The 72089-nt window shown below is 38.9% G+C and overlaps 3 protein-coding genes across 4 annotated transcripts in view; all 3 read right to left on the bottom strand.

Annotated features, from left to right (window-relative positions):
• Positions 1-11276, bottom strand: part of LOC129248496 (long-chain-fatty-acid--CoA ligase heimdall-like) — a 13267-nt gene extending 1991 nt beyond the window's left edge. The window contains exons 1-2 of one of the 2 annotated variants that reach the window (XM_054888058.1): positions 11223-11276; positions 1-532 (exon numbers count right to left, since the gene is read on the bottom strand). The exon at positions 1-532 is cut by the window's left edge and continues 299 nt beyond it. In XM_054888058.1, the coding sequence (XP_054744033.1) occupies positions 1-421 (421 nt within the window). In that variant the 5' untranslated portion in view covers positions 422-532; positions 11223-11276. Of the gene's footprint in view, positions 533-11176 lie in introns of both variants that reach the window. The other variant, XM_054888057.1, reaches the window with a different exon arrangement.
• Positions 11277-17122: 5846 nt separating this feature from the next.
• Positions 17123-38025, bottom strand: LOC129249008 (long-chain-fatty-acid--CoA ligase heimdall-like). The gene is made up of 7 exons (XM_054888617.1): positions 37941-38025; positions 22169-22899; positions 21695-22098; positions 21068-21362; positions 20719-21009; positions 20363-20654; positions 17123-17365 (listed from the first exon to the last, which is right to left on the bottom strand). The coding sequence occupies exons 2-7, from the start codon at positions 22871-22873 to the stop codon at positions 17283-17285; spliced, it is 2070 nt and encodes a 689-aa protein (XP_054744592.1). The 5' UTR covers positions 22874-22899; positions 37941-38025; the 3' UTR covers positions 17123-17282.
• An 11772-nt stretch (positions 38026-49797) lies between these two features.
• On the bottom strand, positions 49798-61603 carry LOC129247371 (very long-chain-fatty-acid--CoA ligase bubblegum). The gene is made up of 8 exons (XM_054886487.1): positions 61338-61603; positions 54997-55342; positions 54816-54917; positions 54175-54572; positions 51322-51622; positions 50893-51183; positions 50576-50825; positions 49798-50506 (listed from the first exon to the last, which is right to left on the bottom strand). Exons 1-8 carry the CDS (start codon positions 61574-61576, stop codon positions 50433-50435), a joined length of 2001 nt encoding a protein of 666 aa, XP_054742462.1. The 5' UTR covers positions 61577-61603; the 3' UTR covers positions 49798-50432.
• Between the last annotated feature and the right edge of the window lie 10486 nt (positions 61604-72089).

Here is a 72089-nt window from a genome sequence, read left to right as displayed (position 1 = left end):
TGCCGGAAGCAATACCACCACCACGCAGAGCGCCCATTTCGGTGTAAAACCATTCCGGACAATTGAAGGCGAGTATACCAACCGAGGTACGAGGACGTAAGCCCACATGCATCAACGCCAATGCTACCTTCTCCACATTGCGTTCATACTCTGCGTAGCTAACAGTCGTCCAAGCTGGTGAGTTATTATTCATACTCTGGTTGCTGCCACTGCTATTGGAATCATTGGTAAAAACCAGTGCGGGTAGATCTGCATGGCGTTGGCAGGTTTCGTGGAAAAATTGTGGTATTGTTTGTGGGAGCGCCGACGTGATGCCCTCTTTTGTAATGCGAAGCTTCACCGGTTCGCTAAGCGAAGTCGATGTGTAGCTGGTGGCTGGTTTGAGGAGACCCGTCGATGTTAATGACTCGATAACGTCCATGATTGTTGATTATTATATTGTGTGTTGGTATGTTTGTTAACTAGGACGGATATTTGAGATAGTGGGCATATGGCTGTGGGAGTTTCGATAAAAGATGTAAATGATTTTCCCCTAAAATGTGAAAAACCCAATTTAATAATATAAAATAAATAAAAACAAAATAAGATTAATATAAAAAACAGTAAAATATATATTTTAGGGGGAAAAATTAAAAACTTAATTTGATTGCATAAAATATGCAGTAAATAAAATGCTGTTAAACAAAATAAATAAAATGAAATAAAAAAAAACATGAAAATTAAAAAAATACAATAAAAAAATTTAATGAAATGACATAAAATAAAGATAAATAAATACTGCAAAATAAAGTAAAATAATATGAAAATAATATGAAAAGAAACAAAAAAGGGTTTTCCAAAGCAGGTGTTATCTATCGCTATCGAGAGATGATTAACGATTTTTTATGACCGGAATTGGATGGTATTGATCTGGGCAACGTTTATTTTCAACAAGACGGCGCTCCGTGCCACACAAGCAACGAAACCATTGATCTTTTACGGGAAAAGTTTCCGAACCGTGTTATCTCTCGAAGAGGTGATCACGATTGGCCAGCGAGATCTTTTTTGATTTAACACCTTGCAACTTTTTTCCTGGGGCCACGTGAAAGAGAAGGTCTACGCCAACAGCCCAGGGTCGATTCAAGACCACAAATGTGGAATTCGTGAGGCTATCGAGGACATAGGGCAGCCACTTTGTAGTTCGGTTATGGAAAATTTCATAAAAAAGATATTGTCCTGTAAGCGTGGTCGTTCGTGGTGGCCGTTTGCCTGATGTTATAACGAAATAAACATCCGATCATTTACAGGGTGAACGATATGAAGTGTTACCAACTTCACTCTGCTTGTATTTGTAAAACAGCTCATGACATCGACGTCAAAATTATTCTAATGATAGTTCAATATATTGTTTATAAGCCATCAAAAGCATTTGCGTCTCAGTTTTGTTGAATTTTTTTTCTGTGAGGAATTCAAACGTAATAGTGTGATTGCGTTTTTTGCGTAATTGGCTGGAAAATCACAATCAGCCATGGTTCGTGAGCTCAGTCACCTCAAAGTGAATAAAATGTTTGTGTATCGCACTATAAACTATTACAATGATACTGGTAGCATTTCAAAACGCTATGGAGGTGGACCAAAAAAAACCGCAACAACGCCAAAAATGGTTCGGAAAGTGAAGGCTCGACTTGAACGAAATCCACGTCGAAGTGGAAGAAAAATGGTCAAAGAACTGAAAATATTGTAAGACAGCATTCGACGCATATTGAAAAATGAGCTCAAGGTCAAGGCTTACAAGTTCCACAAGCATACGATCTTTCACCCCAGCAAAAAACAGTTCGGTGCGAAAGAGCAAAGAAAGGATTTGTTGCGCTTGCACGAACATGGCGAATTTCCTAACATTGTGTTTTCTGATGAAAACAATTCCCAATTGAGCAGTTCATAAACACTCAGAACGATCGTGTTTAATTAATCGAACGCTCATACGAGAATTTGAGCCTACGTATGGCCACTCGAAGCAATTCCCCATCGCACGTAATGGTTTGGGACGCAGTGACCTCAGATGGACGCTCTCCAATCGTTTTCATCGAGCCTAGTGTCAAAGTGAATGCGACTTATTATCGGTAAAATGTTTTAGAAGCTGCTTTAGAGCCGTGGACACACAAACATTTCGGTCGTAGACCATGGACATTCCAACAGGACTCGGCACCGTGTCATAAAGCTTGTGTGAACCAAGAATGGTTACAAAATCATGTTCCACACTTCATTTCGTCCACACAATGGCTTTCGAATTCGCCAGACGCAAATCCGATGGACTATTCCATCTGGTCCATTTTGGAAAGCTAGGTGAGGACTAAAAAATATGCCAGTACGGATGCGCTGAAAAAAGCGATTATGCGAGAATGGGCCAAAATACCTCAAGATCACATTCGTGCAGCATGAAACTCATTTTTTGACCGTTTCAAGGCTATAGTCAAGGCAAAAGGTGGTCATATCGAGCTTAAGTGAATTGTAATAACGTATTAAAATTGTAATCATTTTTGAACCATTTTGTCTTTGAAATCAATAAAAACTAATTTCACACAAAAAAGTTATGGTGATTTGAATAGGTAACACTTCACATCGTTCACCCTGTATATATTGAAAAATAGCATTTTTCTTTGAATATCAAAATAACACCTCTTATTGGAAAACCTTTTATTAAATGAATGCAATAAATAAATTGAAATAAAATAATTTCAATCTTCATGAAAAGGTAGAGGGGCTCACTTAGGCCTGAATGTCCATTACGATACCATTTGCTTTGGCACAAGCCTCCCCCTCTAATTCATGTAGTGAACCCATTTGACTAGGTGGGTTTCTTAAATCAAACTGAATTTAATAAATTACAGTAAAATAAACAAAATATAATAAAATAATGTAAAGTAACCCAAACCACAGTAAATTAAAATAAAATGAAAAAAATAGCATAACTGAAAATTAGACTGAATTTAGTGAATTTCCAATAAGGTAAGAAAAGAACTAAATGACACAAAAAGTATAATAATATATCAAGTAAACAATAAAATAAATTCCAGATTAACTGAATTTAATAAATAACAATAAAAAAATAAAATGGAATAAATAAAACACAAAAAAATGATTTCTTTTTTTTTAAATAAAAAAATCTAGTAAAAAAATTAAAACAAAAGAAGTTTTATTTAATTTATATTAATAAAATAAATATATTGAATAAGTATAATAAACTTGATCACTGTAAATTAAAATAATATAAAAAATAAAAATAAGGCGAATTTTGCAAGTTAAAGTGAATTAGAAAAACTAAAATTAGTAAAAAACGTTTTCTTAACTTTGGTGTTTCGGGGAGATTCGAACCTACGTACTCCGAATGACAGTCGCGCGCTAACATATATTAATATTGTAATTATATAAAATAAATAATAACATAAAATAAATAAGAAATAATTAAATAAAAAAATTTAGTAAAAAAATTAATTAAAACAAATAAAAAAACAGTGAAATAAAATGTTGAGTAAATAAAATCAAATAATTTAAATTCAAATGGCGCAAAATTAAATCAAATAGTAAGCAAATAAAATAAATTAAACCAAAATACAGAAATAAAAAAAAATCAAATAAAAATTAAGCCAAACCAAATTATTTTAAAATAAATAGAGTCAAAATGAAAAAAAAATCGTATTTAAGAAACCTAAACTTACTGCGAATCAAATCCACGCATTCAACTTAAAAACTGCCAATTCACATCATTCATTCACACGATTCATTCCTTCACACCTCTTTTTCGCACAAATGTTTTCACTCGCCGCTGCAACTGTTAGGTCGCGCGCCCATTTATCGACTTATTTATCATGTTTACAAGCACATTACTACTTTCGCCCCACGCACACACACATATGTATGCATGTACTTATCGATGTAGATAAGTATGCATGCATGCTTGGAGGTGTATGTCTCTACTGACTTACATGAAAAAATTCATATAATAACTATGATACAATAATGTACTTGCCGGCTATGTTGTTTGTGTATACAGATTATTTGTGTGTGATTTATTTGAGATACATATAGATTTCTTGTTTTTCAGCAGGCGCACAGCAATTAGTAGCCGAACGAGATGTGCTCATTGCCTTGCTTCACAATTGTACATATTTATTATGTTATTTTGCAATGCACCGAACCAGCCAACCAACCAACCAACCGACCAGCCAAACAACCTAGTTACATACCCACATATCTACTGATATATGAACTTGGGCACATACTCATGCTCGTACTTATGTATGTACGTATGTATGTGGCTACATCAAAGTACATCCATGCGCTGTTATGAGTTTGTGCATATGTTTGCGTTCAGTGATATCTAAAAGCTGCCTGTTCTACATACGTAAATAAATACTTGTGCGCACATAAGTCGAGCGGCAGTTTCTCACGCATAGGCGCAGCAAATCGAGTGTAATTATGTCTGTATTTTGTTATAAGTAGATGTTGACACATTGGAAATGTATAGTTTTACGTATTTATGTATGTTTACTGCCTTTATGGCCGAGTTTAGAAGACGAATTTGGAAAAATTCGGGATGGCCGCCCTTGAAATACGTCAGCATATTTTTGATACTCATTTGCATTTTCTGGTTTTTTTATAATATAAAACATTTGAATTTATTTATAATTGAATATTTTTATTATATTTACTGTTTATTGATTTATTTATATCAGTGCTATAGCATAAGACTAAGGTATTTTAAAATTACTCTACTCCAACATTATTAGACGCAACTAGAAGGATGTCAAGATGAAAATTCCTTAAACTAAATTTGTATAACCTTTCATTAACAAATCAGTACAATGGGGCATGAGTTTAAAAGTCCATCAAGAACGACGCATTCATTCACGCCCCGTTTTAATATTTCAATACCACTTTTGTAAAGGGTGGTAAAGTTTCAAGGGCCGGTGTTGATTTTGAACAAAATACAATTTTTTAGGAAATTATTGTCACTTCTCTTTATTATGATACTACTGGTATGGTTCAATTACGTATGGAACAAAATATTGGCCAAATGGCGGTACACTTCCATCCGATGGTCCAAATTTTCGATGACGCTGAGGCATAGTTGAGGTTCTATGCCGTTAATATGCCGAATTATTTCATCCTTTAGCTCTTGAATTGTTGCTGGCTTATCGACGTACACTTTTCCTTCAAATAACCCCAAAGAAAGAAGTCCAACGGTGTCGTTGACGTTTAGGTGAGGTTCACATTCAACATCGGCCTTTGAAATTTAACTACCCTTTAGAATGACTTATCCTTAGCCTCACAATAGTGAATAGCCACTTCATTCGAGCGAAATTTCATTTTTCATTATTTTAGGCCTGCGAACAGCTAGTAGTCGATGGGAGCCAAATTTGGCGAATTCAGCGGATGTGGGAGCAATTCGAAGTTCAATTCATATAGGTTTGCCATTGCTTTACCATCATCTACATGTTCTTGTTTATGGCCAACAGCGAGCAAACGCGGCACACACTTTGAACAAAGCTTACTCTTAGTGAAGTTATCAAGCAATATAGAGCCAACGCCTTCATTTGATATCTTTAAGACACTCCCGACTAACTCACGCAAGTTCACTTTTCGATCATTCAAAACGATTTTGTGGATTTTTTTATGTTTTCTGGTGCTACCGCCTCATTTGGACGTTCACTGCGTTGAGCGTCATCGGGGTATCTACGTCCCCGTTTGAAATCAGCAAACCATCATTGTTATTGTTGTTTATGATGGAACGGAGTGCCCATAGCCCTTTACAAGCCATTGCTTCGCTTGAACGGTATTTTTTCTCATCAAGAAGCAGTGTAAAATTAAAACACGAAATTCTTTTTGATTCATTGATTTGAAAATAACAAAATTGCCGTCACTCATAGCACAATAACTCACGAACTAATAAGGAGAATATCATGAAGTTTTAACAGCTGTTTTTATAAGGTTAGTACTAACTGTTAAAGAGGTGAATGCAATAATGTGTTAGACTCGGGAGTTTTCAGCCTATGCATAATGACTTAATAGCAATACTAAAATACCGCTTTGATAGTATGGTAAAAAATATAGTAATCCGAGGTCAAATTTGTAAAATTTCGATAATAGATGCTCAGCTCCCTCTTTTTACTACTCGAAATTGAAATTGAAATTTGAAAAAGTCGAGCCAAGGAGATTTGGTGGCTCCTAAAACACTCAGGCTAAAAAGCCCATTGTATTTAAAACTCTGGAAAGGGGGTAGATAGTCAAGGAGGAAAGGAGAAAAGTATCAGAGAAGAGATAGGAAAGAATAAAGACAGAGATAGTTAGTCCTGTGAGAATTTTCTAGATTCTTTGCCAAATCTGTAAATATCCTCCAGTTTTAGAGAACAAATACTCGTATTACTCATTCTCACGACATCGGAACCCAAAACTCGTAGCCGTGCTCTAGCAAAGGCAGGACACTCACAGAAAAAGTGTTCAGTGATATCTGCCTCCTCCAAGCACGACAGGCGCACTGGGTCCTCAATGATTGCAATGGTGGTCATATGCTGACCCCATGGGTTGTACCCTGTAATGATACCGACCATCAACCGAACGTCTTTCCTTCTAAGTTTTGCTACTTTTTACTACTCTGTGCCACTTTCTTTCGGTTTCACTAAGCAATTTCATCCAGATTGGAATAAAACTCCTGTGCTTGCAACTAACTATTTAAACCTTGCTTTACCCATTAAAGCGCTCAAGTATGAATCAAATTGACTCAGTGTTGTAGTCGCTTTGAAATCTGTAAACAAAATTTAAATATTATATACAAATTTTGTTTTAATTAATCAGAGCACAACATCGTTTTCTCTAAGCATCTCGATCACATTAAAAATATTTTTATTTACTAGAAATTTATGTGCAAGAATGTTAGAAACAAGATTTCGCCCATCAGAGAGTGCGTGCCGTCACACTAGCCTTGTTGTGCAGTTTTGCCGACCCTTTGCTCTTCACAACTCGTGCTTTTTTATACCCAAAATGCGTAAATTTTTGAGTCTGGTGTTTGTTTCTTTTTTAATTTGAAGCTACCAAAATTATACCTTCTACTCAAATATGAACGAGACGTTATCAATAAAACGGACCGCGGATGACATATGGCAAAAATAAATTTTTTGTTTTATGGTAGGACTGTTATAAGCTTACATGGCAAATTTCAGCGTGATATGTCACATAGTTAGTTTTCTGTGCTACTGTAAACAAGTCAAACTCGAGTGCACAGGTGTAAATACGTAAAATACCAGATACAACTAAAGGAAACTTATCTTGTTACATAACCTCAGATATAGCAAAAAAAAGTGTTTTTCGGTGCTTTTTTAAAAAGATCCTCTTGACATATGTTTTAAATATAGGGATAAATTTTTAAAAGTCTGTTTTTTCCATAAAGTCTATTGTATATAACCATAACTCATTCATTAAAAAAACGCACACAGCCAATTTGTCACGCATACAAATTTCTTTAACTAATTCAATAAAAATTTGGTATTTTCTTCTTTTTAAACGGGTATTTTAGTGGCTCTTTAAACTTGAAACTCATGTGGGGATTTGTTAACGATTTTAGTTGCTGAGGAAAAAAGTCGTTGGATTTGGTCGCAAAACTGGTTTAAAAGCCGAGATTAGTATTTGCATACAAACTTTTGGTTTTTCTTCAAAAGAAATTCAAATCTTTGTAAATGAGCGGACAAATGGCAACATTAAGAGCAGCATATAGATTTTTTTTCAAAAGCCATCATTGTGAAAAATTAAGAGTGCTAAATATAATGACTGAAATGTAAATTTAAAATCATGGTTCATTTTATTAGAAAATATAAAGAAGTAGATAAAAACTCTAATACAAGTGTGAAAAAATAAATAAATTTAAATTCTAAAATCATGTCGCCCTTTAAGCCTGTCCCGCACCCAAATTGAACGACTTTTTTCCTAGTCCGCTCCTCTCTTTTTCACGCACAAATATATAGTAACAAACAGCGTGAAACTGAAATCGTCAACAAATCAACGCGTGCATGTCGAAATGAGTTTCAACCAATTGTTTCGGTTTGCTTCCCGTCTGTGGCCTGCTTAACACAGGCACAAATACCACACGAATAACCATCAACACCAACAATAATCGCCACTTTGGTGATATTGACATCATCGGCCTTAAAAACTTCGTTGTTAGTTCTACCTTCTCCAAACTGGATAAAGAAGCAAAGCGAATGTGTCTAGTAGTGAACGAGCACAAAACGAAGTACCTCCTGTCATCAAAGAAAGAGTCGGTGCACTCGCGTATCGGCACCCTCGTCACTGTTGACAGTTATGATTTCGAGGTTGTAAAATACTTCGTTTATTTAAGAACCAGCATCAACGCCGATAACAATGTCAGCCTTGAAATCCAACGTAGAATCTCTCTTGCCAACAAGTGCTACTTTGGACTAAGTATACAACTGAGCAGTAAAGTCCTCACTCGACGAACAAAACTAACACTCTACAAGGCTCTCATCATACCCGTCCTAACGTATGGCGCAGAAGCTTGTACGATGACAACATCCGATGAAGCGACGCTTGGAGTGTTTGAGAGAAAGATTCTGCGTAGATGGAAAGATGAGCTTTACGATGACATAGACACAGTGCAGCGCATGAAGATCCAACGACTTCGCGGGCTGGGTCATGTCGTCCAAATGGAAACGATATTGAGCTCTGGCTCTGAAAGTATTCGATGCGGTACCAGCTGGTGGTAGTAGAGGGAGTGGAAGGCCTCCTCTGCGTTGGCAAGATCAGGTGGAGAATAACTTGGCTTCACTTGGTGTTTTCAACTGGCGTCGATTACCACGAGAAAGAAACGACTGATGCGCTTTGTTAAGTTCGACCAAAATCGAAACACCTGCTTCAGCCAGAGCCGCCTCCTAGGCGCGTCAGGAGACACCTCTTAAACTATGCCCACGAGATCCAGGACAAAAATGACAGTAATCTACTGGACCAGACAGTATTGAGGCAGCCAATAAAAGACATTCACCGTCACCGGGAGACCGTCACCACCTTCTTAGGCTCCAGCCCTGTGAATGCCCTGTGAGCCAGACGAAGACGACCGGATGTACCCTACACTGGCGGGGACTGTTAAAACAACAACAACAATCAAGAAGAAAAAGAACACGTTAAAAAGCGAATGCATAGAAGATAACTTCGCTAGAGCGACAAATCATTTTCATGTATTTTGTTTTTATAATTTTTGTAGTTTGTTTTTCAACATTTCAGTGAGAATGGAAAGACACAAAAAAAGAAGCAGTGCACTTTGACTTTCAAATCAGCAAACCGAAAAAAAAAGCATAGAAAGTAATTGATAAAATTGATTATGAAGAAGGGCAAACATTTCAAATTTTTATTGCAAAAATTGTACTGCAATCCATTTTTGATTAGTTGTAGTTTGAAAATTAATTTACCGGTTTTATAGCACATTCTGGCTTATAGACACGCCTACTAAATGGCAAAAACTCTGTGCCTATCGAAAAATTTTATGCACAGTTATATGCATACACACATACATACATACATATTTCGGGGTTTTATTTTATAAGATGTGGAAATTGGAAAATTAGTGTCGTGAAGTCAATTAATGTATGCATACAATTCCGAGTGTATAATTTTCGGATACGAAATTAGCTATGAGTCATCGGGAAGTCACACCACACGGTAGCTTATCGAGCATTGAGAAGTGCCACGAATTACTGATTAAATTCCATGGCGCATTTTCCACTCACTTCTTCAAAAATTCTGTTAAAAAGTCCACAACTGTCAGAAAACTGTTTTTGAACTGAGATACAAGGTGGCGCAAAATTAATCAGTCTATCTGAAGTTTTTTAATTTTTGCAAATGGCGTCGTACGTCAATCATATTTGACTTTTGTGAACTAGACATCTGCAGTATACAAAGGGACAAGCAGTGGAGCGCATAGAAGTCAACATAAAGATTGCCATCACTCAAAATCATTTTTTTTTTTTAGTACAAAAAAGTTATTCAAAAACTAAGTTGTATGATTAATTTTGCGCCACCTTGTATAACCTTTAAATCGCTGTAGAATGTTACTCGGTGAAATGTATACATCGCGGGATATGCCTCACAAAATACGTCTACTTAAAAACATTCACAACTTTTTACTTCGCCTAATAATTAGTGGTTAAATTTTAAGGGCCGATATTGAATATGAACCACACCTAAGCGTCAAGTTTTTTTCTACATTTCATTTGATATTTTTCAATTTCAGACTAATTGAATTTGAACCATGGAAAAATACACAATCGAGTAACGCGTTAAAGTTATTCAAGCATTTGGGCGAATGATAATCCAGGAGTAATTTCCGAAAAACCAATGCACCCACAAAGAGTGACTGTTTGGTCCGGTTTATGGGCCGGCGGCATCGTTGGGCCGTATTTTTTCCAAAATGAGGCCAGTCAGGCAGTTAGTGTGAATAGTTTTCGCTATCTTGAGATGATAACGAACTTTTTATGGCCCGAATTGGAAGATATGGATGTGGACGATATGTTTTAACAGGACAGTGCCACTTGTCACACAGCCAACAATGGCTCTTTTCCGCGAAAAATTTGATGGCCGAATAGTCTCACGTCGAGACGATGTCAATTGGCTGCCAATATCATGTGACTTGACACCGTTCGACTTCTTTCTTTGGGCTTATTTGAAAGAAAAGATGTACGTCGATAAGCCGGCAATAATTCAAGAGTTAAAGGATGAGATAATTCAGCACATTAACGGCATAGAACCTTAATTATGCCTCAGCGTCATCGAAAATTTGGACCATCGGATGGAGGTGTGCCGCCGAGGCCATGGCGGCCATTTGGCCAATATTTTATTTTATGCGTAATTGAGCTATACCAGTATTATCATAATAAAGAGAAATGATAACAATTTCTTAGAAAAAATGTATTTTATTCAAAATCAACACCGGCCCTAAAAACTTAACCACCCTTTATTTTCCACCTTACAGGACATCACTTTCACAGGCAAGCCACACTAACACCGGCCCAACTGAGACCAACAACATGCACGCAATTGAAAATCATTTATGTATGTATATTTCCACACTCGCTGCCCATCCATTGTACTTTCAAGCTCAACACTAAATTTTCAATTCTTTCTAGTTTCCTCTTACACTCCGTTTAATTATTGTCCTTCAACGCAAACGCAATTTCTCTCACTTAATTTCAGTTGCAGCCAAATTTCAAATTGATAACGTCTTTAGTCAACAACACGCGTACAGCTACTAAAATATAAATAGAACAAATTTAAAATCTAAACTAAATCGCGCCACAACACATTTTGTGTGTATTTTCTTTGGAGTGAAGTTCAATCAAAGGTTAAAATTCACATTTCTCAGCTGAATGTAGAAACTATTCACAAAAAAAGAAACAAAAAAAAAACACATTAACTTGCACTAAATTTCGTTTTTTGTGCGCCTCTGTTAATAGAAATATCAATTACATTTGTTTTTCATATAATTATAACAGCAGTTTACTTTTGGACCCATCAAATGTGTCCACAAATGTTTATAGAAAAAGTTGAAAGTGTACAATGTGCAAAGAAAATAATGATTTTATGCAATTTGTATTCACTTTTATCAATATTTCATTCATTACTTTGGAAAATGGATTCTTGTGAGTGACCTACCTACTGCGAAGAGAATTGCGATCATTTTAGAGTGGTGATGGGGAAGTTCAAGATTTTCAATCATTTGTTTTTGTCGCATTATCACTCGCCCAGCTGCTAAAATTCGTGAAAAAGAAAAAGGTTCGAAACCATTGAATCATCGCCGAGGGAAGCCATAGGAATCAAAATTTAGATTTCTCTTGTCTGTCTATACTTTTTGTTTTAAAATGGAGGCATTGTTTGAAGTAAATATTAATCACTCTACGTATTCCTGAAAATATCCAGCTCATTTGCATCCACACACTGTTGCTGCTTGCTCAATATAAAAAAAAAACAAAAATTCAAATAAAATTCTGAAGAACGAACATTCTTTTCTTAATTTGCGTATATAGGTATATACACACAGCTACATACATGTATACATACGATTTGGCATAAAATGTGATACAGCGCCATATTCCAAATGATAGACACATATAAAAAATAAGTCGTTTAAAAAATATCAATAGATATCACATTTATGGAATTTTTTTATATAATAAGTTATAGGGTTCAGAAATTTTAAAAAATATTATATAATTTTAAGTTGTATTCAACTATACCTGCTACCTACAGTACACGGACATACATATGTACCTAATTTGTCCGTTATATTTTCAGTGAAACACCACCAAATGCACCTAAGAAAACAAAAAGACACTTGAAGCCCTCCTACTCCTACTCTTTACAAAACACCTGGCCCCAGCCCCACATCAGCACGGTTTCCGACGAGTGCATAGCACCACCACTGCACTCATCGCCATAAACGCCCAGATAAACCGCGGGCTTAACCAAAACCGCCCCTGCGAGAGGACTGTCCTAGTAGTGTTGGACCTGAAAAAGGCTTTCGACACAGTCAGCGATTTCACGCTACTAGATGATATTTATCAGTCGACACTCCCGCCAGGGCTGAAGAGGTGGTCCGCAAACTACCTGAGCGTTCGTCATTCGTCAGTGATTTTTCGAGATCAAACGTCAAAGCAGAGGAAGATTACGCAAGGTGTACCGCAGGGTGGTTTCCTTTCTCCCTTGCTGTTCAACTTCAACATCTCGAAGCTCCCCCAACCACCAGAGGGAGTCTCCCTGGTCTTATACGCTGACGACTGTACGATAATGGCGTCGGGCAATGACATCGATGGCCTGTGTTCCAAAGTGAACAACTACCTCACCGACCTTTCTCGCTTTTTTCACTGCGAGGAATCTTCAACTTTCCCCCCATTTAGTCTACGGCGACCCTCTTTACCACCTGGACAAAGGAGGTCAAACTGTCCCTTAAGGTAAAAGTCGACGACACACCAATTCCGACGGTAAACAACCCCAAAATTTTGGGCGTAACCTTCGACAGTGGGCTCTCCTTCTCAACGCACACAACCGCAACTGCCACTAAACTATAATATCGAAACAAGGTCCTCAAATCGCTTGCCGGCAGCACTTGGGGCAAAGACAAAGAACTGTTGCTATCGACATTTAAGTCAATTGGTCGTCCGGTTCTAAACTATGCTTCGCCTGTCTGGTCGCCTGGAGCTAGTGACACGCAGTGGATAAAGCTACAGACATGCCAAAATGCAGGCACAAATGCTCCCTGTAATGGAACATAACAAAATGCTCAGCAAACAGTTCCTGCTAGGATGCTACCCCAGGTTTCACCCCTGCAGACACCTGCTTGAGCCTGAGCCGCCTCCCAGGCACATCAGGAGACACCTCTTAAACTACGCGAACGAAATCCAGGACAAAACTGACATAAATTTACTGGACCAGACAGTGTTTAGACAGTCAATAAACGACATTCACCGGGAGACCGTTACCACCTTCTTAAGCTCCCGTCCTGTGAATGCCGTAATCGGAGTCCAACCACCACCTATAGCAGATGAAGAGCTCCAGCTTCCCCGTGAGACACGTGTAACACTGGCACAATGACCTTCTGGATACTGTATCAGGTTAAACTCCTACTTATCCAGAATTGACCCCGACATACCAAACATATGTTCGGCATGTGAAGATACCCCGCACGACTCTAACCACCTTTTCACATGCCCTCTAAAACCGACTCATCTAACACCCCTCTCCCTCTGGAGCCAACCCGTCGAAACAGCATGTTCCCTGGGCCTTCTACGGGGCTTCAATTACTGTTATACAAACAAACAAAACAAAAACGAACACTGCTCAAGTAGCAGCTATGGGGGTAGTAGTAGCGCAACAGAAGTGAGCGTAGTAGCGCTAGCTGGAGTACACATGAATAATTTCGGTAGTACGGCTCCGGCCGACCCCAAATTTTCTGCTACTACTCCAACTACAGACAGTACTGAAAATTGATTTTATTGTACTCTCAGCTACTAGCAGTATCGAAGTGTAGATTGGAGCGGAGTAAAACAATGATCGCGCGTTTTGCGCTACCTGCTCCACTACTCATCTGTTCAAGTTCAAAGTAGTAGCGAGAGCAGCGCAATGTTTTCGGTAATGCAAACCCTGTATATGACTCATCCAGGAATATTAATAGGAAACAAAACCAGTATCATAGAGTACGTAGCTTTTGCAATCATTTCTAGAGCAGCATAGAGTGGAGTAAGGAAGTGGCAGACACAATTAGACAGTTTCGTCGCGCAGATCTGGTAGGTACTCTTGTGTTCTTCTTCTTCATATTTTATTTAGGACTATGTCGTTTTTAAAAACAAATTTTAACAACAAACGATTACCTATAAATAAATCTTATAATAAATAAAATTTCCTATGCACAAATTCAAAGTATAAATGAGTAGCCAATATTATTATTCGGATCTTGGATCAACATTCATGCCATATTTTAAAAGGTCTTCCTGGAGTGCTAGGTAGGTAGGTGAAATCGTTGAAGTGCACCTGGCACTCCACAAGTACTACTAAGGCGCCGTTTTGATACCATTATGACACCTCCAACAGGCAGATATCTACATCCAACCAGAGCTGTTGATATAATGGAGAAGATTGACTGTATTTAGGTTAGTGCACTGCCCCAGGCTGTCGAAGAAAGAAGCTCCCAGTAACCTCGTCTAGCTGTCAAACCCGGACATTTGCAGGGAAAGTGCACTACAGTCTCCTTCTCTGAAAGGTCCCTCCAGCTTTTGCAATGGGGGTTAAATGGTAACCCTAGCTTTCCCGCGTGTGTACCAATCTTCCAGTGGCCGGTAAACACAGCTACGAGTTTGGAAATTGAATGGCAAGGAGTCCAAAGAACTTTCTGAGTCCTTCGTATATCGTATTGGGGCCAAAGAGTTTCCGAAATAGCACATGAAGAAATGGAGCTCCATATTTTCTGCGCTTTCCTAAGAAATAATTTGGAGGTCTACTTGTAGTGGGTCTTTCCAATACGGCTGATTTCACCAGTCATTCTGTGGACGTCCTCAACTTTACACAAGCGTCTTCTATCATCGTTCTTCTTGTGGTCAAGTCTGGAGTAGCCCACAATACTTCATAAAGTATGCATTTCTGCTGCTCATTTGCTTATCTGTTCATTCTACTTTGCGTAAATAGCCAGATATGCAGGGTGCTTTTGTAGTGTGCATCCTAACCTTTTTTTAGATCTCCGCCATGGCTCCGTGTAAGCGCCTAGGGACATAAACTCCATGACCAGCGCCACACTTTCGGCAACAAAATTCAGAAAGTGTGGCCAATATCAGAACTTTAACTGGCTCTCAACTATTTTGAAAGAATCAGCTGACGTAACCAGAGACAACTGGTACTTTACGAAAAACCTGAGTTTGTGTTGGTGAAATACGAAAAATCCATTTATAAAGCTGTAAAAAAAACGAAATCACGTGCAGAGGTAGATTTACTCAAGGCGACGTAACTTTTGCAAATGTTATAAAATGGTAATAGAATTTTCATATAAATGTTAATCACAGATGTGAAAATCTAACGAAAAAAACAGAACTGAAATCAGTTGACTTAGAGCGTCACCTGAATGTTATGGCGGGAACATTTTCATCCGGGAGGAATGGGAAAAATGCGCAAGGTAGACAGCCAAACACAAAAATCAGTAAAAATCAAAATAATTTAAAATGCTACTTTATTTTAAATTGCCTATAAAACTGCGTATTCCAAATATTGCTGAAAATTCTGAGTAAAAAGTTTGAAATTTTGATGAAAATTTTTTGAGTTTTTTTTCCAAATTTGCAATGGTTGTGAAACTTGAAACTAAAAGGTTTTTGTAGCAGAGTCAACCATATTTTCATCAAAAAAACTTTAACAATTAAATTAAAATTAATTATTAAATAATACATTGTTAAAACTTGTCAATAAGTCGTTGGCTACAGTTATTTAACGCAATTTATGGTATCAACTCCATAAAATTTTACCACCTTACCGGGTGGAATGAATTATTATACAGGGTTTTCCAATAAGAGGTGTTATTCCCGTAAAAGATCAATGGTTTCGTTGCTTGTGTGGCATGTAGCACCGCCTTGTTGAAAATAAACGTTGTCCAGATCAATACCATCTAATTCCGGCCATAAAAAATCGTTAATCATCTGTCGATAGCGCAATCCATTCACCGTAACTGTTGCTCCAGCTTCATTTTCGAAAAAGTAAGGTCCAATGACTACGCCGGGCCATAAACGGCACCAAACAGTCAGTGAGACAGACAGTGTGGCTTTTCAACAATAACTCTTGGAGTTTCTGAACCGCAGATCCGACACTTTTGCTTGTTGACGAAGCCACTGAGGTGGAAATGGGTCTCATCACTCAAGATGATTTTTCGATGGAATCCCGGATCATTTTCATGCATTTCAACGACTCAATCAGAAAAGACACGACGTTGTTGATGATCGGCCGGCTTGAGTTTTTGTGTTAACTGGACTTTATAAGCATTAAGACCCAAATCTTTATGCAAAATACGATGTAATGACGTTCGTGGAATGCCTAATTCCAAAGGACGATGAGGAATGGACAAACCTGGGTTTTTTTCAAAAATTTCGGCTACAACAGTAATATTTTCGGCTGTTTTTGAGTGACGTGCACGGGTTTTATTCTTCACATCACTAACTTGTCCCAACAGCTCGAAGTTTTTCACCAATTTCTGTATTGCGGTCCGAAAAGGTGATTCAGGATGACCCAAAAATGTTCGAGTTTCACGAACCGTCTCTGCCAAATTTTCACCAGTTTTATAGTGAATTTTAATCATTTGAATGCGTTGTTTAGGCGCGAATCGCTCCAGTTTTATTAGTAGCGTAGTTTCTACTTGTCAAATATCAAAAAATGACAGCTTCAAAAGTGAGATCTACGGAAATAGCGAGCTATTCAAAATAACACCTGTTATTATTTAAATATAACTACCATTTCGATAAAATCAAAAATATATTGTGATCATTTGTTTGTATTTTATTTTATTTTTAAAACCTTTATACCCTTCATGCCTTCATGGCTTCATGAAATGTGCAATGGACGTATTTTCTTGAAATTAAGCTACTCTAAAACTAGTTACAACCAAGTATCTAACAAAAATATAAAAATTATAAAATATAAAAAATTAGTAAATATGTTTTTCACTAGAAACATACAAAGACCCCTACAAGTACATATACATAATAGTGAGGCCATGAAAGTCAACTCTCTTCACTGTACAATCGATCTATAATATGGAGATATTTGTTGATGACGAAACTGCGTCTGAATTTCAGTGTAGGACCTGAAATAAACATAAATAAAAGTTTTAATAAAAAAGTATTTTAAAAGTATTATTATGTTGGAAAGTATTTAAAATACGCAAAGATATAAAAAGATTGCTTTATATTTTTAAATTTACAGTAGGAACTCGATTATTGCGACACAATTTTTTTTCATTACGTACTCAGTACCTGCGATACTAGAAAATTTTTAATTCGATACTTGCAACATTTTTAGTTTTGTCTTCCTCTTTTGCCCTCTTTACATTGTACTTTTAGGAATAAAGCACGGGAAGTGGCGTCAATGTCATTCTGGTAGTGACATATTTTGAATCAGCTGAATGCAATTAGCGGAAGTACCGCCTAATTCTTTGCTTCATTTGCCGACGAAATGGCAGTTTAGCGTTAACTTTTGCGTGGTGTGGTCTCATAACGGCAAAGAGAAAAATTACGCTGCTTATAATAAAAGAAAAAACTGGCATTCTGAAGAAATTAAATGCGAGAATTTCCAACAAAGTATTGGCTTAAAACTGTCACGTATATATTCGTGCATGAATTTTGGAGCTCAGCGACTGAATTTACCAAACTCCGATTGTTAAGCCGTTTACCGGTGTACTTCCAACCGCTCTCTCGATTTCCAGTACCCAACTGCATTGCTCTGACTCTTTCTTACATACGCATGAAGAAAGATTTTTAATGGTGTGGCCAATATCAGACCGCCAACCGCCTCTCAGCGAATTTGACAGAATGAGCGGATAGGCTGACGTAGTCCGGGTATTGAATCGGTTTATTTACCACTGAAAATGTGTTAGTGATAGAAAACTACGAAGAAAACTAACACTATGTCACTTAGTTGCTATCTGAACAACGACTGCTTGGACGAGTGAGTGTTTTCGTGACATGACAGCGGAAGTTACCATCACAATTTTGTTTTTCACCATAGTTATTGGCCAAACCTATTAATCTGCAGTTAGCGTTCAGATGCAGCCGTTAGTTTTTCAGATAGGCTTATTGTCAAGCGATTGTGCATATTGAGATTTACAGTCTGTGTCAGAAAAGAGGAATCGCGATTGTTCATGCAGAAAAGATATTTAAAATATTTTTACATGAAAGTATGTACGAAACTACGAGTCGCAATTACTCAATAAGCAGTATAGTCTCCATCGTTGTCGAGTATAGCCTGACATCTCCTTTATGCTTTGGACCAACTTTTCTGGGTAGCTTGTCGACACACAGGACTAGATTTTGCGAACTTGACGCACGAGCTGCTTTCATTGCAATCATTGACTGCCCTTCCGGCAAGGTGCGTTTTCATAGTCCCCCATACATTTTCAATGGGGAAGGCCAGCCCATTACTGTGACCCCATTTGCTTGTTTTGTTGTTTCTCAATGAGTTTTTCTGAGAATAGTAGTTTTAACGATATGGGACGGAAGTTCTATATGTGTTCGCCTTCTTCCGTCGACGTTCGATGGTGTTGATACTCACATCTATTCACCTTTTAGCAAGAACCGATCGTGCTTGGCATAATCACAAAGAAGTGTCCCGCTTAAAAAGTTGGACGATCACTTTATACTGCTCTTTTGTCGTCACTCGCTTCAAGCCGCGCTCGGAAAAGTCATCAACACTTTATACCGCTGATTCCACATCACAACAACTTTTTTGATTTTTTCATCTCTTTTACAGCCGCGGCGTAAGATAATTTCGGCCCTTTCGAATGCGTGCATAAAATTACCGCCTTAAAACGCTTCGCATACTTCTCACTCGTTTTTGTTAGGTTGCGTTTACGGGAAAGTTTCGAACGACACTAACCTGAGTTAGCAGTAGCAGCACGAAATATATTTTGAAGTTACAAGAAAACAACCGGTTCTTTTCTTCTGACACCGGCTGTAGTTCAGTTAGTTAGTTCATTTTGTAAATTTAGAGGATGAGCGTGTGCTATCCAGAGAAAGGTTCCTAACCCAGGCATATTTCTATATTTTTGTATACTACAAAAAATTAACTAAAATTTAATAAAGATTTCAGCGCGACCACTAAATATCTGTTGTTTTTATTTGGAAGGCGAAACGGACGACTCAACACCGAGACGACTCAACACGTTGAGTTAAATAAATATTAATTTTTTGTAAACTAGTGTAATTATTAATAAAATAACGAGACCTCTGACTCCTTAGCTAAGATGGGTTCTGAGGCCAACTTCTTTGGCACAGAGCCTTTTTGCCACTCCCTTCTGCGGCCACCAAAGCCACGGTTAGCAAATGGGTAACTACAACCCTCAAGCGAGCTTGGCAGGCTGAGAAAGGGTGCAGATGGTCTAAACTGATGTTACCTGTCATGTCCGATCGACTGTCGCAAACCCTCCTGTCATTAAGCAGAAGGGAGTGCAGAGAGCTGGTTGGACTGATGACGGACCACTTTCTGTGGGCGAAGCTCATGGAAAGGGTGGGCATCTCAGACAGTGTACTCTGCCCAGCTTGTGAAGAGGAGGATGAGACGGCGGACCACTTCTTGTGTGTCTGCCCTGCCTTCGCTCGAATCAGGTTTGAGGCCTTTGGCACTGATGTGTTAAGAAGCGACCACTTTGGCTCCTTGGCACTACAAGATCTACTCAGATTTCTTCGGAGATGGGGTAGATTTAAAGAAAATTAAAAGGGAATCCGAGTGCAGTAGAATGGAATTAATTGTATCTGAGTGCTGTGCTTGCTAGTTGCCCCGACAAAAAAAAATGTTTTTTCCAGCTAATGGCAGAGATTATTGAATTTACTGAATTACTTTCGACGGTGGCGCCCCTTCATATCAGCGAGAGCACAAATTCGTTTTTAAAAATTGGAAGTGTCGTTGTAATTTGATTTGAACGGGGGGTATATGGACATCCATAGGTGAATAAAAAGAAAAATTGCTGACTGCTTACACCCTTTCCAGTTGAAAAATACCATTAAGGGACTTTGGGACATCAGTCTGTACAAAGCGGTCCCAGTGTGCAACGTTTTCTCTGAAATATTGTGAAAACTGTTTTTCTTACCTAACTCCCCAGTTGGCACTGTGAAGTCATGTGGCAACAATGCGAATTTCTGTACTTTCTGCGCGCGCGATAACGCCCTTTCGTTGGCTCTTATCCGAGCTTTATCGATAGCCGCCACAACGTTCTGGTCGGGGCTTGGAATTGCTCTCTTATAATCATAGCCTTGAGAATAAGCTGGAACTCTAAGAACTGCCGATAGGCAAGAATAGTTACAGCCGAGCGACTGCAGCCAAGAAATTGTGTCTGGATGTAAGGTGTCAAGCGGTAGCCCGGTTTCGCCATCAATGTTAGTCTAAATAAAGAAATGATTTGATTTGAATTTCATTGCGAACCCTGAGATCTGTGGAAAAGCTCACCTTCAGTGTCAGTAACGCAGTCAAATATTTACGATTATCCCCCACTAGCAGAGCATTACTTAAGCAGGGCAATTCGGCTTTGATGAGATCCTCCACATGATACGGTTGTATATTCACGCCACCTTTTGTTATAATTATCTCTTTTATGCGTCCGGTTATGAGTATGCAACCATCACTGTGAAAGACTCCCACGTCACCGGTATGCAACCAACCCTCTGCATCTATAGCCTCGCTGGTTTTCTCCGGCTCGTTCAGGTAGCCCATCATTATGCAGCGCCCAGTCACGCAGATCTGTGAATATTCCACAAGTAAATTGCAGTTATTTTTATGGCTGAAGAAAGTCAAATACCTCGCCTTGTCCATCGCTATTCGGTTTATCGATTTTAGCTTCAACGCCTGGCAATATTTTTCCACAGCTGTCCAAATGGCAGTAGCCTTGTGTAAATGATATGCCACCACCAGCCTCCGTAGTACCAAAAATATCGGCTACCGGTATATCCATGCTCAGGAAGAATTTTTTTAGTTTCACCGGAAGTGGAGCGCTACCAATCCAACAATTTTCACAACGGTCAAGACCCAATTGAGTCTTAAACTTTTGCATGATTATTGAGGCCAAAATGTATTTAATTGTTGTCTTTGGTTTGCTGCGAAAGAAAAAACATTTCAATAACTCCACAATAACTGACACACATTTGTATATATATAATTGGTGCATACACCCCTTTCGGGTGTTGGGCCGAGCTCCTCCTTCTATTTGTGGCGAGCGTCTTGATGTTGTTCCACAAATGGAGGACCTACAGTTTCAAGCCGACTCCGAACGGCAGATATTTTTTATGAGGAGATTTTTTTTGGTTTTTCACCGAGACTCAAAACCTACGTTCTCTCTGAATTCCGAATGGTAGTCACGCACCAACCCATTCGACTACGGCGGCCGCCACATATAAAGTCATTAATTTCCACATTGGGGAGTACTCACATTCGCTCCGTGTTGTTCATGTAGGAATTCAATAACGTGCCCTTGGCCCAAGCAATAATATAGCGCCACCAAAGCGACGAGCTGTCCTCAGCCTTCTGTAGTTGTACTTGTATTTTTTCAAAGATTCGTGGAACGCTAAAAATTCGTGTAGGCCGCGCGACTCGTAGACTTTCCTCAAGCGATCCTTTAAGCGCATCCGGACCCGCAAAGTATACACAATCTCCATTCAGAAGAGGCATCACGATCTCAAAAATTTGGCCAGCGATATGATTCATGGGCAAATAGGAAATAGTTACACCACGGAAATCCCCAGTGCACCCACTAATTGAAAAGCTAATTTTTATACTTAGTGTGATGGAATCGTGCGAAAGCATAACGGCCTTGGGAAGACCAGTTGTACCGGACTGTAAATAGAAAATAGAAATGAAAAAGTTAAATTAACACATTTCGATACGTAGTTCTTTACAAGCTTACCGTAAAAATAAGCAGCGCACATTGATTTGCCGCCACCTCCATCTCGCTGCGCTTCAGCACTTGCAGCAGGTGCCGCTCATATGTCAATGCCATCAAATCCGACCAACGATAGTAGCCCGCTTCTTGCGTCAAACCATCCTCTAAAGACCCATACAACTGTATTACAGCCTGCAGTCGTGGCAACTTATCTCTAACTGCCCGCACCTTGGCCAACTGTTTGGCATCATCCACCACACATATGACAGCTGACGTGGTTTCCAGTGCATGCTTCACTGCCTCTGATGAACTAGTGAGATATATACCTGCGACCACGCCACCAACACGCAGAGCGCCAAACTGCAAGAAATACCAGTCAGGACAATTGTTGGCCAGAAAACCGATGCAGTTGTTTGGTGTGAAACCTAAATGCAGGAGAGCGAGTGCAGCTCTCTCCACGTTCCGCTCGTACTCTTCGTAAGTGACTGTCGTCCAGGCGCTTGCGGTGCTGTTGTTCTTGTAGCTTTTGTTTTCGTAAACCAAAGCTGGATCGTTTGGAAAACGTTGGCAACACTCGCGAAAAAGTTGTGGAATGGTTTGTGGAGCAGTTGCTGAGACACCCTGCTTTGCAATGCGCAGGCGTACAGGTTCGAGGAGGGAAGTTGATGTGTAGCTGGTGGCTGGTTTAAGGCTGGCAAACGTTGCAAACTCTTCGCTAATGCGCTTCATTTTTTAATATGTTAACTGTAGCCTTACTGAAACAAACAAATATATTTTTATTACCATGAAATGAGGTTGCTTATGATGTACTAAATAGGATAGGATAATCAAAATTCGTCCATTGTGATACCATATAAGGGGAAGTAGATGGAAAAGAACCAGACAGATGAAAAACGAAGAAGGGGCTTTGGATTAGAGGATGACGACCAATGGTGACTATATTAACCGGTAGTCGTATTAACCGCTTCAAGCCACTGATGAATTTCACAAATTGTGTGATACTTAAACCTGCAATATCCGCAGGTGTAGCAAAAAATTGGGAGCACCACATGGGCCGCTAACGGACAATATGAGGTAAGGATACCAACCAAATTCGAGAGCTGTGGCTATGTTAGCATTACAAGTTCCCTTGAGCGCCCCCGATCCACCCATGCACATTAAAACACACTAGCCCAGCGCTCGTGTGACCCATCTTTCCATGAGCAGACCACAGGTTCTCTCCTCTCATTTTGCGATGAAACCATTTCCAGGGTCCTCTGTCTAGCCCGCTTATTAGCTGTGACCGGGAACCAAAATTAGCCTAATATCGAAGTTTTCGGGTGCAATCGAGAGAGAAGTCAGAAGCAGAGCAACCAATCCACTTCTTCCTTAATTTCGGCTACCTCCTCTTGGAAAACACTAACACTGACACTACGGAAGCCCAAATTTGAGCTTGATGCCGAGCTTCTTGTAAAATACTCCCACACCAACTCTTTCACCCAGCTTCGAACCATCCCTGAACATCACTTGTTCATGGAGCGCTAAATAAAAAATAAAAATGATTTTGGGGGAAGTAAATCTTTATGTCGACCTACAGGGTTTGATTGAAAAGTAATGAGCCTTCCCGCGCGGAGCGTCTGCCAAGCGATCAACCGAATCGGCTGGTGGGGGAAAATGAGCATTGGACCTTCCCCTTCCACTAAAAACCGCTCCCAGTTCGCTGGCAACAGCGGTGCAGTCAACATCGCTCCGCGCGTGAAAGCTGTTTTAAAAGTGTGTTAGGATTTTGCAGTGGCGAAATTGCAGTGATCGTTGGAGCAACGTTACTCGATAAAATTTTGTGTAAAAGAAACCCGAAACCATTGGGCTACTCAAGGAGGCTTACGGGGACCAATCTCTGTCCAGTGCTCAGGTAAAACGGTGGCACAAGTCGTTCAAGGAAGGCCGGAAGGACGCCGAAAACGAACAGCGATCTGGAAGGCCTTCGACGACTCAAACAGACGAAGGCCTCTGCATTGGCCAAGATGGGTGTTCCGGTGCTTCCCCACCCTCCCTACAACCCACACCTGTCCCCTCCGGACTTCTTCTTGTTTCCGCGCCTGAAAAGAAAGCTGAAGGGGAGGCGTTTCGACTCCATCGAGGCGATCCAAAAAACTGTGACAGCCGAATTGAACGCGATTCCGGCGGATGAGTTTAAAAAATGTTTCCTGCAGTGGAAGGGCTGCTACCAGCGGTGTATTGACGCTCAAGGGTCCTATTTTGAAGAATATTAATTAGTTGTAAAAGCCAAAAGGTTTAATAAAACTGCTTAAAAAAAATAAGGCTCATTGCTTTTCAATCAAACCCTGTATACACGTTCCACTGCTTGTCTGCCAGCTGTCAAGCTCACTAGTGTCCACTGTGAATTGATGTACGACGCCATTTGCAAAAATTCAAAAGTTTTCGGATGGGGTGATTAATTGTGCGCCACCTTATAGAATAGAGCCTGAATTGCACTCAGCAAAAAGCAAGAGAGCAAGAATTGTTTCCTTCAAAAAAGCTCGAACTGAGGGCCATAAAAATCACTTTCGCCAAAATTGGGGAGCCCCGTGGCACTTTCCAACAAAAGACTCGCCAAAATTTATTAAGCCGTTTAAGGACTGTTGCCGATTTAAGCAACCCTTAAAAATTTACGAAATGGAGCAACTCTACGCGAAATTTTCACTTATCATTATAACTTAGCTTTACTCTTTTATTTCGCTTATTTCATTGAAAAAAAAATTAAGAATGAGAGAGTAAACTAAGGTAAATAAAAACTGAAATATAATTAAATAATGAAATGTAAAAATATGTAAAAACGAAAAGAATAAAATAAATACCTTTACAGGTTTTTTAAAGCATCAATCAAAGAAGCTATTAAAATTAGAATCCACTTATGTATTCTTTGCAACAAGGACTATAATGCAGAAGAAACAAATCGTGTTTGGGTTGTGGAAATCTGCTGGAAGGGCTTTTTACTGCAAAATGACGGAAAGACAATCAAATTTCAATCAAGTCTTTCGCGCTAAGTCAGCCTTTGAATTTCTCTTCAACCAACTGTGCAGTTGTACTGCGGCGTTGGTCTTTCTAAAATTTCTACATGCATATGCTATAGTGTAAGCAGCCGTACTGGTGCAATTTTAACTTTTGTGGTTTTCATTATCAGTGGCCTCGGATACACAATAACTCAGTTATTTAACTTTTCCTCAAATCAACTATGCATCAGCACTGTTTTTACTTTCATTTCAATCAAGCATACACATGTACATACCTACAACTACGCTTGTATGTATGTAATACATATCGCGCATACAAACTTACATATGACTTCCCTGCCTAGCAGCTTCAGTGCTGCTTTTCCAGCCCGATATTTGAGCAGGAAACACCCCTTACCTGTGTAGCACGGTCATCAAACCAACAACAATCACAAGTTATACAGTTCACTTCCGCTCCTCACTTCCTATTGGCTTTCATCTATCCACTGGCCCACTGTACCACTGGACCACCAGCTTCATACTTTCTTTTGTGCATTTGGTTTTTTCGGCAACACTATGCAAAATTTGAAATTTTATGTTCTGTGGCTGCATCGGCTGCCGGATGCTGCTGTTACTGTTGTTGTGGTTTTTGCTGTTTTTGCTACTCAGTTTTGCTGCTATTTGCGGCTTCTCGCCTGTTACACATATCGGCACTTTTTGTTAAAATTTGCACAGATTTTACTTAAATTATTTAATAAAAAGATTTTCAAACAACTGTGGTGCACTTTTGTTTGCGAGTAAAGTTGAAATTTTTACTAAATAATAATTCAACAAAAATTCGTATTCCAAATACTGTACTTGCACACAAATATTAAATAAATCGCAGTGATTCGAAATGAAAGTAGTGAATGGCCATTTGTGAAAGTTTTTGCTCTTCGCTTTGCACTGTTGAAATGCAAATCTACTAAAAAGTACTGCGCGCTATGAAAGCAAAAATTCTACATAGTTTGTTAGTGTGATGAAGTATCACAGCTTTCTGTTGAGTTAATGGCGGTTTGGTTTTTTCTATTGCTTACGATGTACTAAAGGATGGTTAAATTTCAAGGGCCGATGTTGAATGTGAACCACACCTAGGCGTCAACGACACCGTTGGACTTCTTTCTTTGGGGTTATTTGAAAGAAAAGGTGTACGTCGATAACCCAGCAACAATTCAAGAGCTGAAGGATGAGATAAGTCGGCACATTAACGGCATAGAACCTCAATTATGCCTCAGTGTGATAAAAAATTTGGACCATCGGATGGAGGTGTGCCGACAAAGCCGCGGCCGATATTTTGTTTTATACGTAATTGAGCGATACCAATATTATCACAATAAAGAAAAATGAAAATAATTTCCTAAAAAAATTGTATTTTATTCAAAATCAACACCGACCCTTGAAACTTAACGACCCTTAATATTAAGCTTGCAACGGGCATTCCAGTCTATATTTTCACACTATTTATAAGTAGTCCCTTTTGACTGGCTTTGGAATCTAAATTTTATGTTAAATATTTTTAAGGACTGAACTAAGCAGGTAATGCGATCCGAATTCCAGGTTTACGATTATTGTGAATTTGTAAGCAAATTCGTTGCCTACTGATTCGCGTTGTCGATCGTACGAGGATACTGGCTTCTGTACCCGTTTTCTCAATGCATCATTGAGCGCTTAATCCGACTTTAATTGGGTGATAGCTAACTTATTATTGTTTTTTGGAAGTCGAGTATTTTCATGCAATTCATTCGCGTTTTATTTATGCTTTTGCGCAAGAAAGGAACAGCCAAAATATACTCAGAGGCACTCGTAAATGTATTGCTAGGAACAAATACCGACAGATTTGAACAACTAAAGGTAAGCGAACAAGAAGCAGCAGTGGGGTATATGGTGAGGTATGCACTTGAAAGGTTATGAAGCAACTGGTATATTTGCTGGGGTATAAACTAATAAAGATTACGTGGCATTTGATAAAGCAGCTGATGTCCAATTCGAACCAAATTCCGCTAATGATAGTTAAACTCACGAGTACGCTGATGAATGAGTTGCTGATTTTGCATTAGCGGCAGCCTACGAGTACAATGAGCCATACTTGCATTCGAAAATGGCCCCAAAGGATATGCAAACGGACCACAACTAACTTTGTGGATTACATTTAACAGAGTTTAGAGCTAGCAGTCGAAATTGCTGATCTGTTAATAATATTTAAATGAATTATGAGTGATGTCAGTGCTTGCATGACCATCATTGAGGCCTTGGAATATAGCAACTCACAGATTGAGTGCAGTGAAGATGATTAACTTATAAAAGACACAAACACAAAAAAACGATTCACGCACCTTCTGAAAGGCTTAAAAAATACAATATTGCTTAGGGGCTATGAAAAACTGATTAAGACTAAACAATTAGTTTTGTTTTAACAATTCATTTAGAAGTAATTTGAACTTATACATACTTTACTTATTTTGTTGTAATGTAGAAAATGTAAAAGTTATTACAAACTACAAAAAACGAGAAATTAGAAGGTTTGCTGTGAGCGCATGCTTCGACATTGAAGGGTCTTTAAATAACGTCTTCCTGAAGGCACACATTCTCTGGAGGCAATCACTCTCATATTCGTGGCAGAGAGAGTCGTTAGTCATAGGTTAGTTTAGGTTAGGTTGTAATGGTTGCCCAGAGAGTGGGACCACTTGGGCGAAAGAAGTTTAGTTCATCCTGTGAGATACCATTGCACGAGGGAAAAAGAGGTGAAGGAAAAAAACGATAGGACGAAAAGGAGAGGGGTGAGGAGGGTTGAGTATTTATGGACTATGAACAGTGACTAATTTGCGGTTGTGTTAGCCATTTTATGCTGCTGACGAAGTTCATCAGGTTTTTGATATCAAGACGTCCTATGTCTGAAAAGAAGTGAGAACCAAGATGCCTAAATCTTAATCCCGCGAGACCGGAACAGCTGAGGAGCAAGTGCTAAGATGATTCCACCTCATCCTCCATACAGCTGACGTAAAAGGACCTCGTCAGGTGAGTATGGTCTCACCACCTCTTTTAATTGGCGTTGCCACTGACTTGCAGGTGGAGCTGGTGAGAAGGGGATGCAGGGTGATTGCTTACGCGGATGACGTGGTACTAATTGTTACAGGGAACGCCCTCAAGACGGAGCTCGTCCTATTTACGAAGGAATATAATATAAAATACCCAGAGCTTAACTTCCCTCAATAGGGGCGCTTTTTGCTTTCTGACAAGATGAAATACCTAGGTCTAATCCTTGACAAAAAGCTAACGTGGAAATAGACAATGGGCCCAAAAGGAGTTGTATGGGTGCAAGAGCGTTGTTAGCAAAAGATGGAGCCTCTCGTCTAGGGTTGCATTTCGGCTCTATAATATCATTATGAAGTCAATTTTGTTGTATGGAGTAATCTTCTGGTGGAGCTCACTGGAGAGGAAGACAACGGTGAAGAAGCTGGAGAGAGTTCATAGTACTGGTGTTATTAGAATCAGTGGGGCGTTTCGAACTACTCCTAATCTAGTGCTTAATGTCGTGGTGCATGTGGTACCTGTAGGCATCGCAGGCAAAACTGCCGCTGCACATGCCACAATCAGACTGAATGGCTACAGGCTCGACCTCACTTACGGACACTCAGGTATCCTTAGAAACTTAGGCTTCGTCTCCTTGACAACTGATACTTGTATACCGTTACTTAGTCCAAACGGGGCATTCTCCATTCATATTCAACAAGGGAGGAGTGGGTGTGGTGCAGCATTTCGAGACAGGGCGTAGTGAACTTGTTCAAGGATGGCTCGAAGTTGAAAGAAAGGCTTGGCTTTTACTGCGCTAGCCAAACGGCAATTAGGGTTCTGAGCTCGTTGACGGTGCACTTGAAAAAGGGTCAGGAAATGCCTGACTTTACTTTCCTTGATATAAGGCTCATCTGGCTACCTGGCTATTGCGGGAAACTGCGAGGCGAATGAGCTGGCCAGACAAGGGAGGTAGTTTCTCCACAAATGGAGAGAATTTAGATCCACTTGACGACCTGTTGTTTGCTTCTGGAAGGGTAAGCTTCAGGTCAACTCACCGAGCGCTGGGCAAGTAGGCGTTCGAGGAATCATCTGACGTTGATAAAATCTCAGTTCGCGCATTTTGTGTGTGTCCTTATAGGGCACTAACTGCGAAATATACATACATACTGTGCGACTGGGTATTACTTCGAGTATTTTTTATGTCAACTGTATGGAGGATGCGGTGTACTCATCTCAACAACCTCTCCTTAGCAGGCCCGACGGGAGGGGGAGGGGTCGGGAACTTTTTACCCCGAGCCCGGAGTTCTCAGAGGGGCCCGGATTCGAGAGTAATTCGAATTATATGAATTAGACATAATTGGAAAGGGTCCGCATTTGGCTCTTATTTCTTTGCTACACGTGCAGATGTACCAGACTTTGATATTAACAACCTGATGACGATGAAGAATCAGCACTGTTTCCCTCCTGAGGGTAAAGGGGCTGACTTTTTGGACTCATTCGGCGAATATGAGCCTTTTAAGTTATATTTAAAATTTGATGACATCGAATTTAAGTTACACAGGCTTACAGTTTTAAAAGGGCATTTCGTCAAATATGCTTACACTCACTCACATATGTATGTATGTATGTACGCGAATAGTCTGCGTGTTACAATCCTATATTAAATACATAAAGAACTACAAATTAATGGCGCTTTCTGTGTTTTGAGTAAATAAACTAAAATTTTCGATGGCAGACACGTCTGTTGGATATGAAAGTCCATGCAAACGCAAATGTATGTATGTATGCATGTTTGGATGTATGTTTGTATTTATGTTTGCATGTTTGTATGTATGTTTGTATATATGATTCTTATATCCATATCAGTATGGCAATGCTGTCAAAGTTGAACTTAAATTAGTAACCAATATGGATGAATGTACTTATGTATGTATGTACGTATGTTCATATATAAGAAATAATGCAAAAGTGTTTTCATTATTCGCTTAGAGCTCTGCAGTCAGTTATGTATGTACATATGTATGTATGTATGTATCATGGAGTCTCCAGGAGTTAACTGTTTACTGGAGCACACAAGAGTGGTTTTCCGAACACTTTAAATAGCAAATTTGCACATTAACTCAAAACTATCGAAGTATGTATGTATGTAATACTGTTTTATTTAATATCTAAATGCATATATTTGCATAAATCATCTGTGTTTGTGTGTGTGTGTCGGCATTATAAGGTACATATAGATTTCTTATTTTCACCAGGCGAACAGAAATCTGCAATGGCAATCCGCGATGGCGCACTAGGAAATGTTACTTTGGTGCAAATACATGAAATATGCATACATATGCACAGTCATACATACCTACGCGCACATACATACATATATTTTTATATGCGTTGCTAGACAAAGCCAAAACGCTCCTCGTGGGTTCCACGACTTTCCACTCTACAGCAACACACAGCAACTACATACACACATATGTATGTTTGTAAATAATTGTAGAAATTTTTAACAACAAATCTTTGTGCAATTATAATATACATACTTATGCACATATGTACACACGTACTTATATATATATCTCTGAGCATTTATGCACGCCACATACCTACATACAAAAGTATGTTCATAAATAGTTTGTATGGAACTATTCTAGTTAGACGCAGGCAGACATACATACATACATATACTCGTATGTAGGCCCATATCAAATACTGTAATTACATAAATTCCAGCGAATGACTAAATGCCTCGATGGTGGGGTTTACGACTCGTGCTTGTGAATGAATGGCGAACTAATAGATAAATAAAAATGTACTAAATAATAGAGTAAATAAGTGTGCAAGTAGACAAAGTTAAGGTGGATATATACCTGCATACCTACATACATACATACATACATATATATATACATACATACATATATATATATACATACATACATTCATATACTTAATTGTACAAAAAAGAGCCCATTAAAATCTGGATTATAAACACGAATACTCGCTGAACGAAATTATTGCTTCGCACACACATACAAACATACGTACATAAAAACATACTAACGTCATTATTTACTCATTGCAAATAAATAATATTTGTTGTACTTGTATATACATACAAACATATATTTGTTTTTCAAAATTTCTAGTGAATGAAATCAGCTCTGCCCTACACAAAAACATGCCTGTGCTCGCTGCTATGCCGAAGGATTAAGATGCATGACATTCATGTTATAACTACACAACAAAAACAACATGCATGCATACATTTGTACCAGGTATGTTGCGAATATTCGCATTCGCATTCGCGTTCGTAATAGCCGATGCGAATCTTTTCCGAAGGAGAATGTTGCGCAAGTCGTGGCATGGCAAGAAATTGGGTGCCAAAACGCACACCACGAATCGGAGGCCAAACTCCTAACAGAAGAATACGCGCCAATTATATTGTACAGGCTGGGACATATAGCGTTTGCTTTTTTAACCACCTATTTTTTTGAGAATGGTAACACAAATGAAATGTCAAATGTGTTCATAATTTACTTAAAGGTTTGACATTTACGAAATGAGACGCTATGTGCTTGAACAAAATTGGGAAATATTGAAAACCTATTTCCAAAGTGGTGAGTCTTCTTCTTCTTCCGCGGTTACAGTAAATGGCGAGCGTTACCGTGACATGCTCAACGAGTTTTTGTTTCCAAAAATTGAAGAGGATGACATGGGCGACATTCGGTTTCAACAGGACGGTGCAACTTGTCACACTGCCAAAGTAACACTCGAACTTTTGGCTACCGTTTTAGAAAACCGAAAATTCAGCCGAAATTCCGATATCAATTGGCCGCCTCGGAACTGTGATTTAAGCCCGTTGGACTATTTTTTGTGGGGAGCCGTTAAGGGCAAATGCTATGCGAACCATCCAGAGATGATTTATGCTGTAAAACACGAAATCGAAGTTGCCATTCATGAAATTGGAGCCCAAACAATCGAAAATGTGCTTAAAAATTGGGTTGATCGAATGGCCTACTGTAAAGCCAGTCGTGGCAGTCATTTGAACGATATTATTTTTCATTCATAAATGACAATGTTCAATCTTCAAAATAAAAAAAAAGTTTGAAAAAATATTAATTAGTTTTTTTTATAGCCGATTCAAAAAGCAAATTTTACATGGGCCACCCTATATATAAGTACAGTGCACTCTCTCATAAAGTATACCTCTCTAATACCTAGGAGTGCAACTAGACTCAAGATTAACTTACTGGCGCACATAAATCAAGCTGCCACAAGAGTTGCCAAAGTAAGCGGCATGTTAAGTAAGCCATGGCAAACCTTGGAGGTCCAACTCGGAGTAAGCGAAAACTTTTAATGAGCACGACGAACTCAATGCTTCTATAAGGATGCGAAATATGGCTAGATTCGCAAAGCGGATGCAATGTCGGCGAAAAACTTTGCAATCAGTGCAAGGTACCTACGCTCTCAGAGTGTCTAGCACAAGAGCGAGAAAGTTACTATCCTTCTGAGGAGGCGTCTTGGACCTCTACCTCTCTTAACCCGCATAAGTGCCTTTGGTGACCACCAATAAAATTGTCTGCTTTAAATATTTTGGAATACCTTAACCATCTAACTGCCTTTCTTATGCATTTTCATTGAAGTAACGAAGCAATTTGCCATAGCTCAAAAACAGTGACTAAAAAATCATGTCAACGATGCATCCAGCTTACTTTGGCTCAACTCCTCTCGAAAACCTTTAAAACTCACATCGTATTTTCGCCCAAAACTTTAAAATTTAACCCTCCGCAAAAAAAAATTTGTCCCTCTGGACTAGTACTGTTTTCAGCAAAGTTGATGCTGTAATCACCCTCTTTCATAATTAGTAGCTTTGGTTCATGTTGAGTAACATTTTTGAAGCCTTATGCATACCACCGCTTTCTGTTTTAATTGCAAAATGCACTCGTTTGAGGTTTAAAGCCAGCTCCAATATAAAAAATGAGGATATGAAAGGACAAATAAAGATCTAAGAAAAGGTTCGACATAATTCCATTTTTTATCCCGACGTAATCCTATTCAAACCCACTCTCTTCAGGACCTTTCAAGTTCTAAACGTACGGCCTGGAGAAATAATTCTATCACCTTCAAACCTGGCCCCCAGATATGGTTTACTGAAGGGTCCAAATTAGAAGATGGCAGAACAGAGGTGAGAATCAATTGGCCTAAGCTCAAAAACTCGATTCCAATGGGTTTTTGCCCAACAATCTTCCAGGTAGAAATACATGCAATTGGGATGTGTGTAATTATCTCCATAGAAAAATTAGAATACCCCACATTTACAAACATTCAGAGAGTCAAGAAGGTTTCGAAAGCCTTTCTATCACCTGTAATCACCTCAAAAATGGTAATTGACTAACTTTCTTAACATCTTTAGGGAACCTTAGGTTGGGTAGCGGGACATGAGGTATATGAGGGACATGAAATGGCTGGAAAATGGCTAAAAAAGGAGCAAACGTGCCTCTAATTGGTACTGAGCCTCTTTGTCGACTTACAAAGCGTAACATTAAGAAATTTTTGTTGGAGGAGAAGAAATTCGTCGAACAGTGGCGAAATTCTATCGGTCAGCGATAAGCGAGACCATTCCTAACGTCGGTCAGAGGAATTTCTGCTATGCGACTTTTGCTCAGCAGAAAACTTAAGACTTTTAACTGGTTACTTAACAGGCCATCGTAGCCTGAGATATCTCTTAAAAAATTGGCCTCTCTGGAGCCATCATCTGTCAATTCTGTGAAATGAACACTAAAAATTCAGAGCACATCCTTTGTAAATGGTCTGTTCGTATAACTCATGGAACAATAAATCCCAGAATGGGTTAAAATTTTTAAAAAGTCTTAAAATATAGGGTAGCTCAGCAGGCTCTGCACAATAGATCTCCGTTGGTTACAGTGCTCAGTGGCCTAATAATTATAAAGCGAATAATCTTTTAAAATTGCTGTATTATGATACCAGAGGTGACAAGTGTTTTATGTTTTTTACTCTTGGTGTGCTAATTTGAAGATATATTTCCATTTGGGCGAACATTTTGTGGCAGCAACATCGTCGGTTTTTTAATACCAAAGCAAGAATTGAACTGTTGTCCATTGGATTATTTATGATTTTGTACTTGGATATAGAATAACACATTTTCCAAAATATTTGAAGTTTATATAAGCAATATGAATTGATTAATTTTTTATAAAAATTTGAAACTTTTCCATTTTCTCTTTTATCAATTTTTTTTTGAATATTTGATATCCGCATTCGCATTCGCATTCGTAAATTTTGCACATTCGCAGCATCCCTAATTCCCACAAATACATGTGTACATATGGATGTGTCACCAATTATTTGTACCTGAGACCGAATAGCGAGCCCTTTTACATTTATTGCTGTTGCAATGCCCGACTGTTATTGTACCCGATCTGTGACCTATCAGTTACAGTTCAATTCATACGACACCCATTGTCATATCAGCAGTGATAACAGCATAAATCAATTAACAACAATAACAATGATAACAGTAACAATTTACGTTATTTACTATATATTAAACAACAACATAAAACTGGTTTCCATTCTACTTGATTGATGAATGTCTTTACATTAGGGTCGATCAACTTGAGGTGACGAAAAAATTACATGCACGAAGGATAGCCCAAAATTTTTAATTTTTCAGAAGAGCGTAGAATTCGGACAAAATTCTTCTCTGTTATTCGCTCAACATCTTGACTACTCTATTAATGTTGTAATTTACGGTTTTTGTCGGCCTCGGGCAGTAGTTGGTTTTTTATGAGTAACTTTTTTCAAGAGGAGAATTTACTATTTCATCTTTACTTCAACAAATGTGCATATATAAATTTAATTTACTTTAAATGCATTATTTAGTATTCAGTAAATTGATTTTATAGATGTAATTATAACTGATAATCGTACGGAGAGTTGGTCCAATAGAGGGAAGAAGAGGGAGATAGTGGTTATTAGTGTAACCCAGAGTTAAGTCCATCAAAGGTGCCATGAGTACGACATCTGATGATGCCCTTAATGCCATTCTGAACTTGCAACCTCTAGATCTTCAAATTCGAAGGGAAGCAATGAAGGCGGCGTACAGGCTCAAGTTAAAAGGAGTCTGGGGAAATGAAGTAAGCACTGGCCACTGTCTGATATACCACCAGTTGTCGGAGCGGTGCACACTGTTCGCGATGCCGGTGGACAATCGGGTGCCTGTCGTTGGCTTCGGTAGGAAATATAATGTTTTGATCCCAGATCGAGATGAATGGTTAAGTCCAGAGAACCTATTAACGGGATATCAGCACACTTTCTCCACCGACGGATCCAAAACCAGTGATGGAGGCGGAGCTGGATGGTACTTAGACGAAGACGCTAAGTACTCCTATGCCACAGGACAGATCGCCACGGTATTCCTTACGGGAGTCTATGCCATCTTGAATGTGGCGTACTGGCTAATTGAGAAAAAGTGGCGGGGCAACAGTATTGGAATTTGTAGTGCAGGCAAGCTGCACTGAAAGCCCTTGCTAACCCACGCTGCTCTACGAAGTTAGTCGGTGAATGTAAGACAAAACTGAACAGTGTTGCAAAACACAACAAAGTTAGTCTTATTTGAGTGCCTGGACATTGTGGTATTGCAGGGAACGAGTTAGCTGATAAATTGGAAAATGAAGGCTCTGCAAGTATGCCACTAGGGGCCCTGAAACCTTTCTTGGTGTAAATTTTGCATCGATTCAACTGTGGGTTGAGGACTTCATGAGGTCTACCCACAGAGGTCGTTGGTCTGAGTTGAACTCGTGCAGAGTAGCCAAGTGCTTTGTGAAAAAACCAAACAGAAAAATAGCGACCTTTCTCCTAAAACTCAGCGGAAAGGATCTGAGAGTACTGGTGGGTGTAATCACAGGTCACAAACGTGTGTGGTCAGCATATGGCTACCATGGGGGTCGTAGACAGCCCGATATGCCTATCCTGTCTTGAGAATGACGACACTGCCGATCATTTTCTCTGTAGCTGTCCTGAATTTTCCAGAATCAGACTTAGGATATTGGGTTGCGATATACTGAGTATGGATAAAGTTCATACTCTTCCTCTTTCGGATCTCTTAAAATTCATCCATGAGTGGAAGAGTGACCTTATACTAATTTATCCGTCTTACCATCCACTTTTTATCTTTCCTATCTCTATTCTTTCTACTACGGGTGTAGTGCAATGGTCTACTGACTGAGTGCTTGGACTTGTCCAACCCCCACAAATCTAATCTAATCTAATAGGTAGGCCTGCATAAATTCAGCGGTGCTTTTCATGAGCCTGAAAGAGTTGGAGACATGAATCAGGCATGAGGCCGTAAGGTTTTCAGTTCATTAATTAGGTGAGCTATGAGTCTCGTGTGAGACTCCATGGAAGAAATATGGAATCTTTTGGGAAAAGCAGGTTCTAACTGCCGCCATAGCTGTATTAAACTTTCTCATTTTTCTGCTGAGAGGAGCGGGCTAGTCTCTTGGATTTGTCTGGCAACAAAACTGAACTAGCTTCTCGTATTGTTAGGATTGATTTTTGAATTTGCCCTCCTTGTTTACAAACTTTTCTTAATGAAAGCTGAAACAAAACACCATTTCTTCACACTTGAGTTCCTACGATTTTACTTAATCCCATGATTTCGATGAAGATATTAACTATAAGTCGCAAGCAATACGTGGGAGCAAATCATCGTTCATAAAGTAATTGAACTATTATAATAATATGATGTATAGTCTAGTCCCGGCTGAATGCCTTAAAACTATCGATTGCATCAAATGTACTATCATTCCAACGAAGATTTGAATCTCTTCCTCTTCTTAATTGGCGGCGTAACCGCTTACGCGAGTTTGGCCGACAACCTACGCACGTCCGAATGGTAATCACACACTACTATTCGACTACGGCGGCCGCCTCCTTTCTTTTCTTTTCTTTGATTGTGTCGAAAAGCCACTACGGAGAACGCCTTTTAACAGCCGCAAGGAAGTAATGGAAAAGTCGAAGACGGCTATGATGGATTTATCAAAAATAGAGTTCCAGACATCTTTCGAGAGCTGGTATCTCTGTTGCCCGGTTCAGTGTGTAGCAGCTCAGTACAGCCGAATAGTAACACTAAACTCTCACCAACCACCGTGAACCAGTGCGAGTATTAAAGCTTAGACCTATAGTCAGTGAATATATTTTAATAATGTGTATTTAAATCCGCGTGCACTTAGGAGAAGACGGACGTTATCGCCTTCTGAGCATGACACAAAGATAAATTTGCTATTTCATCCATAAATATCCATCTATAAAATCAATTATTCATGAGGCTGATAATGACGATGAGCAAAACGAAGAGCTCTTTGTTTGCATCGCTTTCATTAATTTCACTTCACTTCGAATTTTGATAAAAATTTTAAAATGCATCTCAACCAAACTTTAAACAAATCGGACATTAACAAACTTTTGAAAGGACATTAGGGGTTACTTGCAGAAAACGGCCCGCAGCTTGCACATTCTTGTGGGAAAAACAGTTTTGATTTACAGTTTGAAATATTATTATTGTGTAATGGAAATCTTATTTCTACATAATTCCTTTTTGACTGCACAAGCCTCAATATTCGTCTCAATCTATCGACCCAATCTATGGAGATAATTTTACCATTGAGATATCTTAGGGGCTTCCAGAGGCTAACAGCAAATAGTAATCCACAAATATGTTCACTTTCAGATTGGTGGCTTTTTCAACTCACTTCTGAACACCTTTTCTCACGCTTTCGATTTTCTTGCCTTTGCAAACAACTATTCGAGCACACGTCGTATCCAACAACATTCAAATGGGAAACTAAATCTTTTATGGTTATCAAGTCATGTTTATACAGAACTGTGTTTTAATTGCATAATATTTTTTCAGGAACATTGTCGCAATTAATCTACTATTTCCGGTCATTATTCACATTTGCATGATTTATATGCGGTAAATTATTTGTAGCTATTAAGCCTTTTAACCGATTAGCAATTACATCTTGTTCCAACTCGATACGCAACAATGTGTTTTTCTGCATAAGTTTTTTCTTAAACGTAACCATATAATAATGCACACGCATTATTTAAGAATAAGCTGGCATAAAGTGAGGTAGGGTCTTTCCTGCTTAACCTTTCGAAAGACATTTTCTCCCAGATGTTTTCTTTAAAGAAACCCAAATTGTACGCAATAATCCTTCATTCATAGCAAGTGTGCTAGTGGGTAGAGAATGAAAACAAAAATCCAAAAAAATTACTCAATTGTGTACTCATAATTAAGGGGGCAGCCTGCTTTAGAGGCTTCAAAAAATCGATTTTTTCGTGGATTTTTTTGGGAAGGAAAGAAATACTCGATCGAAACGAAACTTTCAGGTTTTATTGTTTTATATTTCAACAGTCTTCTCAAATTTTTTCATTAAAATATATGTCATATTATGCCTGGTACAAGCATTTTGCCGAGGCTCCTCGAGTGTGCATGTGTCGTGCGACGGGAAAGATGCAGGTCGCAATTTTCATCAGAAACCAAAAACCCAAAAAAAATTTTATTTTAGTATAGTATAGCTTCTAGTTAAACCAAGCAAATTAAACAAAAAGTGAGAAATTCAACAATTTTTCGCTAATTAAAAAAAAATTCATTTTTTTGGAAAAACAAATTCACTTTAGATTGTTTAAAAAGTGCGTTAATCATAACTTTCTTAAGGTTTTTTAGGTTTACCTAGAAGAGAATTTAATTCCGAATACAATCAATGTTATCTCGTTTCGATAGGACGTTTAACTTTTTCCCTATCTTTCCCGCCAATTAGGAAAAATCGTAAAAATAAAAAACCGAGAAATCGCTCTTCGAGCTATCCGGCCACTCGTATACCTGCTCGACACTTGCTCACAATTTCTTCTGTAACTCCGAAAATATTTCGAATTTGCTTCTGAAACTTTGAGGACACATTCTTGGATATTTTGGGAAGACATTTTTTCAAGCCCCTAAAGCGGGGGGAGCCTTAAAAATACGTTAACAATAAAATACGTTAACAAAACAATATTTCCGTTTCATTTTAATTAACATATGTATGTACAATCCCTAGAGAGTTGAAGATCTATACTCTCAGTGTTTTATGTTTTTAACCCTCCGCTGGCCAGACCTTTTTCGACTTTGGACGTGATTTAACATATTTCTATTATAGCTAACGACTTCAGCTTCCTAAAATTTAACTTTGTATTAATTTATGGATATAACCTTTTAAAAAGGATCCTCGCACAGGACTAAAATAACTATGTTTAACGGTAATTTAGCTTACCAGCACATATAAAGGGTGGTTAAGTTTCAAGGGCCGGTGTTAGATTTGAATAAAATACAATTTTTTAAGAAATTATTGTCATTTCTCTTTATTATGATAATATTGGTATAGCTCAATTACGCATAAAACAAAATATCGGCCAAATGACCTCCGCGCCCTCGGTGGCACACCTCCATCCGATGGTCCAAATTTTCGAATGCGCTGACACATAATTGAGGTTCTATGCCGTTAATGTGCCGAATTATCTCATCCTAGTAGCTCCTTTAGCTCTTGAATTGTTGCTGGCTTATCGACGTACACCTTTTCTTTCAAATAACTCCAAATAAAGAAGTCCAACGGTGTCAAATCACATGCTCTTGGCGGCCAATTGACATCGCCGCGACGTGAGATTATTCGGCCATCAAATTTTTCGCGCAAAAGAGCCATTGTTTCGTTAGCTGTGGGACAAGTGGCACCGTTCTTCCAATTCGGGCCATAAAAAGTTTGTTATCATCTCACGATAGCGAACACTAGTCACAGTAACTGCCTGACCGGCCTCATTTTGGAAAAAATACGGCCCAATGATGCCGCCGGCCCATAAACCATTGGTTTTTCGGCAATCACTCTTGGATTATCATTCGCCCAAATGCGGCAATTCTGCTTATTGACGAATCCACTGAGGTGAAAATGTACCTCACGAAGTGCGCGATATGCATTTTGATTTGAACGCCCGTTTTCATAATAAGCTTGAATAAGTTTAGCGCGTTGCTCGATTGTGTATCTTTCCATGGTTCAAATTGAATTAGTCTGAAATTGAAAAGTGTCAAATGAAATGCAGAAAAGAACTTTACGTTTAGGTGGGGTTCACATTCAACGTCGGCCCTTGAAATTTAACCATAATTTATAATTAACCCTCCGCTAGCCAGACCTTTTTTGACTTTGAACGTGAATATATTTCTATTATAGCTAATGGCTGATATTCGTCGTGGAAATACAGCTGAAGATAAGGATGATCAATTGGATTCACTTGGTGGTGATGATTATTTGGCGATTTATTGAATGAATTGACGGCTGCGCCAAAACCAAATACTGAAATGTTTTCCACGGCAGATATGGAACAAAGTGGAAGAAAGATGACCCATCTGCGGCTATTCCTATTCGTCAACACAATATTATGCGACTTCACTCCGGGCCAAGTCATCGAAATTTCGTTCCCATTGAGGTATTCAAGAAATTTTTTACACCCAATATTTTCGCGATTCGCTTATTTAAATCTCCCACAGGTTTTCAATGGGGTTTAAGCCGTGTGACTGGTTTGGACAATCCATAACTTTAACATTATTTTGTAAAAACCATTCACGTAATAACACTGAAGAGTGTTTTGGGTCATTATCTAGCATAAAAAGCCCACAAAGTGGCATATTCTCCTAAGCAAATGGTAGCATCACTACTTGAAGACGTCCTTGTAAATAAATGTATCCATTTTATTGACTATGAGGTGAATAGGTTTTACTCCATATCAAGAGAAGCATCCCAAGCCATTATGTTGCCGCCACCGTGCTTGACTGTGCTCCTTTTTAACCGCGGTGAGAACCATATATGACTAGATGTGAAACTCTTTTTCTCGTGAGAACGCTGAAAAATGTGCAGTTTTGATAACATTCGCCAATTTTGCCACACCGGTAGAAACATGAATTGGGTATTTTTTAAACAAAAATTCGGAATTTTTAGTTTCCACTCTCTCTCAAAATGAAAGAGTTTCACCTTTAGTCATCTATGGTGAGAACTCTTGTACTTTAGAATTCCTCCCAGCATCCTTTGCAAATAAATTTTCTTTTTGTTGCATTGCTCCAAAGTATGTTATGCCCTTTTTCATACCCTCTGATCCACACATTGAATTCTGCTCTTGAGCAACATTTTTCCTATTCCTTAAATTTACTTGCTTCAAAAGAGGTAAAGTTCCTTCTATTTCTGCCTGGCAGGTTTATGTTGCACAATCGACGTCATACAATTCTATGTTGTTGATTTCAGCTGCAATGGTCTTTGATGACTTAAAAGGATCCCTTTTGGCAAAAGTCGCAACGAAATTATCAGCAGTGTAAGTCGTTTTCTTTTTGTCACTAAGTCGTTCTGTGGATTTTTTGGGCTTATGGGCATTTACAACAAAATTTTTGGACTTTGAAACCAATAACGCAACTTAACATAACGAGTCAGTCTATTAAATCCATTTTTTAAATTGACAACGAAGCGATGATGCCATTTATGATAAAATAAGAAACAATTTCAATAATAGATTGCTAATAGATAAAGCAGCGTACCTATTTTAATGTCAATATGGTATGTACAGTAAGAAAAAGAAAGTAATTAATTTCGCGGGAGAGGGAATGAAGTGCGAGTGTACAATATATTCCTTTTTCTAATTCACTCACACATCTTACAGTAATTTAACCTGTTCTCAGCAGCCGCTGATTTCTTCATAGTATATCAGTGAATGTAAAAGTATATCTACAATAACTTGTGTTCAAAAGAGATATCTACATCTATGTATGTACATATATGCATGTGCATATAAATGTTTGAATTTTGTCTGCTGTACAAATCTAGGCTCTGCAATATGTGCTCATGTGTATACGCACAGTCATCAATTCATACTACTTTACCACGGCTGTTGGTGCGCTCTCGCTGTGCTCGTACCTATTCTCGTACTTTTTCTCCGCCTATATGTTGCCTGTATCTGTATGCTCGTATGTAAGTCATTCGTTCGGCTCTCTTTCATTACCGTCATTTAAATTTGCATTTATGATGTACTTACATATGTTTATAGCTAAATAACATCGTGTTTTTGTTTAGTTGCTGGTTGCTGATGTTGATGACCACCAACAAAATGAACGACATCGACCGACGGCAACTAGTCGTGCATTGCTGTTTGCCTGTTCCGATGGCTTGTATGTTTTGTATATAATGTTGTGCGATGCCATGTTATTTATCAGTATTTGTTGTTACATATTAAATTCAAAGCGTTTTTATATTTATTTCAACCGCAAACATAAACACATGTAAATGATATGTAAATATGCACGCATGTACGTACATACAAATGCTAATACGAGTATATTGGCGACATTAACCAACATTGATATGTGCATATGTGTGTATGTATGTATGTGTCTGCATATGTAAACATGGATAAATATATCTAAATGTTGCTACATATTTGGAGTGTGAAGTGTGCCTGTTAAAAGATGAAAAAAAAAACGTGCTAGCTGAAATGAGCGCTCATAGGTACATGCATATGTAGATGTGTATGTATGAATATATGTATGTATGTAAGTTCGTGTGCCCATGGGAGAGTGCAAAAATGTTAGAAAAATCTTCGTGTACACCCAGTGCCAAAGTATAGAATTATTTATGTATGCATATTAATGAGAGTATTTCTGTTGTACATACATTACTTTTGATGATTTGGAATGTATTATGAAAAAGAAAATACCCAGCAGGAAATTGAAAAACTTATGTAAGCCGGTCGACCAGTAGTGCAATTCACAAACTTTCAACAATTCGACAATTCTTATTTTTGTATACAAATTGCTCTAACAATTGTGCGATTCACAAACTTACATATGTTAACGAGCACTATGTATACTAGTTAAGCTGTTAAATTCAACTTTGAGTGTTTTCTTCAAAAAGCAAGTAAATTAATATAAATATTTATTTGAATTTAACGTTTACTTAATATTTTTCGCATATGCTTCGACTAACGGACGACCTGACTAAAGGATATTCCTCATTCTTCACCTATGGGTCGTTCATAACATCCAGTTGCAAAAAATCGCCATGCAGCTAACTCCTACTAATATTAAAGCAAAATTTAAAGCTTGAAGATTACAAGATTTACCTGTTTTTCAATCACTGTTTTTCTGGAATCTATAAATTGACTGTCAGGCTGAGAAATTAGGTATTCAGCCAAGTCTGGAGTTAATCGGAGTAGTTTTTGGAACTCCTCTGAGCCAAATGTAAGGATTGCCCATATCTCGGGGCGAACATCGATTCACTGTTTGAGAGCTCATTACCTCCTCATCACGTGATAAATCATAAGCCAAATAATTAATAACTTTTGGATAATATAATTTCACCATTTTAATTAAAACCATTATCTTTTATTTTCTCGTTTGAGTTAACCACACCAAAATTGTTGTCATCCACTTTGCGATAATCGACTTGTTAACCAAAACTTCTGAAATTCTGACTTATATCAACATTTACTACTAAGATGTAAGGATTATTTAATCCTATTTCGAAAATTAATCTACCCATTTACAGAGTCAGACAATAAATAGTGAAGTTTGTTTAAGTTTATTTCTATGTTAACTGATATTAAATTTGGCAAAGAATTATTTGACAGAAATTCGAAATACGAGTACTTTAATTATTTCGTTAGAAATATCATTACTGTTCATCGCTTAGTTTGCATGAATTTTCCTCATTTTCGGTAGATCGCCAATTCTTCTTCAAACAAACATGGCGTACGCCTTTGCAAGTGGCATCTCCCCAGAACTGGTAAGCACGACTAGGCCCCTCAGAGCTAGATAATCAAGACCCCTTAGAACAGTAGCTCAAACTATTCAGCAAAGTCGAAAATCTATGAAATATTTTCATCAGAAAATCCTACAATCTCTTTAGCAGCACAATATCCTATAAAATGAAATGAAAAACCCCAGGTGGACACCTGCAGAATATGGCACATATTCACTCGATAATAGTTTCTACATGATAATGGTTTCTAAAGGAGCTCGGCGGAATTGATTCGACATTTCTTTAACAGATTTTCGGGGGACTAAGACTTTGCGAGCTTGGAATGTTTGGACACAGACTCGCTGAAAAGGCCAATTATTATTGCCAAAAGATCAGAATGATTTAATGGCATTTGAAAGTACGTTAAGGATTGTAGAAATCTTTTCGAAGCCCCGCATTATACCTATACCCCACCAAGGTAACTTTTTTAAAACTACCCTGTTAAACTTAATTATCCCGGTACGCACGATCCGAACCATACTATTTTCTAGTTTTCAGAGTATTTGAAGCATTTTTTGTTTTTCGTTTGTTTTTGGTAGCCAGCAGTATTGGAGTTAGAAGTATTTAGTAGCCAGAAGCAGATTTATAACTTAGTTGCCAACCTCGAGTCTAGAGTATCCCTTATTGAATATAATTGACAAATCTTCAGATGGGAGGAGTGAATACTATCGATGACGTAAAATCTCCATATGCCCACAGGAGCGGAACCTGAACGCAGGAACCTGTTGTGTCAATAGACATAAACGCGGCTCCACCTTGAAGAAATGCTAAAGCGGTTCCAGGGTGGAAATCAGCCGAGGAGGAGGATTGTTATAGTGGTAGTGGGAGCATGCCCCACATACCATGGGTGTGACAGCATCTTTGATGATGTTTCAGACATTTTGATTTACACCTCCTGACTAAGAAAAAATATATCTTCAGAGATCTTCAAGAATGTTCTTGAGACATTTTCGTCTATATATTTATATTTTATTCTAGAAAGCAAAACTTTTACGAAATTTAAATGCATATTAAATGTATTAACTTTATATTAGGCCTTAGTATACTTGCTTACGTAATTTAAAAACAATGCTCCTTACAACACTAAGTTTTTGATTTATACCTATTCGCCGATATAATTCCCTACATAAATTTTTGGCGGTGCACATGATATATAAAAGGTTGACAAGAGAAAAGATGCTAGCATACTTTTAGGCGGCGATTATCAGAATTGATTACTTGCCTACATATTTTTTATATATCCAGAAACATAGCTAAGTAAATGAACTGGAATAAAATTTATTCTGATAATTTAAAAATCACTTTTCATAAGCATTTCGCTAAGACAAGTAAGAGGGTGTGTTGGTGTATGTCATAGCGGCATCGAACTTAAAACAAATGAATGAACAACTTTTTTGTTAGCATCAATCATTCATCGGCAATCGACAAACAAAGGCGAATCTACCCTGCAGGGAAAGCTTGGATTAGTGAAGGAAATTTCTAGTTGGGAACTAGTACGAACTGGAACTAATTACCAATTGCGCGCAACTTCGCTTTTCTTGTTGCATCCGCATTCGGAGTCTGCTAATGTACGTAAAAGTGGTAAAGTGTGCGCAAAAAATTAAATTTTGACGACGGCCTTTGACGTGTTTTGTTGCTGATTCAGCGCCAATTGGAATAAGATGTGTCTTTTTTTTCATTTGATAGTAACCTGTTTGCATTACGTTTGATTTGGAACATAATGAAAAATATAAAATTTATATACTTTTTCCAAAACTTGTCGGTGTCCAGAAGCGATCCTGTGACCCTCTAAGCTATTTATATGCCAATGAGGATTTATCACTACTACATCGACTATTACGACGGTGGTAACAGCGTTAGTTTTTCGTAGATATCGTTGTTGAATTCAATAATGGTTCAGAACTACATGAAAAGTGAGGCAGAGCGCATTCGCCAAAATTAGTACCAGTAACGGACTGCCCGAAGAGGGATGTTATGCGGACAATCGATACTCTTCAGGCATCGCCATATAAAATTGATAAGTTGCTTATAAAAACAGGGGAAGCAATGTGAACAGCCGAGGTTGATTAAGTGGTCTTAAAATCACTAGTTCTAATGTATGGCGTAGAGTTGTTTAAGTGGTCCTAAAATCACTAGTTCTAATGTGTGGCGTAGAGTTGTTTAAGTGGTCCTAAAATCACTAGTTCTAATGTATGGCGTGGAGTTGTTTAAGTGGTCCTGAAGTCACTAGTTCTAATGTATGGCGTATAGTTGTTTAAGTGGTCCTGAAGTCACTAATTGTTATGTATAGCGTAGAGTTGTTTAAGTGGTCCTAAAATCACTAGTTCTAATGTATGGCGTAGAGTTGTTTAAGTGGTCCTGAAGTTACTAGTTGTTATGTATTGCGAAGAGTTGTTTAAGTGATCCTAAAATCACTAGTTCTAATGTATTGCGTAGAGTTGTTTAAGTGATCCTAAAATCACTAGTTCTAATGTATTGCGTAGAGTTGTTTAAGTGGTCCTGAAGTCACTAGTTGTTATGTATTGCGTAGAGTTGTTTAAGTGGTCCTAAAATCACTAGTTCTAATGTATGGCGCAAAGTTGTTTAAGTTGTCCTAAATTCACTAGTTGTTATGTATGTATTATGTATGTTTGTAAAGCGACCAAGCAGTGCAGACACATACATTACATTTAAAGGGATATTTTATCGGACGCCATAGCCGAGTGGGTTGGTGCGTGACTACAATTCGGAATTCGGAGAACGTTGGTTCGAGTCTCAGTGAAACACCAAATTAAAGAAAAAAAAGTTCGTTCGCTACCCTCGGCAGGCAATGGTAAAGTTCCAAGTGTATTTCTGCCATGAAAAAGTTCCTCATAAAAATATATGCCGTTCGGAGCCGGCTTGAAACTGTAGGTCTCTCCATTTGTGAAACAACATCAAGACGCACGTCACAAATTGGAGGAGGAGCTCGGCAAAACACCCAAAACTGGTGGAAGCGCCGGTTATATATATACATATATATACGTATTATTTTGTATTTTTATGTGGCGCAGAATCTTGGACGATGACAATATCCCATGAAGCGACGCTTGGAGTGTTTGAGAGAAAGATTCTGCGCAAGATTTTTGGACCTTTGTTATCTCTCGAAGAAGTGATCACAATTGGCCACCGGGGCCACGTGAAAGAGAAGGTCTACGCCAACAGCCCAGGGTCGATTCAAAGATGGAATTCGTGAGGCTATCGAGGACATGGGGCAGCCACTTTGCGTGGTTATGGAAAACTACATAAAAAGGATATTGTCCTGTAAGCGTGGTCGTTCGTGGTAGTTATTTCCCTGATGTTATTTTCCACTATTAACGGCATACCTTCCTCTTTAAAATGAAATAAACTTCCGATCATTTATATTGAAGAGTAGCATTTTTCTTTAAATATCAAAGAGGTGTTACCTTCTATTGGAAAACCCTTTATAACAAAATTTAATCCAAAACAGGATACATAGGTGTTTCCGAAGGCCAATGAATATTGCTGTCGTCTTCGTCTAACTCATCTAGCGGTAGACCCAGAAAATGTGCTCTGTCTAGCTATTTGGCATCTCGTTCGCTATTTATTGATTTGTTTATTTTAAAAATTTACTTAAAGAGTAAATCTTATAATCTAATTGTAACATAAAGCGATAGCGTCGAAGCCTTACGCTTAAACTGTCTATATGGAGTCCTTTGTATTGTGTCTTAAATTCTATGGTATGGGTTGGTTATTTTAAGGAATTTGGTTATTAAAGATATTGAATCGGAGGTTGGGGAAGATAGGTGCGTCATTGGAGTTGAGTTGCTGAAGATTTGACTTCTGCGGGCGGTATATAGTGGGCAATGAAAGAGGATATGTGGTATGGTACATATTACGTCCGGGTTGCACGTGCACGTAGTTGGGGGTTGTGTCCATGTGTAGTCTTTGTATGCCCTAACCGAAGACGCCCGAACTTTATGACGTCTAGTCGGGTCACCCTATTTTTATTATTTTTTATAAAGCCTGTTATTCCGTGGGTTTTTGTATGGTTTACCTGTTGGTACCAGTCATTGGTTGAGGTCCATGTATGGTGCTGTTTGTTATCAAAATGTTTTTGAAGTTATCTGTCATTAGTGTTGGTGTTTGGTGTGCTTGTTCGGCGGTGTAGTCAGCGAATTCATTTCCGGTTATGTTGGCGTGTCCCGGCACCCAAATTAGTTTGATTTTAGGGTATTTCGCTATCGTAATGTTTCTAATGGTGGTTGGGTAGTGATCGTAGTTGTATATGTTTGCTATTGAGTTGATGGCCGAGAGGGAGTCCGAAGATATTGCGAAGTTTTTGGTTTTGCTCTTTATTGTGTTTATAGCTCCACATATGGCTATAATTTCTGCAGAGTATGTTGAGCTATAGCTTGGTAGGTTTGACATTTTTATAACTTCCTTTTGTGAGGTTATGCTGTATGTAGTATTGTTGTCGATCTTACTTAGGGTAGTATTAATTGCTGTAGGGTTTGGTATCCAGGATCGTTCGCATCAATATATCAACATACATATGTACATGTACAGGGTGGGCCGTATAGCATTTGCTTTTTGAACCACCTATTTTTTTGAGAATGGTAACACAAATGACATGTCAAATGTGTTCCTAATTTACTTAAAGGTTTGACATTTACGAAATGGGACGCTATACGCTTGAACAAAATTGGGAAATATTGAAAACATATTTCCAAAGTGCTGAGTCTTCTTCTTATTTTCTGAATTTCACATCGGTGGCTGCGTCAATACGCAAAATTGTCAGATTTGGGGCTCAGAAAATCCACACGCTACTGTAGGGAAGCAAATGCATCCACAACGAGTCGTTGGTTGGTGCGGTTTTTGGTCTGGCGGCATCATCGGGCCATTTTTTTTCGAAAATGAGCGAGGTGCCGCGGTTACAGTAAATGGCGAGCGTTACCGTGGCATGCTAAACGAGTTGTTTCCAAAAATTGAAGAGGATGACATGGACGACATTTGGTTTCAACAGGACGGTGCAACTTGTCACATTGCAAAGTTACACTCGAACTTTTGGCTACCGTTTTTGAAAACCGAATAATCAGCGGGAATTCCGATATCAATTGGCCGCCTCGGAGCTGTGATTTAAGCCCGTTGGACTATTTTTTGTGGGGGCCGTTAAGGACAAATGCTATGCGAACCATCCAGAGACGAATGATGCTTTAAGACACGAAATCGAAGCTGCCATTCATGAAATTGGAGCTCAAACAATCGAAAATGTGCTTAAAAATTGGGTTGATCGAATGGCCTACTGTAAAGCCAGTCGTGGCAGTCATTTGAACGATATTATTTTTCATTCATAAATGACAATGTTCAATCTTCAAAATAAAAAAAAAAATAAAAAAATATTGAATAGTTGTTTTTTTATAGCCGATTCAAAAAGCAAATTTTACATGGCCCACCCTATATAACATACAGGGTGGCACAATTGCAATTCAAAGTAACGATTTTTTGACTTTGCCAGCTACATTAACATACATGCCTGTCAGAAATTTAGTTTGTGGGCAACTCTCCGCTCGCAAAAGTAGGGAAACATAAAAACCAAGATCGCATAATCAGCCCAAACGTTGATATCTATTGTCTAATTTCATTATTTCATTATTAATTTTTTTTTTTTTTTGTGATTATTTCTTTATGAAAATTGGGTTCTTGAGCCTCCACCGGCTCCTAACTTCCCTTACATTTGTAGAGAAATAAAAGTTCCAAGGGATTTTCTCAGTACTTGTTTGATATATTTTCAACGACGGTTTTCATAAGTTTCATCATAGAATAACATTTTTTGCTAAAACTAGAATAATGTAATATATTTACACAATTGTATAGATATGTATTTCGTCTATATGTATGAATGCGAAGATAAAAGTGTCAGATAATAGAAGCACAATCAAAATGTTGCTTTTTAGTTTCGCTTATAAATTCATAGTTGACAGGGAAATTCAAAAGGCAATAGAAATTAAGGAGATATCCGAGTGAGTGGCTTAAGTAGAACATGCGAGTAAGAGTTTTCCAAAAAGCTAACGCTAATAGTTTAGAAAATCGACTCCATACCACTTAAGAACACAACTAGCAGAATGGATATGTTTCAAATTTCGTATACATTTTTAACTACCCAACTAAACTTACATAAGTCGTACATATTTGTTATTTTTTAAATTCTACTAGACAGCCCGGCATCTCTTTGTTGTAATAAATGCACCCTCATTTTGTGTATTTCACTTTGTGTTAGTAGGTTTATTCTAAACATATTCTCTTTTCAACTGCTTTACTGCTATTTCAGCAAAGGCTTAGGAATCACGAACAGCCTCGGTTGTACTTTGTTTTGGAAAGCTTCGCCACACAGTGAGCTTAGGCATAAAGAGCTTCAATAACATCGGCATACTGCTTGGAAACAACATTACGTTTCACCTTCAAAGTGGGACCTAATTTTAAAAAAATATCATAGAGTTAGACAAAAACGCAAATACAGCAGATAAAGCAGATAAACGTACCCAATTCGCCCGTTGGAATGGAGAAGTCATGTGGCAGTATTGTGAATTTCTGCACCTTTTGCGCATTGGAAATGGCGTGCTTGTTGGAGCGCTTGATGCCATCCTCAATAGACTTCCACACCTTGGGACAGGGGCCAGCCTTCAGAATCTCACTCAGTGTTTTATGTTCCACACCCAAACTCTTCATCCAGGTGATGGACTCATGTGTGAGTTCGTCGAGCGGCGCACCAGTCTCGCGATCCATTTCGGTCTGTAAAAGAAGCGACAGCAAATATTAATTTTAGATAAAATGAAATAAGCGAACGCCTGACGCCCACCTTAATGGACACCAACACAGTTAAATATTTGCGCTGCTCGCCCACCAAGAAGGCATTCGATATGCCTTCCAATTCCTTCTTTATCAAGTTCTCAATATGCACTGGTGGTATATTTTCGCCACCAGCCGTGATGATGATCTCTTTGGAGCGTCCCGTGATGTAAACATAGCCTTTGTCATCAATGTAACCGACGTCACCGGAGTGCAGCCAACAATCGTCGTCGAGCGCTTCGTCGGTCTTCTCCGGATTAAAGATGTAGCCCATGAAAACGTGGCGGCCGCGTATGCAAATCTATTGAAAATCAATTTTAAATGATTTATAATAACTATATCGCAAATATCTATGGGCTCTGCTCTTCAATTTTAAATGATTTATAATAACTATATCGCAAATATCTATGGGCTCTGCTCTTTCTCCCTGTGTACTTACCTCGCCATGTCCATTCTCGTCTTTGTTGATGACCTTTGTCTCACAACCGGGCAATGTTTTGCCAATTGAATTGAGTGGCTGTGTATCGGGTAGGCATAAAGTATGACAGCCGCCGACTTCAGACATGCCAAAGGCATCCAAAAGTTTCATATCCAAGCTGAGGAAATATTTCTTAGTTTCGGGAGACATGGGCGCAGCGGCGGTGACAAGTGTGATGACGCGATCAAAGCCGAGCGCTTGCTTCACCTTGGACATAACCAATTTCTTAGCGAGGTTGTAGCCGAAACCGCCAGAGCCTTTGCTGCATGTGATGAAATGAGAGAAGTGTTAGTATAACTTAGAATATAGACTTTGGGCACAAAAAGGAGGACACAAATTCTGCAAGACCTAAATTGGAATAGGAATGTGCGATCGTGAAGTATAGTGTCGAAGCGTTAAAATCACAAACTGTTGATACGATCACTTCACACAAGCAGATTTTTACAGAGATACGCTTGGATGGAAAGATGGTAGATTACCAGGTTTGGCCATCTGAAGCAAAATTTGCGAGAGTTACTTCAGCGAGGAATGCGTGCTGTGAGACTTGGAATCACCTCGAGTCCTTTTTGCGCTGGATGTATGGAGGATGAGGTGGAATCATCCCAGCACCTTCCCCTTAGCTGCCCTGCTCTGGCGGACGAATCTTTCTTCGTTCAAGTGTGCCCATTCCCTGGGCAACCATAAAACCTAACTTAACCTAACTTCAGCTGCCGCATCATAGGAGATTCGGCGGCAGAATTGTTGCCGCTATTTTTACCCGTATTCTTACGCTCTTTCACTCAGTCGTTGTTCACATAACAACGTTAAAACTTGAGGGGAGACTGTGTTGTTTTTTTTTTCTTATATCACCAACACAATGGCAAATCAGCTGATTCCATCCAAATCGCTGAGAGCCGATTAACGGTCTGTTGTTGGCCACACCTCTGAATTCATGAGTATCGAAGTGATGGAACAACGCATTACGAGCTCGTCGATAGTTCGAAAGATTTGATGGTATTTTGCAAGTTCATTGTGACGTTCGTCAATGGAGGGTTAAACATTCTCTTAGTTCTGGCCTCGTGAGTCGTTCTCGCAAACTTTTTACTAAGTATCGATAAGTTATTCTATCAAAATAAGCGCTTCTATAGCCTTTTTCCCAGCTTTTATTGACAGCGATTTTCAGGATATTCGAAGGAAAGTCACAAAAATTGAGACAAACTGCCCTAAATAGTCTATTCTTAGTCACGACAAAGTAGAACAGTCCTAAAAACTTAGTTCAGTAGGCTAATGCTAACCTGGAAGAGACGAGATTCTGAAGTATGTTGAAAAAAGGAGGCAGGTATGTACAGAAAATAAATGACAGTAAATTTTCAAAAGCTATTGGCCAGAATCAGACTGAGATATCCGGGATCTCGGTCGGCATTAGCATAAAGGTTTGAAGGACGATATTTTCGGAAGTGGCCCTCTTCCATTTATGCTGGGAAAATACAGTCATGCCACTATTAAGTCATCAAAGTTAAAGGCTTGCAAGGGCCGAATTGTCAATCGTCTTTTCTGTCAGAACTTTTCTGTGGCTTTAGTTGCCCATCTCCTAGATTTTTAACCTTTGATTAGAAAAACTCACAACGAAGTTAGTACCGGGGAATTACCGGCAAAGTTTTTTGGTTATCCATTCAGGAGGAGGGGCATACAATTGTTAAGTACAGTTTCTGCCTAAATCCCTGATAATATAATATTTTGTATAAATGATCGGTATTGGTCCTGAAGAGTTTGAAACAGTATTGGTCCTGAATAGTTGATACTCTAGACTTGAAGAATTCCTCTACGCCTTTAAGCATACCTTAGGAAATCTCATGGTATGTACCTCGAGCAACCAAGGACGTATTACAAGGATAAAAAAAACCATTGAGGACGAAGGATACTTCGTTCTACTTGTTCAGCTAACATGCAAATAAGAGTTTGAAATTTAGAGTAATGCACAGAGACATGCTTTTTAAGTTAATGGGTCTGCTCTGTCTATTAATACCAGATGGTTTGAGACTTATCTAGTATGTGCATACATATTCTGAGTCTGAAGGAGTGTGTATCAAACCATAGGAGTTTTTTTCTGTGTGAGTGTATCAGATCTTCCTCCAAACTTTCAGTCTATTTTCTATTTTCAGCCTCTCGCCGGCACAAATAATATACCAGACAATTGGAAAAGGTTAGTATGTCCAGCTGTTGAGCAATGGCCGGCTGCTTATATAAGACAAGTGTCGTCATTCCACTCGATAATCTCTCACCCACATTAGTTATGCCTGCTGATTTCCCTTCACCTTTAATATCAATAAAAATCTCAACACTTCGCTCTCAACTGAACAACAGCTTCAAATGCGCCTTATTTGACCTTTGTCCATTCGCACTTTGCCCGTTAAAAACAACCCATTAAATTTGTTATGAAGCAATTGACAATCGTTTAAGGACAGGGCAAGCAATTCAAATCATGCATCACTGGCTGCCAGATGACAGTTCATTTATGCCATTATATTCACCACGGCACAGCTGACGGTGTGTTAATTAAGCGCAATTACTCAACACTTAAACGTTAAATGCCACTCACGTTAACGGGCAAACGGCAGTCAGCCAGTCAGCCAGTCAATCTGGCAGACAACGAAGCTGACTGACAAACGATCAGACCACCAGTTAAGCGAGTAAATGACAGCAACGTGCCGTACATTAATCAAATGACAAAACTAGTCGCTCCTCGTGCAACACGTAAACTCTGTCACACACGCACACACATGCACGCATGCACATTTGTCGCTTGGTAGTTAAATACAAACACACACAACATACCCTTGGTCTTCCATGTAGTGGCGCAGCGTCACACCCTTGGCCCAGCTGGCGAGCATCTTCTTCAAACTACCATTCGACGAACCGATGGCCACCATGCGTTCCTGGAATTTTTCATAGACACGCGGCACACCCATAAATCGTGTGGGACGCGCATCCTGCAATGTCTTCACCAATGTACCCTTCAACGCATCCTTGTCGGCAAAATAAATGCACCCGGCTATGGAAGCGACTGTGTAAATATCCACTGTCTGCGCGGCGACATGGGACAGTGGCAGGTAGGATACGACCACCTCAGAGCCGGCCGTAACGTTGTAGAGCGTCTTGGTGATGGCGCGCGTATTAAAGAAGATGTTGTCATGGCTAAGCATCACACCCTTTGGCATGCCCACGGTACCAGACTGTAAAAAGAGGAGAAAAAAGAGATTAGTTAGGAAGATAGGTAGGGGAGGTAGCGCGAGGCCGTCATGCGTTAAGCTAAAAAGCAATTAGTTTTTGGATGAAAGAGTAACAAAGCTCTCATAGCATGAGCTTGACAGACGATGAGGCAAATATGAGCAGCACTAATCGTGAGACAAGCACTGGGAATATGTTATTTTTAGAGGTTAGTGGCTACTCCTGGCCAACCACAACTAATTACTTACGGTGTACACCAGACAACAGCACTGGTTGATGGCAATATTCTCCAGACGCTTCTTGTACTCTTCTTCAACTTCCGCAACAACCATCGCCTCGATTTCAGACCACTGCGGCAGTGCAGACGAAATTAAAGAAATTAGTGAAATTTTTCAATGCTTAAATGCTAAAGTTTAACGCAACACTCACTCTGTAGTAGCCATCCTCCTTCTTCATGTACGGCGCATACGGTTCCTGTATTTGAATGGCCGCTTTCAGATGTGGCAACTTGTCCTTAATCTCTTTAATCTTATCCATTTGCTTCGATTCATCGACTATGACAATTTGTGCACGCGAATTTTCCAAAACGTGGAAACAAGCCTCAGCTGAGTTGGTCGTGTAAATGCCAGCGATAATACCACCAGCGTGTATGGCGCCCATTGCAGAGTAAAACCATTCGGCGCAATTAAAGGACAGCACACCCACAGAGTGGTGTGGCTCCAGGCCGAGCTTGATGAACGCTTTGGCGACTTGATGCACTTTCTGTTCATATTGCCTGACGCAGTTCCGGAACGAAGTCGATAAATTCGCAAAGAGGAAACAAAAAATTAGTAAATCCAACAGTGAGAAAATTTGTCTCAGCCTAATGGCAATGAAGCGTGAAAATATGGCGACAAATGGAGAAATGCATTTTGAGCAGGCACAAATGTGTGAAACGACGGAAGCAGTACGAGTAGGTGGACGGGGGGGAGGTGGAGTTGCGTGGTGTCATAGTTGGCACGTATAGTATTTTGTGACAAAAAATTAATCCAGCGGATTCGTTTTTTACACAATTCAGTTGGCTGTAGTGCCAAGAAAAAATGTGTGAAAATGTTTTTTTCTTTTTTTTGTGTTTTTGGAAGCCAATAAGGGCGCAGTGATTTATGAGAAAGATATTAGCAAATATATATTTTCAATTTATTTAAATGGTAAGCTTTAATGACATTTTCGAAAATTTAATTTGAGGACTTAACTCAGAATTGGAATATTTGCAAAGGAAAGACAGCGCTAAATGACTTTAGCTAACTTCCCACTGCATCGACCTCAATTTGCCTATCAACAGGGAAAATCCACTGAGACTTCAATACACAGCCTTCTTCTTCTTCTTAATTGGCGCTATAACCGCTTACGCGATTTTGGCCGAGTTTAACAAAGCGCGCTAGTCGTTTCTTTCTCGTGCTAACCGTCGCCAATTGGACACACCAAGTGAAGCCAAGTCCTTCTCCACCTGATCTTTCCAACGCAGAGGAGGCCTTCCTCTTCCTCTGCTACCACCAGCTGGTACTGCATCGAATACTTTCAGAGCCTGGGCGTTTGTATCCTTTCGGACAACATGACCCAGCCAGCGTAGCCTAGTAACAGATATTAAAAAGGCTATTGAGTCCAAACAGATAGCTCTATGTGCATTTATAGGCATATCAGGGGCTTTTGATAACACTTCCAATGAGGCAATCTATAATGCCCTATATCTAAAGGAGGTACCTGAACCCATCACTAGATGGATAATATTCATGTTGAAATCTAGGACGATCAGCACCAAACTAGGAAGAACAATCAAATCTATCAAAGCCACAAGAGGTTGCCCCCAAGGAGGCGTACTCTCTCCTCTTTTGTGGACTCCAGTCATAGATGAACTTCTCCACAAATTGAAAAACCCAGGTTTTCACACTCAGGGTTACGCTGATGACCTAGTAGTTTATGTATTAGGCTGGCATGAGGAAACCATTTCGGATCGCATGCAGCAAGCCCTTACAATAATAAATAAATGGTGCACGGAAAGAGGGCTTTCCATCAACCCATCCAAAACAGCACTTGTACCGTTTACTAGGAGAAGGAACATAAATCTCAAATGCCCGATCCTTAATGGAACAACACTTTAACTCTCGACAGAAGCGCACTATCTTGGCGTCAGTCTTTACAAAACGCTTACGTGGAATTCCCATATTGAGAGAGTTACTTCAAAAGCCACAAGGGCATTCTTTGCCTGTACAAGGTTTTTTGGTAAGACAGGGGGACTAAACCCTAGAATGACCTTCTGGACATTCACAACAGTTGTGAAACCCATAGTCACTTATGCATCCTTAGCATGGTGGCCCAAGGTCAAGCAAAGAAAGGCGGCAAACGAATTAAGCAAACTGCATCGCCTGGTATGTGTTGGTATTACAGGGGCTATGAAAACATGTCCCACGGATGCATTGGGTGTGCTCCTGAACATACCACCGCTTCCAATTCTAATTGAAAGGGAAGCTCGCTCGAGTGCCTTAAGACTAAAAGGTATATCTGAACTTAAAAGTGGGGATATGAAAGGGCATTTAAAAATCTTAGAAGACTTCGAAACATAGTCCCATTCTTCATAGGGATGTTATACTATCACCCAAACCAATACTCTTCAGGAACTTCCAAGTTATAATTAATGAACGCACAGACTGGAGAACTAATGCTATCACTTTCGAAGCTGGCTCTCAGCTATAGTTTACTGATGGGTCCAAATTGGAAAATTGTAGAGCAGGGGCAGGAATCAATGGGCCTAAATTCAAAAAAATCGATTCCGATGGGATCCTACCCAACAATATACCAGGCAGAAATACATGCCATTGAAATAGGTATGTGTGAGAGAATGCCTAGGCAGGAAGATGAGAGATACTCACATCTACATACTTTCAGATAGCCAAGCGGCTCTAAAAGCCCTTCTATCAGCAACTATCACCTCTAAATTGGTAAATGATTGTCAAACCTGCTCAACACGTTAGGGAACCTCGACATAGTAACACTAGGCTGGATTCCGGGCCATGAAGGACATGAGGGAAATGAAATGGCTGATGGCCTTGCAAAACAAGGAGCAAAGATGCAACTTCCTGAGCCTTTCTGTGGACTCACAAAAAGCCGCATTAATGAATTCCTTGGGAAATGGGAAGAAAGCAAATTTGCTGCACGCTGGCTAAACTGTGCCGTCACAACAAAGGAATATCTGACGAGCTACTCTCACTAAGCAGAGTAGATCTGCGTCTTTTAACAGGATATCTTACAGGTCACTGCAGCCTGAGGTATCATCAAAATAATATTGGTCTATCTGAGACCAATGTCTGCCGCTTTTGCGAAATGGACATAGAAAGCTCAGAACATGTGCTTCATCAGCTTGGTGGTATCGTATTATCTCCATGCAATCTTTGGAACAACAAACCTAAAATTGTGCTAAAATTTTCCAAAAGCCTAAAACTCTAGGGTTACAAAAATAGGCCTTTCACTAGAGCACAGGGAGTTATTGGCAAGTTTGGTCAGCCAATTTGCTTTTTATTGAATTTGAATAATTTTCTTAAGAAAACAAAACTCATTTTTGCATAAAAACCAGTTTCAAACTTTGTGACAAAAAAAAAATTTAACAAATTTTAATCAAAATTTCAAACTTTTTAAGCAGAATTTTTCCTTTTCATTCAGGTATGCAATTTTACAGCCCGTTGACCTTTGGTGAAATAAAGTGCACGTATGAAGTGGCAGAAAAATCGATTTATTTTTTGAAATTTTTATTTTGCTAGCGGTCTTATGCATTTTCTCCACATGACGAGAATATCAGAAATTGTTTGTAGAAGAAAAAACACTCAACTCAACTTTTGGTTTGCTGAAGTAGCCTGTTGAAAATAGTCAACGAAAAAAAAGTGTTAGAGGTGTTGAATCTTCTCTTCTTCCTCTTCTTGATTGGCGCGATAACCGCTTAGACGATTCTTACCAACTTTAACAAGGCGTTGAAGTTGATCTAATTCAGATGGAATTTTCTAGTTTGAGAGCTTTACCTCTGAGTTATAAATGGAAAAATCATAAGGTCGAGCACCAAAAAGGGAAGAAGCTACATTATTTTGCTTTTTAAACCAAATCTGAATGAAGGGTATGCCAGTTCACCTGGAGGTCAGTGTACAGCAAACCGTTGACCACGTTGAACGTTCCACGTAGGACCCAGAGAGTTCCTTTCAGTTTGTGTTGAGCGTCTCTTGGTGGTGCGTGGCCTACCCACTCCTCGGCTAGCTTGTTGGAAGGGGTTCGAAATCAGCGTCTGCCTAGCAATATTACCATCCCTTTTTCTAACCATATGTCCTATCCACTGTCACTTTCTTTTTCGAATTTCAGTCGCCACGTCAAGCTGGTTAGCTTTTCTTAGCATGCCCGAGTTGGATAATGTACGGAGTCAAAAAAATCGTAAAATATGGCGCAAGCAGCGGTTGACAAACGTTTGCAGGCGTCTCGTGACGCCGAAAATTCGAATTTGTTCATATATTAAAAACTATGGACAGGTAGCAGCTAATCTTGTTGTGGACTAGCGCGACAAATTTTGCTGTTCATGAAACCAGTAAAGTAGGGGTGAGCCTCATAAATGTGAAATTAGGCATACATTTTGAAAATTCGTAAATGCTAGCAGCCAATTCGGTTTCATGGTTTCAACAGATCCAAACTAAGCGCCATAGGAAGAGAAAAATGAGCTGCGGACTTAAATTCATTCACAATATTTACTATAAGAGTTTACGATGGCTTGGTCCTAATGGTCTCAGGTCCCTTCCCATCAGTAATGGCTGAAATTTTGGAAGGTGCACTGGCTACACTCAGTAGGTGGGCTGCCAGTTGCGGTCTCAGAGTCAATTTTGACAAAACGGAGTTGATGCTATTCACCAGAAAATACAAGCCTCCACCTTTTCAGTTTCCTAGACTTAACAACGAGTGTCTTACCCTTTCATCGGAAGTCAAGTATCTTGGTGTAATACTAAACCCCAAGCTCCACTGGAAGCTGCACATAGAAAATCAAGTTAAGAAGGCCTTCTACGCCTGTAAATCTAAGTTCGGCAAAAAATGGGGCCTCAAGCCACGTGTCGTACTTTGGATGTACAACTTAGTGGTTCTGCCAATTTTGACATACGGTTGCCTAGTTTGGTGGGTAGCTCTTCAGAAGGGCTACAACACCACTAAATTAGAGAGAGAGTGCAGAGAACTGCATGTGTGGGCATCACTGGGGCTTGTAGAACATGTCCCACTGCTACGTTCAACGTTATTCTGCATTACTTCCTGTGGATCTGCAGGTTAAATCCATTGCTGCTCAGAGCGCTGTTAGGTTGAAGGAGATTGGCCTCTGGAGGTAACTTCCTGTAGGACATAGTAGCATCTTGAAGCAGATCTCCCTTCCCTTCTCTATTATTCGCACTGTCCTCTCCATCCGCAAACTGGGTTCTGAGGGTTGTGCTAGGGCTATCTTTCCGAGCAGGCAAGATTGGAAAGAGGGGAGAGTCGGTACGGATATAGATACCTCTGTTTTCACTGACGGACCCAAAATGGAGTCTGAAGTGGGAGCGGGGGTTTACTCTAATTCAGCCAGCATTTCGGTCTCCTTTAAACTGCCGGAAACAAACACCGTTTTTCAAGCAGAGGTCTTCGCGATCCTGCAGGTATGCATAATGCTTCGTCAAGCTGCGATCAAGGCCCTGTCGTCGCAGTATTGCAGCTCTCTTCTGGTCAACTCCTATAAGGAGGAACTCAAACGTCTCGAACGTTCAGGAAACATTTCCCTTATCTGGGTTCCCGGGCACAGGAATATAGAGCTTGCCAGGAAGGGGTCGGCAGAACCGGTTCCAGCTGTCTCCTTCTCAGACATCGCTCATTAAAAGGAAACTACACAATTTCTTTCTAAAAAAAAGCGCAAGACAGATGGAGGTTTGTCTCATCGTGTGCTATTTCAAATGGCCTCAATATGACAGAAACAAAACGCTTAAGGTGATAGGAATCTCCCCCATTTAATTTCCAAACTCATTGCGGTGTTCACTGGTCACTGGGTGATCGGTACTCATGCGGAGAAGCTTGGAATTCCTGCAGAGAAAGAGACTGTGGAACACTCTCTTCTCTGCAAATGTACGGCTCTGGCGGCTAGGCTCTTGAGATTCGATAGCGTGCCCTTTGGGGATGACTTGAAGAAGTTCTCCAGCCTAGAATGGCCACTGGATGGCTGTAGATGGTTTTCTCTCCTCCCTAAATCCTTTCACAGGTTGTGGTCCACATTATGGTATCAAAACGGTACGTAAGTGTTACTTGCAGTGTACCTGGGGTACTCTTGCCATCTTACCTACCTACCTACCTACCTTACGAGAGGGTGTTGTTGTTGGGTAGAATTTCTGAATTGTTTTTTTCACAACTGCTTTCACGCGGGCTCTGAAGGACTTAAGTGGATATCACAGCATAAAAATCAAATTCCGGACAGAAGTTTGACAGTATTAAATTCCAAACTGTTCCAAAGAAGGAGCTGGCATGACTGGTCAAATTGGCTAGCTCAAGTTCTGCTTGATGTGCCTTTCTATTGATGAAAGATTTAAAAAGTAGGTAGATACCCCATTTTGTTCTATGCCTAAAGAATAGTGGGCGCGCTGTAGGAAAACTTACTGCAAAAAGTATTTTCCGCTGGCACATCTCATAATTATTACCTCAATTCCACAGTGAATTAAAAGAAAATCAAAGAAACAATTCCCACATCCACTCATACTCACTTGTAGGTAACGGTGGTGTATTCCTTCTTCTCGTTCTTCGTGCGCAGAGCTGGATAGTCGCCATAGTTGTTCACTGTGCGCTTTAGCAGGCCGGGAATGGAAAAGGGCTCCTCAGAAGCCAGACCGTCAGCGCCTTTACGAATTTTCACCGCTTCTTTAGGATCACTAGTGCGGTACGACTCGGCTGGTAGGAGGCGATTCGGGCCTGGACGGTTGTATAGTGTCTCCCAAGTAGACATGACGGAAGTAGTTTAAGAGTATGGAGAAGAAGGAAGCTGCGAAAGAGAATAAAATAAAAGGTTTGAATAGCTAAAAGCGACATTAAATAAATAAAATCGATGCTAGCTTAATAAATATTTAAGAGGCAAAGTACTTGAAATTGAGTTATAAAGCAATAAAACAGACTATGTAGGTGTACGAGTACATGTCGATATAGGTATGTAAAATATAGTAATTCTGTATGAGTAGAGTAAAGCAAGCCAACTAAGCGTAATGCAAATAAATTACATTTTCCATTCAGTTAGCTGTACGTGTGTGTGTGTGCATGTGTAATAATTTATTGTATTTTTTAATAGTAAATACATTTTTGCTGAAATATTAGTAAATTTGTATTTGATTTCACTCTACATCAACTGATAACCTTTGTCTTATGTCGCGTGATCGCACGCACACAGATGAGTGTTAAAACACGCTGCAGTAAAGCGGGCTATGGCTACCAGGGTGGGTTGAAAAGTCCGTGCAAAATAAACTACTTAATTGTTTGGGGTAGGTAAGTAGGAAGGTGAAATGGTTTTGGTACTAAGCCGCCGTTTTTATACCATTACGGGACCTCCAACAGGTAGGCATCTACAGCCAGCCATTGCTGGTTTATGGGATTTATGTTGGATCACTTCTCCAGGCTGTCAAAGAAAGGACCCTCTGACCTTAATCGTCTAGCTGCCAAGCCCGAAAATTTACAGAGAAAGTGCTCAACAGTCTTCTTCTCTGAAAGAACCCCACAGCTTCTGGTGGGGATTAAACGGAAGACCTAGCTTTTTCGCGTCTGTGTCGATCGTTCAATGACCGGTAAACGTAGCTACGAGCTTAGAAATTGAATGGGAACATTTTCTGAGACCTGCGTATATTGTACCGGGGCCAAAGGATTTTCGAAATAGCAAATGAAGAAATGGAACTCCATCTCTTCTGCACTTTACTGAGAAATAAATTGTGCAATTCGCCATTTACAACAGTCAGAGGGATGCTGATCAGGTAGAAGATCTCTGAAACAAGGCGAGCGCTCCTGGCAAGCTCATCAGTAATTTCCTTTCCCTCTATGTTCCTGTGTCTTGGAACCCAGATCAGAGAAATATTAATTGCACAGAAGTTTTCTAGCTTGAATTTGCATCATGGCGTCGCTGGAGCCTTGAACGCGGCTTGACTATCGGAGAAAATGATAATATCTCCCTCGCTCTCACGTTTCGTATCATTTTGAATGATGGAGGATCGCAAAGACTTCTGCCTGAAAAACAGAAATACCAGTTTCGGTGCAGATTTCCCCTCGTTCCAATCCTGCCGGCATGGAAAGATTGCCTTGGTACGACCCTCAAACTCCAGTTGGCGGATAAAGAGTCGGTACGAAGTTCAGAGAAATACGGCGTTAACTGCCTAAAAATCCTACCATGATCCATGAGGGATTGTCTCCAGAGACCAATCTCCGTTAACCTGATTACACTTTGAGCAGCGATGAAAATAATGAAAAAGTCGATGGGAAGTAAGTGCAAAACGATATTCAGAGCAGGACTGTGACAAGTTCTACACACTCGGCTGGTACCAGTAAATGCAGTCCTTTTTCAAATTGGCGAACAAATAGTAATCAGAGGGATGCGAGGGAGCCAAGTCTATAAGTCTAGTATAGAGGGGATGTGAAACGCGTTGGAACCCTATTTCCATTACGGCTGCGACCACAACTGCTCAGGCGAGAGTGGCAGCGTTATCCTGACGGAAACAGAAAATCACACGACTTCCTCGATTCAAATAGACCGATCTAGGTGAAACTTAGTATGTGTTCTTTCAAGAGATGCTACTAACTAAACATAACCTCGGTACGCGCCAGTAGTGCCATCCCTCTGCCTTTGCACGGACTTTGCACGCGACCCTCGTATAATAACGACGTTTTGGGCAATTTAGGAGCTGCCAGGGTCGTTGCTTGAATTTGCATTGAATTGAGTACTTTTATCCGGTTGTGGCAAGTGGAAGTTTTGCACGCACATGCCAATTTCAATCTGTAAGCTATCAAGAGCCGACTGAGCTCTAAAGGCAACAGATAGACTGCCGCTTACATTTGAGGAAGATGCTTAGTTCAGACCTCTAATTCAGTTTGTGAAATGCGCTTTTAGGGAGGCCCTTAGTATTTTATGCCGCTTCTGAATGACTGATTGTTTCTATAATAAACTTTTTCAAACCCCAAATGCAATTGGAAGTTCATCAGTGCATGGCCGCAACGTTACACCGTAGTTAAAAACGTTGCCGACTCCGTCGGACGAGGTCCCAAAATATACCTGTCCAAACCAAGATCAGAAGATCATTGAATTGTTTGTGACAAAGCCAAACTTATCGTTGAGTGAAGCTGAAGCAGTGTTAAGGCGAACTGGTGCTAATGTAAACAAAGACACGATTCAAGGACGCTTAGTTGCAGAAGGCCTCAAATTAATTTTGGAGCATAGTGGAAAAACCGCTGCTCTGATTATCAAATATTATAAAACAAAGAATTGCATAGGCTAAGACAATTAAGATCGGAATGGGACAAACTTAATACTCACGTATGAATCTTACTTTCGGGCGAATAGTTGCTTACGTCGGTCCTGGTGTACCGCTGATAATCGACAACTTAAACGAACTGTTAAGCATCCAGTTAAAGTTTATGTTTGGAGCTGCTTCTCCGAAAAAGGATTTGGTTGTCTATCTGTGTTCACCACCAATATGAATGAATAAAAAGCATTATTACCATTAGCTGCGACGATGTGTGGAAGAACTCGCGAACCTTGGATTTTACAAAAGGACACCCAGCACAAGCATCGAAGCCGAAAGTGTGCAGAGTCGAAGCAGGAAATGGGATTGAAATGTTGTATAGGCCTTCACAGTAGCCCGATGTAACAGTTCAGCAAAAACTAGAAGGAAAGCCAATATGGACGGTCAGATAGTTATCAAGGCAAATTCGGCTGATTCGGAGCTAATTACTCCCACAACTTGCGCAGAGATAGAAGACGTGAAGCCGTACAATATTACAAATAAAGGGTTTTCCAATAACAGGTGTTATTTTGAATAGCCCGCTATTTCGGTAGATGTCACTTCTGAAGCTGTCATTTTTGGATATTTGACAAGTAGAAACTACGCCATTAAAAACGCATTCAAATTATTAAAATTCACAGGAATTGGTGAAAAATTTCGAGCTGTTGGGACAAGTTAGTGATGTGAAGAATAAAACCCGTGCACGTCACTCAAAAACAGCCGAAAATATTACTGTTGTAGCCGAAAGTTTTGAAGAAAACTCAGGTTTGTTCATTCCTCGTCGTTCTTTGGAATTTGGCATTCCACAAACGTCATTACACCGTATTTTGCATAAAGATTTTGGTCTGAAGGCTTATAAGGTCCAGTTTAAACAAAAACTCAAGCCGGCCGATCATCAACAACGTCGTGTCTTTGCTGATTGGGTCGTTGAAATGCATGAAAATGATCCGGAATTCCATCGAAAAATCATCTTGAGTGATGAGGCCCTTTCCACCTCGGTGGCTTAGTCAACAAGCAAAATTGTCGGATCTGCGTTTCAGAAACTCCAAGAGTTATTGTTAAAAAGCCACACTGTCTGTCTCACTGACTGTTTGGTGCGATTTATGGCCCGGCGTAGTCATTGGACCTTACTTTTTCGAAAATGAAGCTGAAGCAACAGTTACGGTGAATGGATTACGCTATCGAGAGGTGATTAACGATTTTTTATGGCCGGAATTGGATGGTATTAATCTGAACAACGTTTATTTTCAACAAGACGGCGTTACGTGCCACACAAGCAACGAAACCATTGATCATTACACCTCTTATGGAAAACCCTTTACAATGCAGTTTGCTATAATTGAATTGGTTAAATAGTTTCCAAGTTATGCCGGTCCAGCTTCCATTAGATAGACTGTGCAAAAACGTTTATTTCATAATTCAAATAAATGATTCATTTATAGTAAAAAAAAGTCCGACTTATGGTTATCGAGCTTTATTTACACGAATTTTGAAGCCCTTGCATGTATCAGTCATAATTTTGCCGAGTCAAGAATGCTACAGTCAACTCCCTGTATTCTTAAACTGCCAGCAAGCAGCACAAAATTTCAAAGCACTTCTTTTCTTCTCTTCATTCAAAACTATGTCACTTCTCAGCTTTTGCCAACTTGGGTAAATCCAAGTTTTATTCGCTCTGGTGCAAATCCAACATTGGCTGTAAATATTCTCGTAATCTCTATAAATTTCCAGCCAGCTGTATTACATGAGTTTTGGTTTGTTTTTGCTTTTAATAAATACTAAGCAGTTAACCGTTTAAAATTATCAATTATGGAATTCCAATGTGCGTTGGTTACTCTATTTGTTCAGATGCTGAAGTTCTCCGATATTTTTCTAATCACTAAAGTACCCAATAAGCAACAGAAATGCGGATTATCATTTACAGCTTTTTATAATGAAAGTATTGGAGGAATTAGTCCACTTTTGGTTAGCCACGGAAATCTTTTTTTCGCGTAATAATGAAATCCATATGAAAATTAGTGTAGTGTGAAAATTTAATTCTTAAGTACATTTAAAAATTCAAATTTAAGTTAGGAAAAAAATCAATTTTGCAACTATTCATCGTTACGTGATAACAGACCTGCCGATTTATTACGAAGTGGACCAAAAATGCTATCATCAGATTATCAGTAGATGTGCCAGATATATCCAGCCCATCTGCCGGGTTTTATTCAAATTATCAATGTTTTCTGTTGGGCTTTCCGTTGTAATAAAGTCAGTTATTAGCGACTGTTTTTGTTTTCTCGAGTTGTTCATACAAAATTAATCACCCTATGGGAAGATTTATAATTGCTGCCAATGGCGTCGTACGTGAGTTATATTTGACACTTCTGAACTAAACAGCTGTAGTATACAAATAGGTAAGGTAGGTAGGTAGCTCTGGTGGCTGGCAAAATTACACACTTAGACCTGTCGTAGGTCAAATATAGATTTCCATTACTCAAAAATATTTTTTATTCAGTAAAAAATTAGTCATAATTAAAATTGGATGATTAATTTTGCGCCATCTTGTACAATATTTGTTATCCAGCTACACGCAACCTAAATATTGCTTTGAAATTTTCATTAACAGTCGGACTTGGTTATTTCGAAAATTATTCGTCCTGACGAAAATTATTGCTGACGAAAAATTTTTACTTAATAAGTCATCCTTTTGAGAATTCATGTTTTGTTTAGAAAAACGTTTTTTGGTTTGAGATTCGTGCAAGAACGAAAATTTCGTGTACAAAATTTATTAGTGAAGCATCTTATTTCAAATTCGTGTACAAAAAAACCCTGTAAAAAGGCAGTTGGATGAATTTATGTCCCTCATAACTATTTATTGAGTACTTCGTAAGCATGCCGGCGTATTTTTTAAAGCGTCGAATCAAAGTATGAATATATAATATTTTTACGTTGTCTCTAGCATCGCCTGGAAGTAATTTCCAACTTTAAATAGAAAAAAGTAGAGAACTTGATGGTATCTCAATCAAACTAAAATTGGGTTGTCTTACCAATCGTCATTAAACGTTTTTGTATTAGAATTCTTCAATGCTCGAGAGATTTTCCCAATGGCAAACGAGAATTCACCTATTTGGTTTTTAATATTAAAAGAGAATACATTTATTCTACTCTTTAATCTAAATTCTTCCAAACTAAAGATCTCCAATCAAGATTTTGGTCGACTTTTACTACAAATAAGCCAATTTTTTTCAGACGCATTTCACTATTATCAGCTCCCCCTAACTCTATAACGCTCCAAGCAAATATTTCATTATTCGAAACAGTGGTAATTTTCTCTCAGCTCCTAATTTTTCTCTTTCGCAGTCTCAGACTCACAATGTTTTACTTTTAATGCGATCTTTTCCAGATAGAAGTTTGCGTCGTCAGTTTTATATGTAGTTGTATACTCAGAAAATGCGCTTAGCTGGAAATCTCTTCACATACAATTTGGAATGAACCGGCGCATTGTCTTGCTTTACTGCAACAGGTAATATTTTCTGGCGAAACAAAGCAACAAAAAACAATAAAAGGCCAAGCGTTAGCAAGTGGCGAATAGATGAAGCAACTGGTATAAATAAACATATTTTGGTAGCGCTGGAAAAGAGCTGCCCAAAATTACATTTCTTAGTGAAAACAGAGAGTTGTACCATTTTTATGAGGCATAAGCGTACTTGCTTGATGACTTCGTTGTTGCTTTCACATGCACGTTTTTCGTCAAGACAGCTGAGCCGTGGCGAATCGAAGGCTGCTAAAATTGATCTCTTAAGCGAAGAAGGAACATAGTTATACTGATTTGTTTGCAGAAATGAAAGGTATCGCGTAGAAAGAGAAGGCTTTGCTATAAACAGCTGGAGTACGCTGGCATTTTTCCCATGAGAACTTAACCCAGAGCAGACTTAAATTATGTTCACATAAAAAAATAATGACGACAGCGTAGCCTGTTGTTCGGAGAAGACACAAAACTGTACATTAGGCCGGGTCGATTTGTGGGGAGGCAAAAAAATCGCCCATTGCTCTGTGAAAATCATATTCTAGGGATCAAATTGGGGAACATCAAAATTCGTTTTAGAGGTATGGTTCCTTCGGCAAAGTTTCTTATTTTGATCCCTAGAATACGATTTTCACAGAGCAATGAGCGATTTTTAAATCGACCCGCCCTTCTTTTTGTTCATATAACGGTTGTTTGTTAAGAGCTTGAGAACTTAAAGTGATAATACGAAACAGAAATATTGTTGGAATAATTTTTTTATTTTTGCATGACCGTCGAATTTATTTATTGAATATTGCATGCGGTATACATATATCCGCCGTGACGACGAGTTAATTAATATATATGGAAAATAAATCTAAATAAGCCCAATCAGCAGGTCATTCCGCTTCAATTCTTGCACGGCTGTATTTTATAGGCACGCAAGCCAAGATCCTTACGTAAAAGGAGGAATCAGAATCCGAAGAAGACGGCGCCATGGGTTACGGTCTCTTCGACTAAAGGGCTCAACAGTAACAATTGTTATACTGCCGTAGTCGAAAGAAAAAGACCAACAAGTTGAGAATGGCGACGAATTGACATTTCGGCGTCTTCTTCAAAACTTCGCTCAATGAAAAGTTTAATGCTAACACAGTTTGCCATTATCAGCTGTCAAACTATAGTTATCGATGTTGATAGTTCTCATGCTGCTAAAAAAACACCCGATATATACTTATACAGTGCACTCGCGGTAACTCGAATAGCCGCTAAGTTGAACGACGTGCTAACTCGAACACATTTTTTTCCCTATTGACTAGTTTGTAACTCGAACAATATTAAAGCGCTATAACTCGAACAAAAAAACAAATTTATTTGTACACACATTCTTTTCAAACATGTACATTTTGTACATACATACATATGTAATAGTATATGTATATAAATTATATGTATACTAGTGTATTGTCCATATGAATATTTCGACGTTAATATCCCGTTAGTTTTCTGGGAACAACATCTTGCATTGACCAAATTGCTTTAAATTTGTCATTTGTAGTGTATCAGTGCATGTGAGTAATGGATCGTAAAAGGTTGAAGTGTTTAACATTAAAAGAGAGGGCTGAAGTCCTTAACAAAATTAAACGTGGATGTAGTGTTACTTCTCTAGCGAAGGAATATGGGGTAGCCAAGTCCACCATAAGTCTTATAAAAAAGAAAGACAAGGCAATTTTAAAAGCAGTAAACAACACGTTTTTGGGTCCTGGGAAGAGGAGAACTTTAAAAGCTTCTGAGTTTCCTAAAATGAAAGCCGCTTTATACAAATGGTTTCTGTCCCAAAGAAAAAAGAATTACCCAATAAGTGGACTCATCTTGAAAGAACATAACATGAAAAACATAATTTACAAGTCGAATTTACGCTTTATGATGTTAACAAATGGAATGATGGTGCCGAATTTACCGACACAGAAGTAATAATTGAAACTAGTGATTCTGAGTCTGAGTTTAACAACACAACTGAGACATGTGAGCGGATATCATCTGAGGGGGCAGTTAGCTCTATCAATAAGGTAATTCAGTGGGCCACAACTGAACAAGTAAGCCCCGCAAAGGTTAACACTCTTCAACATTGCTGCAGGCAAGAAAAGACAAACACACATTACAACTTTCTTTTCGGCCTAACTTTTCTGTTAAAGCTGACTTTTTTTGTGTAACTGACACAAAGACTGCCAAATATTTGATGAAAAATATTGAAACGAATTAATTATTTTAAACATATTCATGTTCATATCCATATGTAAATAAATAAATAAATTTAATTGAAAAAAATCGATATCGATGACTGTTTTTTTAACATAGCACACTCAATTGATAAGTCGAACAAATTCGATAAATCGAACAGCGCCTGTTTTAATTAGTTCGAGTTATCGCGAGTGCACTGTATATATTTGCTCAGAATAAAAAATCTTGAACTTCTGAACTTTTCAATATGAAACATTGAAGAAATTGTTTGACACCTTGAGTATTTCATTAATTTGTAGAACCCTTTGAGGAGAAAAATATACTGGAGTTCCATTTAGTAAGCGTTTTCTAGCACACTCTTTAATAGTTGAAGGCAGATGAGTATATAAAATACGCATTCTAGAAATGATTACCCGAAATAATTGTACAACAGCTGAGAGGTTTTCTTTAATAGATATTCCAGTGCCTCTCCGCTCTCTTAAAGGTATTTTCGTATTAAACTACAACTATTTTTAAACAAAAACACTTCATATATCTTTTTCACAAAATAGATTTTTTGGCCCACTTTTCATTCTGTTTCGCGCGATGCCAAAATACGAGGCCATGCACTTGGCATATTTGAAAATAAACACTCTGACGTATGCACACAGAGCAGAGATGACCGGCAGAGCGACTCTTCTACATTCACTGTTGGAATGCCAACTCGAAATTACACCTGTGTAAACCACCATAAACGATCAGCTAAGAGTGACTACTGAAAATAACCGCAGCAGTAACAACAAATGTCTGTTTTCAGAAACAAGTTTTGCTGGAAATGGTGGGGAGGCGCACAGAAAAAAATCAAAAAATCTCCTTTGGGGAAAGCAAAACAGAGAAAATAACAACAAGCTGAAATAAATTCGATAAACACTTACGAATGAGCTATGCTTATGCAAGTGTGCGTGTGTGTGTGTATGATTACACTTGAAGATCTATACATATACGCAAGTGTTTACCAATTTTGTAAAAAAAAGAAAACATCAGCGGAACTCGATGACAATAAAGGTAGGTCACTGAACGATCGACAGTTGGAGAGGCCAACATACCAGTAAATACCGCTCTCTGCTTGAAAACATGTGCAGTAGTGTGTTTGTATGTAAGCGATTTTCGGTTGGCATTTCCCAAACATTGAGTATGAAATGCATGTGGCACTTTTCTTTTATTTGCTGTTTTTTTTCCTAATGTGATGCCGAAAATGTATGCACCCGAAGCATACAAATGTCCCAGAGCGAGATAAAATGTAATACATACTCGTGCATACACACATCCACACATAAGTACTCGTGCATGCGAGCATGTAAAGTTATGATAAACTAATAATGCGCTCTTATCTTGCACACTCCCAGAGAGCGTAATGAGTTACATGCCAAATCATTTATTTTATGGCGCCACTTTTCAATTTTATTTTGATAAGCATTTTTCCTCATTTTTAAAATTCAATTTTTGTTTGGACTTTGTCGGATTTTCGACCTTTGGTTGCAATTGCACATGTGCCCGGCACAACTGCTCATTTACACAAACAAATCGGCTCGCTTATTAGTTTTTCTTATGTTACCCTGTGTTAAATTTAATGGCATACTGATAAGCAAATATTTGGTTGTGCAATGAGTTTTGAACGACTAGCAACGCGTTGGCAACGAAATACAAGAGATCAAAGAGCATTTTTCCACTTTTTCCTCTTTAATAATGGACAATAAATGGTCATTTATATATTAAGTGTGAAGGAGTTTAGTAAAGTAAAATAAATAAATAAATAAATATGTATGCGGAGTGGTATTTTTGGGTGATAAAATTATCATCGATCGGTGCTTATCTGAATCGAAAATTTTTAAATCCTTTTTCAATGAAATTTCCTGATAGGCAACGAATGATAAATTATAAGTATTTGAGGTGCAACAAACTTTTTCGTTGTGGAAATGGAAATAAAAATGAAATGCTTGAAAATGTAATAACTGCATCTTATATTGAAAATACAGAAAAATATTGCCCCATCATTAATTTCTCAAAAAAAAAACAAAAAATAGTTTTTTATAAAATATTTCGAATTTACCGAAATCACATTTTTGATCACATTTGATAAGTAACAACGGTAACACATACCATAACATGCCCAAAAATTATTTTGCACCTTAAATATGCTCCGGCCTCCGTAGCCAAATGGGTTGGTGCGTGACTACCATTCGGAATTCAGAGAGAACGTAATAGGAGAACAAGTTTTTTCC

The sequence above is a fragment of the Anastrepha obliqua genome, chromosome 5, assembly GCF_027943255.1.
Source record: "Anastrepha obliqua isolate idAnaObli1 chromosome 5, idAnaObli1_1.0, whole genome shotgun sequence".
NCBI lineage: Eukaryota > Metazoa > Arthropoda > Insecta > Diptera > Tephritidae > Anastrepha > Anastrepha obliqua.
This window is presented reverse-complemented; position numbering and strand designations above follow the sequence as displayed.

Bases quoted from the DNA above. Each gene is read 5' to 3' on its own strand.
- LOC129249008 (XM_054888617.1), bottom strand. From the start codon at position 22,873: ATGAAGCGCATTAGCGAAGAGTTTGCAACGTTTGCCAGCCTTAAACCA. The intron at 22,099-22,168 runs GTAAGCTTGTAA...TTCTATTTACAG, and splicing joins GTGCGCTGCTTATTTTTACG to TCCGGTACAACTGGTCTTCC. The intron at 21,010-21,067 runs GTATTTGACTTT...GAATATTCACAG, and splicing joins ATAGCGATGGACAAGGCGAG to ATCTGCGTGACTGGGCGCTG.
- LOC129247371 (XM_054886487.1), bottom strand. From the start codon at position 61,576: ATGTCTACTTGGGAGACACTATACAACCGTCCAGGCCCGAATCGCCTC. The intron at 54,918-54,996 runs GTGAGTGTTGCG...GCACTGCCGCAG, and splicing joins AGGAGGATGGCTACTACAGA to TGGTCTGAAATCGAGGCGAT. The intron at 50,826-50,892 runs GTGGGCGTCAGG...CTTCTTTTACAG, and splicing joins CTGTGTTGGTGTCCATTAAG to ACCGAAATGGATCGCGAGAC.